Source organism: Schistocerca cancellata, chromosome 3 (assembly GCF_023864275.1).
Source record: "Schistocerca cancellata isolate TAMUIC-IGC-003103 chromosome 3, iqSchCanc2.1, whole genome shotgun sequence".
Taxonomy (NCBI): Eukaryota; Metazoa; Arthropoda; class Insecta; order Orthoptera; family Acrididae; genus Schistocerca; species Schistocerca cancellata.
This window is the reverse complement of record NC_064628.1, coordinates 885571168-885643256: the sequence shown is the minus strand read 5'-3', so window position 1 is coordinate 885643256 and position 72089 is coordinate 885571168. Positions and strand designations below refer to the sequence as shown.

At 39.1% G+C, this 72089-nt stretch overlaps 1 protein-coding gene across 1 annotated transcript; it reads right to left on the bottom strand.

Moving 5' to 3' along the window:
* Positions 1-16840: 16840 nt before the first annotated feature.
* Positions 16841-66152, bottom strand: LOC126175953 (G patch domain-containing protein 1 homolog). Its single transcript, XM_049923039.1, has 8 exons — positions 66015-66152; positions 64354-64568; positions 52737-52888; positions 46332-46719; positions 43289-43847; positions 29905-30178; positions 26839-27085; positions 16841-18340 (listed from the first exon to the last, which is right to left on the bottom strand). Exons 1-8 carry the CDS (start codon positions 66073-66075, stop codon positions 17606-17608), a joined length of 2631 nt encoding a protein of 876 aa, XP_049778996.1. The 5' UTR covers positions 66076-66152; the 3' UTR covers positions 16841-17605.
* Positions 66153-72089: the final 5937 nt, after the last annotated feature.

Here is a 72089-nt window from a genome sequence, read left to right as displayed (position 1 = left end):
CTATAGCCCATGAGCATGTGTTTTATGGACATGCTTTGAAAATGCCACATGTTAAAGAGAATTGTCACAAAAATTGTGAATTCAGTTGGCTCACAACCACTACAGAGAAGAAACTTCAGAGTGCTATTAGAAGAATTGGATAGCCACTGCTTATGCACACTGATGTTCAATGGCTGAATAAATGTATGGTTCTAAACAGATTCAGGGAACTTCTGCCACCAATAAAATCTTTTGTGTCTGAAAGAGAGAAAGATTACTCAAGACTGAACAGTTTGAGCTGGTTGTTGAATTTTGCATTTGTAACTAACGTGACAGTTAAACTAAATGAGTTAATCAAAGAATTTCAAGGAAAAATCAGACTGTCATAATTGTTATGTCTTCTATAAAGTGTTTCAACCAGAAACTTGTGATCTTTGGGTAGCACACATCCCTCAAATACAGTCAGAACTGTCAGTTTATTGGACCAAGAAGATGCAAAGAAGTAAGAAGTAAACAGCCAATGTGACAGCACTGAAGACAGAGTTTGAAAACCGATTTCCAGGTTTCAAGGCAGTGCAACCTGTTCAAACTTTTGCAGTTCAACATTACCAGAAAGTGAGTGAGATTTTACCTGAAGAGAAATACTTCAGTTTGAAAATGACATTTCCTTAGTCAGAATACAGTGAAGAGTACTTTGAAATCAGTGAGTGTTAAAAAGTAAAAGTGGCATCATATGTTTTATAGGTTTCTGGATGAAGTTACCTATGTGAGGCAGCATTTTCAATGATAACCACAGTGAAATCTAAGTGTAGAAGTAGACTGACTGGTCCTGATCTCAGACTGTGTAAGGATGGGCCCGACAAATTACTCGCCAAAATACAATAAATTGCAATGGTGTGCACAGCTCAGTATTCCACTACACGTTTATCAACATATATGTTGCTGGAGAGCCTATATTTTTTTCATGTGTGTAATATCTGGAAAACTGAGTAGTGGGCTACATATTTTGATGGAGAGAACACGACCTTTTAAGAACTCACTTTATCAGAAAAGCCCCAGGACAGGTTTTTTTTTTTTATTTATGAGTTTGCAATGCTAAAAAGGTACAAATGTTGTTTTTATGTTGCCTGCTATGTGTGCGTCCTTGAAATGACCTTGTCCATGTTTCTACACAAACTCACTAGGCGGCAGGACAGTCCTTAGTCACACACTGTTTGGGTTCTTGGCACATTAGTTATGGTGACACAATGGACTGTGATTGTGAGCAGAATGGACAATAAGTTCTGTGTTAAGTTTCGGAAAACCTCTTGTGATACATGGACAGTGTTAAGTAAGCATATGCAGGCGAGGCACTTTCATGAAGTAACGTTTTCGAGTGGCACAAAAGGTTTTATGAAGGCAGAGATTCACTGCAAGATAATCCCAGAGATGGTCACTTTACAGCACATACCGATACAAATGTGGAACGTGTAAGACAGTTTTTGCAAGAAGACCATCATGTAACTGTGCACGTGATATCAAAAACTTAATTTGAATCATAATGTGTGTCATAAGATTTTATGCGAAGATTAGGGAAATGGAAATTTGTCCCTCACATGCTAACAAATGAACAGAATGAGGAAAAACAAAGAATGTCTGCTGAACTACTGGGTAGAGCCAGAAGTGATCCCACATTACTGTGGATGAAAGTTGGTACTACCAGTATGACCATCACACAATGTCTCAAAGTGCTGAATGGTGGAGTCCTGGATTACCAGTTTCAAAAAAAGTAAAATGACAACATTCAATAACAAAGAGAATATTTATCGCATTCTTTGATAGTAAAGGATTGGTTGACCATGAGTATGTTCCTTCGGGTCAAACAGTGAACCAAACTTTTTACATCAAAGTCTTGAAATGTTGGCAACTAGCAATTCGACGTCACAGCCTGGATTTGTGGCATTCTCAGGACTGGTTCTTACAAAGCCCCATTCTGCTTTATCTCATTCTAAGTATCTGACCAGACATTCCGCTATTGCCATTCCACATCCGCCATATTCGCCCAACCCCTCACCTTGGGCATTTTCTTGTTTCTGTGAATGAAAAGGCAACTTTAGGAAAGTTTCTTCAAGTTATTGCAGACATCAAACAGCCTGTGACAAATGAGGTTACAAGGATCACAGTTGAAAATTTCCCTGCTTGCTCCCAAGACTTCCAGAACATTGGCAACTCTGTATAGATATACAGGGACTATGACAGAAGCTAGGATCATTACGCAGTAAGTGAAATTTTCTACTTTTAAAGAAAAACCTGTCTTGCAACTTTTCTGGCAAAGGGAGTATGATGCTCTGACACATTAATATAAAGAAGAAGATATAAAACATGAAATAATTCAATAAAACATATACCGTATCTATTGACATATACCATCATTTAGTACCTTGTTTGGTATGGTCACATGAAGTGTTCAATTGTTATTAAGTTTTAACAATTTTTAAAAGAGTATACATTTGCTGTTACAATGTAACTTCTGTAGTATTTGTTATTTACATGATGTCAGTGTCTCAAAACATACACCTCATTGTCATGGTTACTATAAAGTGATTGGTTTTGCTGTACATTGAAGTTAAGAATTAGTGTTTAACTTTTTAATTTTAAGTAGCACCAGTCTGCCGTATTGTGACCTCTGCAATCTTTAGAGCCAGCTGCTTCATCCATGTTCTGTCAAAGCAGCTTAGTCATATCACTAATTACGCACTAAGCTTTCGGTAACTTCGGGTGGCTTACAGCATGCCAGCATATACATTATTTCACAACCTCCACAATGCTGGATCTGAATCTCAATCATTTCAGTAACCACCTCTGCCATCTGCCTTGATACCTCTGCTATGACAAAAAAACACCCTGCATTCCAACTTTTTAAAATTAATTTTATTTGTCCTCCACCGCCACACCCCGTCAGGTAGCTTGTGGAGTACGGATGTAGATGTAGATGTAGATGTAGATGTAGATGTAGACCTTGTTGGTAGATAGAATATACGAAAGATGTTAGACATCATTTATACAATATTGTTTCTATCATTTTGGCATCACTGATGTCTTAGGGTTACTCTGCTTATTATTGGTACATTATTTGTGTTTATGATATTACGGTGCCTGTGTTATTCTGATGATGATGCACTGTGGCGACCACAGCCGTTATGAAACACATCACATGAATTTGCAATTGCGAATAATGACTACCATCAGCTGTAGAATGGAATGATGACAATGAAAATTTGTGCCGTATCCGTACTCAAACCTGTATTTCCCGCTTATCACGAGCGGTCACCTTACCATTTGGCTATCCGTGCACGGCTCGCGGCCAGACGTATGGTTGACAACATATGGAACTTTGGGTCTGACCGTGAGTCGTGCACAGATAGCCAAATGATAAGGCGACTGCTCACAATAAGTGGGAAATCCAGGTTCGAGTCCCAGTCCGGCACAAATCGTCATTGTCGTCATTCCATTCTACAGCTGATGGTAGTCATTATTTGCAATTGCGAATTCACATGATGTGTTATTTGTATTTCTTCAGTGGTTACAATGTCACTATGGCTTCAGTGGATAACACTGGTACTTTATTATTCATACTTCCACATTATTATTTATACACTCTTTCAGACTGTAGAAGCAGTTATCAATTAGACACCTTTACTACAGCTTTGAACCCTTCTGTGTTGTTTATTGATTGTGTGTTACTTGGTAGTTTCCTGGATATCTTTTTTCCAAGGTGTAGAACTCCATTTTGGCAGAGCTTAATTTTTGTATGAAGCATATGGAGATCCATTTTTTGGCTTGTGTTTTGAGGAAGAGTGTGGGATTTTCATTCACATTCTGCTGTATGAATGCTATGGGTCATATATAAGGCATGCAAGTGGGAGGATTTGCAGTTTTTTGAAGAGTGACATGCAAGATTTTCTGTGTTTGGCACCTTCTATATTTCTTTATTGGATTCTAATAGCTCAACAGTATTTGGAGAAGCTCCCCAGCAAATGACTCCATACTTCAGCATTAAATGGACACTTGTATACAACACACTTTTCAGTCAGTCTTTACTACAGCAGCTTTCAAGGATCCTCGTAACATAGCACGATGTGTTCAATCTTTTGCTGACACTGCCAATATGAGTTTCCCACCTGACATTATCCAGGATCCACAGCCCAAGAAACTTTGTCAGGTCAACTCTTTTTACAGCTTTGTTTGGCAACTAGATATTTATAGTATGTGTAATCTTTTCCTTGAAATTATGGAAGTTGATTGCTACAGTTTTCCCTTCATTTATGATTAATTTATTTTATGTAAACCATCCTGTTATGCTATCCATTGTCTTTGTTATGTTTTCTTGTAGTAGGTTTTCTGATTCTGCAGTAATGAGAAAGCTTGTGTCAAACTGGTAAGCATTTTGACACTGTATGTTTGTAGGTCTTTTACATATAGTTTCTACCACTATCACCATTCTCATTGTGATCACGTCCTTCATCCTCATGCCTCCACGTACTATTACTGCATCTATCACATCATGAACCATATCACCAACAATCATAATTCCTAATTCTCTGCGGACTTGGATTGGAATAAACAACTGATTACTATTCCTATCATGATCATTTTCATCACTACTGTCATGCTCCAACTTCCATAATAAACTTTGAAAATCTTCTATGTCATCTTTCACTCAACCAGCAAGAATAATTTGATGTAAATGGGAAGGAAGTTTCATAAGACAAATGCAAATTAATTCAGCAAATCTGTAAATATGGTGTACAAATTGACTTTTTAGCAACATAGGTTCAAAGAATTGGGCAGGACTGCAAAACCCAGAGTTTCTAAAATCATCAAAAGGAATCCTTTGAACGTGAGGTTTCAAAAGGCCAATGATGTTTACAGCATTTGATACCCCACTTATTGTCCACCATGCAACCACAATATTGGCTGCTAAAGGCAACAGGGCACACGACTGGAGATATCCAATGGTGAGCACAGCATGAGACTACACAGCATAGCTGAACTGCTTAGTTGATGAGCAACTCACAACAGTGGTACAGTGCTAGTGATGTTGGTATAAAGCAGAGAAATGACAGTGATAAACAAAGCTAACATTGTGTACTATCTACAGTAACAGTTGCTGAAGTTGACATTTTGCCAGAAAGGAACCCAAAGAATATTGCAGAGTCAGAAAGAAGTGGCAGACAAAATATTAGCATTTCTTCAAGATGAGTCAGACAGTGGAATGTATGGTCTCATATATAGTCGACTGTGCGGACAAAGTACATAAGGAGTACAATGATGGCGAAATGTGCTTAACAAATGAAAGTGATACTGAAACAGGTGTGGAGCCATGTAGTTCATCAGTCTTGTTGGACAGGGAGCCGTAAATCCCATCTCAGGTTAAACATAGTAAAGGATTATCATTGTCCAAGGACATAATTACATATATGGAAGATCATCCACAGCATAGTGAAAACATAATTACGAACAGATTTTGAGTAAGTCTACAGCAATATGACCATGTAGTGTATAATAAAAACTATGAATACTCAAGGAAGGACAAGGTTCACTTGTTATAAAAGCTGGTGTTTGCGTGTTTCAAGGATGTTCAGCACAAGTTACAGGATGTGCATGATAGTAACCTACTATGTTATGGACATCAAATTGCAATGCAACATAGATTGCAGTGATTTCAAGGGAAGCAATGGGTGGTTTCATAACTTCAAACAGTGCTACAGAATTGGAAGATGTAAAATAACGAAGTTTCAAGCAAAGCATCTACTTGACGATGCACAGCAAACTAAATAATCAGCCCAAAAATTTGTAGATGAGATAAACAAACTTATCTCATCATTCAGCAAGGTATTTGTTTTCAGCTCCAACCAACTGGGATTTGAAGAGGAAATGCACATGAAGGGAACCCGGGAAATTAGAGCTACCAAGAATATTGTATCAACTAACATCAATGCCTAAACACATTTGTATATTTATTATGCCACCTGTTAAACTTCATGGTAAATTGGATGGAAAATTATTTATTGTGCTGTGAGAAGTTGGAGGTTCTCTGCCCCTGCCAATGATTCTTTCTCGTATGCATGATCTTGCAAGGGCAGTAGGAAATACTTACATCGCAGCAAGCAAGAGTGGGAAAATGGGCATAAGACCACTAAAACAATGGTATGAGCACTGCTTTTGGCCAATAGCTGGTAAAAATAACTTGCTTTTGCTTCGTTCCTGCTATGCGTAAAAAAAAAATCACACTCCTTTAGAGCAAACTGTACGTCCTGAAACCCTGTGTGGGGTTTGCTAGTCCCCCATTGGTCGCCTCCCCAGGTAGTGGATAGGGGAATGCTCTCTAGATATAAAGGGTACCGGGGAAATAAAATATCCGGGGTGGACCAAAACTAGCACGGGCAGGAGAGGCTCACTCAGCCGTAGTGAAGGCAACCCTCCTACGGGTAGAGTGCCCCAAAATCAAGACTCCTGGTTCTCCAGGTTGAGGGTTATGCAGAGGGCTACCAAACACACTCATGTAAAAATATGAAACGGTCAGGATACTCAACGCCAGTCTTGGAAACAGGACAAGATTTACTGGAACAAAAACTAGCAAAGCTACAACGAATTCTCTTTTGGATCATGGAATTTTAGAAGCCTGTACCGCCCTGGAACTGCCCAAATACTAGCAACTGAATTAAGAAAATCTAGAGTGCAACTGGTAGCTCTCCAAGAAGTAAGATGGCAGAGAACAGATTCACTGAAAATAGCAAACAGGACAATAACGTATGGAGGCTGTGGTCAGTGCCATGAATTTGGAACCGGTTTCTACATTCATAAATCAATAGATGATTCAATAAGGGAGTTCAAACATGTTAATAACCATAATCATACATAACTATTCAGATGCAGTGGTTAGACAATACATTTCTAAATGCACACACACCCACAGAAGATAAGGATGACAATATGTAGGAAGAATTCTACAGCCAACTGGAACAAATGTACAACTCATTAAGTAGGCACAAAGTGAAAATGGTGTTAGGAGATTTTTAATGCCAAAATAGGAAAGGAAGAAATTTACAAGCCAACCATCAGCAATTTCAGCTTACACGAGGAAAGTTCAGATAATGGGGTTCGACTTATAAACTTTGCGATGACAAATGGTCTCACGATAAGCAGCACAAAATTTCAACATAAATGCATTCATTTAGGAATGTGGATATCACTAGATGAAAAGGTAGTCAATCAAATAGATCATGTAGCTATCCATAAACAATTCCAAAACAGTGTTAAAGGTGTCAGAACCTTTAGGGGAGTGGATTGTGACACAGATCACATGTTAATCATATCAAAAATTAAAGTGAAACTCAAAAGGAAAGTAAATAGAAATAGAAAAGAAATTACAAGATATAACATACGAAACCTGGTGAAAGTAAATGTAAAAGAAAATTTTACAAAAGAAATTGAGAGCAATCTAAAGAAACCGAGACAGACCAATACAGAACCACAGGATGTCGAAAGCAGAAGGAGACACCTGAAGGGCTGTATTCAAGAAGCAGCTTCCAAAATCATAGGTAAAAGAATACGACCTAATAAAATTTGGTTTAAAACAAAGTGTCATGAAACAGTGCTGGAAAGAAGAAATGCGAGGAATGCGTGGATTAAAAAAAGGGACAATATGACGTTAAAGGAAAGATACAATAAACTCCGCCAAGAAATGCAAAGAATCCTACCACAAGAGATAAGGGAATATTATAACAATATGATCAGAGAAGCAGAGGATGATTTTCAACGTCACAGGACAAGGCAGATGAATCAAAATATTAAAAAAAAATCCTTTGGTAAATTCAATAAAAGGGAACAGTTTATAAAGGATCAGTATGGGAAAATATTTACTAACATACGTGACATACAAAAACGATGGAAGACATACTTTTCATAACTTCTCAACTGCAATGACCCACACTCTTACTTTAAATTGGAAGAACCTGATACAATTGATACAGTTACTACCCCATCAGTAAATGAAATACAGCAAGCAATAAAAAATTAAAGAATAAAAAGGCTTGTGGCAAAGACCAGATATACGCTGAGTTATTAAAGAGTGGATGCCCACAACTGGAATTATAAATACAGGTGTTAATAGAAACAATTTGGAAGACACCAACCATTCATGCAGATTGGAAAACTGCTATTGTGTGCCCCATATTTAGGAAGAATGATCCACTTGTTTGTGATAACTACAGAGGAATTGCCTTACTGGATGTCACCTACAAAATCTCATCAAGCTGCTTTTAAACAGGCCAATTCCAATAACAGAAGAACTGTTTGGGGACTACCAATGCGGTTTCCGCAGAAACAGATCCACACCAGATCACTTATTCACCCTAAGACAAGTAACTGAGAAGGCGTGGGAACTCAGTGTAGATGTCCACATATTATTTGTAGATTTTAAAAAGGCCAATGATAGCATACACTGACAGACACTTCTAAATATAATGAAGGAATTTAAAATACCATCTAAATTAATCAAATTAGTTAAAATGTGTATATACGAAACTTTATGTGACATAAAGACACTGGTAGGAGAAACTGAAGATTTTAAGGTGTACACTGGACTGAGACAAGGGGATGCCATTTCAGCTATTTTATTTAACCTTGTCCTAGAGAAGATCGACTGAGAATTTTCTAAAACCAGTCCACAAGGGATCCAGCTACAGGATGTGAACATTACAAGACTTGCCTGTGCAGATGATGTAGCACTAATAAGTAGTTCCAAAACAGAATTAATCAGAATGATGCAAAATTACTACAAAATTACTGAGAAAACAGGATTACATGTTAATGAAGAAAAGACGGAATACCTGCCTATAAATAAGAAAACAAGAAAAGGTGCACCTTTGGCTGTACATGGATTCAATTTCAAGACTGTTGACCACTTCAGGTACCTAGGAAGCCTTTTTAGTAATAACAATAGAACAGATATATAAATAGATTCTCGTTTAGCAACAGCAAACAAGACACTTTTTAGTTTCACCAAAATTCTAAGAAAAAGATCACTTAGCAGTAACTTCAAAATCCGCTTATATCAGTCGACCATTATACCTGTGATGTTATATGGATGTGAAACATTAACATTTAGAAAGAAAGATGAAGAAAAACTGTTAATATTCGAAAGAAAAGTACTAAGGAAAATTTTTGGACCTGTATATGACGAAAATAACATGGAATGGAGAATAAGAAGAAATGAAGAATTAAGAGGGCTGTATAAACACCGTAACACCATCGAAGTGTTCAAGAGGAGAAGGTTAAATTGGGCAGGCCATATGGCAAGAATGACAGAGAATAGACTACCTAGAATGGCATTCAGCAAAACAGTAGATGGAACGAGAGGAAGAGGAAGACCTAGAATCAGATGGCGGGATAACATTCGGAAGGACACAACTAGGATGAACAGCAACAGCAACTGGACAGTGCATTGGACAGACAGAAGTGGAAGAGGCTCATAGACCAGGCGTGTGGTCAATAAGGTCCTTGCCACATGTAAAGTAATAACTCCTGAAAAGTGTGTCACATTGCAGTTCATACCATGTGGAACCACCGAACAAATTCAGCCTCTGGATGTTTGTTTTTTCGATGCCTGAAAAATATATTATCGCACTATCTGCAGCTATGCCTTATAGGATAGCCAGTTTCAGGATAGGCTCCATGTTTTGCATTCGGCTGCATGCCATCACAATCCATCACTTCTCGTCACCCCTTACACCGAGTTGATCCTGTATACATTCTTTAAAGTGACTACCTAGTTGAATATCCTGCACGGTTTTTAAGTCCCAAGGGGTTCGCTTTCAATCTTGGTGGTGCAAACCTTTGTGATCACTGTGGCATGCCATTTTTCATTCAGCGTTCATGGTGCAAGTTAATGCATTCTTTTTAACATTTCTTTAATGTCGATGATGTCCACTTTGTGAAGTGTAATACGTAAATCCCACAGAAGGTTGATCTCTGCACTTCCCAGACACTCATTTTCTGTTGTCCTCCTGATGCACATGGTGAGTCATTAGTAGCTAATATTTTTCCTGTCATAATTGTTAACACTACAGTTTTAAATGAGCCTTTCGAAAGGCTGAACTTGCAACCCTGTGCTCAAGGGGTTCCTTGTCAGACCTATATGCAGATAGGAACAAGCACCTAAACTCGTTGTGAGATTCACAATTTCTAATCAATTTATGCACGGTTACTGCAGATTCACCTTCCACGTAACCACATACAAATCAATGTTGTGACTAGGGGGCCAAGCTGGTAGACGTGAAAAATCAGACGCTCCAAACAAGCACAAGGATGAATTCTGTTTGTTGTATTTCTAAGTACTTGAAACTTCAAGACAGATAAGAAATGATTATAATCAAAAACAGACATCCCTTCACAACATACATTCTCCGACTGAAATTCCTAAAACTATGATGGGGTATCGTCCTCTGAGATACAGGTTATGGGTCATCTTCATGAAGTGAATTTACATCGTCATGAGATGCATGACTCCTACTATAACAGTGATCTTCACCAACACATCACTTAAATTCCCTTCAGTCTTTGATAATCTCTCATTTAATAGCTATATTAACACCCTTCCTTCCCTAACTATCACTCTGCCTCTCTTTAAATCTTCACAATGGTCTTACTTCTTACGCTAACACGTACTCTACCACTAGAGCCTTTGCTCAGGATTAACCACTAATTGCGCGACAGAGGTTCCCAATTCATATACTTTCTTCCCTACACTCTAAACCTTTTCTGAACTAATCTTCAACTCCTCAACATTCTCTTCTAACTCCTTTAATAATGTAGCATATTTTAAACCTGTTCCCAGATCTGAATAATACGTTCCTGACTAGGATTGCCTTTAGTCCATCTAGTAAATCTGTTTTATTCTTCTAACAATAGAAGATCCATAATGTAATAATGACAATATTGTGAAAAGTATAGACTCTAGTCACCATATAAAGGAGACTGAGTTGATTGCAGACAGGCACAACTATACATTTGAGCTTTTGGTCAAAAGGCTGTCTTCTAAAGTAGAACACACACACACATTTGCATCTGATCACTGTCTGTGTCTCCAACAGTGGTCATTCGTGTTTGACTTGTGGTTGTGTGCTTTCTACTTTAGAACAAGGCCTTTAAGCTGAAAGATCAAATGTATAGTTGTGCCTGTCTGCAACTTAATGTCTCCTCCACATGGTGAGTAGCAGTCTATCCTTCCCAAATTCTTCTCACATTCCTTCCCGAAATTTTGAAAATCATTTGGCAGTTCTTTCCTTCGTTCATTAATAACCTTTTGAAATTTAATTTTACCTTGCTCAGTAGTAGCAAGATTACCTTCAACATCTGAAATCCTCTCATTAAACTGTGTGTAATTCTGCCCTTAACTTGTATGCAGGACATTTAAATTTCTTGTAATGTCCTCACTAACAAATACATAATTTGTCCTTGTAAAGTAGCAACAGTAGCCTCTATTTTCCCAATTATTTTTCTTGTACTATGTCTATTCTCTCCCCTGACTTCTCACCAAAATCCTTCATACTATTTTCTATTTTCTCATTAAGTCCTCACATATCAGTCTCAAGTTCTGTTATATTAGATTACTATTTCTCACTAAGTACCTGTACACTAATCCTGCTATCCTCCCTCAGCTGTTCAAACTGTACTCTGTTATTAGTTTCTATTTTTTCAAATCATGCTCTTCAGTTCTTGACTTTTGCTGTCTGTTGCCATCTTCCAATCCCTTTTCTAATCTCTCACCTAAGGATGCCACCAATTCATTTAGAAATCCCTGGTCAACTGAACTGCTATTCCATTGTTAAATCAGAACATGACAAGCTAGAGAAGCAAGGATCTGCTAGCACACAAACATAACCACACGTGTCTGAACTACCTCAAGTACGACCTCTCTCTCATTCATAACAACAGTGCAGGTTTCCTGAATTTCAATCTTAACATTACTGGGTGCAGCACTCGCTACTTGGTTAGTAGCCATACTAACAGAACCACTATTAATTGCATTGTCACTCCCCTGAGTAGCAGCAGTGACAAGAACTCTGAATCAGAATATTCCATAACACTTAATTTCTCTCTTCTTTCCTTACTTTTCAAAAATGTGCTGTCCTGGTCTCTCTCTGACTGACTGTAGGTTTCTCCATTATGCATTGGTTAGTAGCACCACCAAAATCCAACCAACAGTCTCAAAATAGTCTCACACGACACCAAGTTAACCAAAACACCTCACATGTCCAGAACACCTTAAAAATGAATTATCCACAAAACCTATCACTAAACATCAATAAAGCACTTAATTATCAAGACAATAAAGACTGGAACTCAAAATCTCTTTTCAGTAACATCTAGAATCAGCAAACATGGAAATGCAACAGAAAATATGTATCATAGAAAAATATATCACAATGTAATTTAGAAATCTAAAAATCAAATAATGGAAAATTCAGGGTGAAATGTAATAATATTATGAAAAGGTAGTTGCTGAGTCGCAGATAGGCACAACAGAAAGACTGTCACAAAATAAGCTTTTGGCCAATAAAGCTTTTGTCGAAAATAGATGACAGAAACAACCCACACACACATGACCACAGTAACTCCTTTACACCATCTTCATCAAAAGCAATGTGCAACTATTCACAAAAACCCAAGAACCTTCAACAATCCTTCAGTATATTTGAAATCACCTCAGAACTTGATTCACACACAAGATTCTCAAGCCCACTAAATAAAAAGTTGAATGACAAAAATTATTATTTTCTGGCGTACATATCATGTATTAATTATGGGGAAAATGCCACCTCATTTAGCTCTGTAAGATTAATCCTACTTTGCAGGTCACCACCCTCAGTGGTGTTTCAGGGTGGGAGGGTGTAGCTTTCATAAGGCCACTGTTCCAAACACTAACTTTTGATTATCCAAGTAAAATTACACTTCAAATTACTCTCTAATACTATCAGTGTATGCACTGAGCTCATCAACTGCAGATACGATCTCCTCAATACATCAAATTGGAAGTTAAAAAAATACACAACAATTCCTAACTCTTCTTCAGTCATCAAGATACATGAATGTTGTACCCATAAAAAGCATGGAAATATAGATCCCAGATGACACAGAAAATATGAAACAAATAAAATCAATATTTCAGAAGAATTCTGACCTTATCAGAGCAAATTAATGTTTCTCCAAAACACGACATAAAATTATCATCACTGAGAAAAATCCAAAGAAAATTCATCAGTTCACATCCACAAAACTTGTGTGCTAAACGGGGCTTATAGACTACACTTCAGAAGTTAGTGTTCAGCAGATTTGTAGTTATCGAACTGGACGGGAAAATGAAAATAATGCGAAGAGGCACCTCAAATCAGATAAACATACTGCTTCTCAAGAGAAAACATCATTTCCTAAAAGCTTAAATAGAACCAAAACGAAAAAATAAGCAAAGACTGTGTCAGATAAAACTGTTTAAGTTTTTGCAGAAGCAAATATTCCGTTCAAAATGTTATTATTATAGGGAATAAAACCTATCTCTTCTCTTTATTATTATTATTATTATTATTATTATTATTATTATTATTATTATTGCTGTTATTTTATTTCCTATAACTGTTTTTCTAATTAATTTCATTTTCAGTTATGTAGTGTGACAAACTTTAAAATTTATACATTTTGCTAAAAATATTATCCCTGTACACCAAAAACAGATACTTGCTCAAAGCAGATGCTTGCACTCTAAATACTATTTTGAAATTGTATGGATTTTGTAACTAACTTTTTATCTGTGCCTTTGCATATTGTTGTTTTAATTGTAACTCTGTAATTATCTTTGTACTAGTGCCTTCAGATATTATCCTTATCTGCGCTATTGCTTAATTTTATTTACTGTTAACACTAACTATTTTCCTGCAAAATTCTCTACCTTGTGTGCAATAGTAACACTCTAATTATTACTCTTTCCTTGGTTACATTACTTACTCATCTTGGTTTAAACTGCCCAGAACAAAATTGCACTTGGTGTTGTTTTAGTAATTTCTAATTTAATTATTAGCTTTCTGCATTAATCTTGTAGTTATTAAAACTATTTTTCTCTGTTGGCAGCATTGGCCTTATAGATCATCTGCTTCTCTCTTTTCACTTTGAACTGCACAGTACATTCAGGAGGACGACAGTTCAATCCCCACGTTCGGCTCTCCTGATTTAGGTTTTCTTTGATTTCCCTAAATTGCTCCAGGCAAATGCCGGGATGGTTCCTTTGAAAGGGCACAGCTGACATGCAGTCTTTCATAGCCCACTTGACTGAGTTCAGATAAATATTTCAGGTCAGCTTTAATGTCATACTCCTGTTGGAGACACAGCTGAAGCCAAGTACTACTTCCATTTCTATAAACCTCGATGGCTATGTCCTTCTGACACATGACAGGTATATCGGATGAGGTGGCAGTGTGGTAGCACATACACATCCAAACTTACTCCCGAGTGTCATATTCACATCCAAAAATGAGGACAAACATCCTGAATACATGTTCATTGAAATTAAACCTCCGAACAGAAAGTATCTTATCTGTGTGATATAAAATCCACTCAGAACTGGACAGCTCTCTAGCTTTGAATGCACAATCCCATGTCTTGAATCTCTGTACGAATACATAATTGTAGCTGAACAAAAATTTTCTACACAACAGTTCTTCAGTTTCAAAATTCAAACATATACTTTCCTGCTCAAATCTTACACTGCTTCTACTTGGGACAATTCATCATACAGCAGACACTCATATCTCCATAGATATTTTCACAGCCAAGGCTCTAAACAGAGTAATTCACATTGATCAAATCTCTGCACCTGGTGTATCTGCTCATGATGTAATGTTCATGACTTACTCATTGTGATGTCCAAAGAACAAACCACCAGTAGACACTTTTAGAGATCTTAAGCACTGGAAGATGTCTGAGTTTAAAGCTGATGCCTGTGGTATCTCTTGGCAGGGAATGGCAAGAAATAATTTTGACATAAATTTTAAAGTGTCTAATTTCACTGAGAGGCTCAGTAATTTATATGATAAACATGCTCTGATAAAAACTATGAGTCATAAGAAAATCTGCACCATGGTTTACCTATCAATTCAACACCTTATTGAGTATCAGAGATGCAGCACACAGGAAATGTAAATGGCACCCAACCTCTTGGAATCATCGCACCTACAAGCAACTGAGTTAGTCAGTCAGTGTGAAATACAAAACTCAGGTACAACCTCTCATTAACTGAAGACTTTCATGGACCATCTGTCTTGTGGAAAAATCGATGAGGTCTAGGAATAGGCATACCTCAATCTGCAGGTGAACCTCTTAGTTCCCACTGAGGATCTAAATGAGTATTTCACCATGCCTACATCTCTACTTGACCAATGCACAAGGATGCAAACCATCAACCTCTGAAGTATCAGTGGTTGGTACAGACAAAAAATTCTTCCTGGCGCCAGTAAGCCTTAACGCAGTTAGGAAGTCAACACTGCAAATTCGTTCAGCAGCTGCAGGACATGACAGTATTACAATACAAATGATCAGTGTCCTTGTTGATCCATTACTGCCCATTAAAAACCAATATTTTTAACCAGTCTGACCTCTAGCATCTTCCCAAGAACCTTGAAAAAGAGACTCATGAAATCTCTACTCAAAAGGAATCTGCCAGAGAACCTTCTGATTACAGGGCCAATGGCATTCCACCAGTATACACAGTCCATGACCAGCTTATGAATTACTTAACATCAAATGGCTCAAAGCACTATGGGACTTAACTTCTGAGGTCATCAGTCGCCTAGAACTTAGAACTACTTAAACCTAACCAACCTAAGGACATCACATACATCCATGCCTGAGGCAGGATTCGAACCTGCGACCGTAGCGGTCGCACGGTTCCAGACTGTAGTGCCTAGAACTGCTCGGCCACCCCGGCCGGCCACTTAACATCAAACAACTTTCCGTATGAATACCAATCTGGTTTCTGAAAAAATCACAGCATGATGACTGATCTTATAAAATTGACTGATGAACTAAAATAAGCTATGGACAAACGAGAGGTGACTATTATGTCCTTTTTGGATTTCTGCAATGCTTTTGGCACTATAGACTTTGATATTCTATGTGGTGGTTTTAATGCTTCATGTGTTTCACAGTTTCCTCCCACTCAAGTACAATGCACAGAATGTTCATACAATGATGTGAAACTGTCACAGGAGTTCTTCTTTGGGATGCTGTTCAACTCATTTGCCAAGGGCTTGAACGTTAGCTACGTAGTCAAAGCATTAACCCTTCTCATTAATTTCTGCATTTTGTCCTCCTGTGGTAGGTTTGTATTGATAACACAAAGTCTTGTTAAACATGATGATTTTTCGACACTTTGCATTTCAGTCAATTTGTGTTTGTATTTCTCAAGCGATGTATAGTTGCCATACAATTAATAGTAATGAATTTATTTGATGCTATGTCTGCTTTATTTTTGTGAGGTTACGTTTCCACTTCTTGTTTTTTTCACTGATGAATAAATAATCAGTTCATCAAAACTTAAATATCACTGTTGTCTACCATTATAAATGGTCATGTTTGTCCTCATCCCCCACTATCTAAGCACATTTTGGGCACAATATTCAGCAGGTTGAGAAGTCTCAATAATCAACAAATAGAGCAGTTCATATGAAAGGGGACAGCCACATATGTTAATCTACTTTACATCCCGACTGCACCCTTTTTTTTTTTTTTTAAAAAAAAAACCTTCCATTTCACTATCAGGCACATGTGGGGAAAGATGGGAACTAAATGTATACAAATGTAATCTGAAGACATGATAAGAAAAAAGAGGATTCAGTTTCATATCAGTTGACCAGGTTGTTACAACACCTTTTATAACATGAGATCAACAGTATAAAAGAGTTAAAGCAATAAAATCTCAATGTGAGTTAAAATCATTTATGGCAGCACCTAATGGACTAAATTTTGAAACAGAAATGTATATTTATTATTGACCTTGACACATTTGTTTGCATATTACTTCTGGCCACTAATATACATCACAACTATCCACAGGACTATCATAAGGATTGCTGTTCATGATATAATTGACACATTAAAAAAATGAAAATTTTATGTGCCGCATAACTGTACTCTTACTCAAACATGTGGTCAAACAGAGCCAAAATATTATTTTAATCGGCTTTTTTTTTTAAATATTTTTCCAGATAGAAATTTTACTAATTTCAGGTGAGAGACCAGTAATAAATTTCTTGAAACATACAAATTCTGCCTGCAATATCTACACTATTACAATTTACAAATATAGTCTAGTATCATGACAGCACGTACACAACTAATGACATTTGAAACAAGTAATCAACACTTGTCCCCCTACACACACACACACACACACACACACACACACACACACACCACCAGTACCATGAAAGATGAAAATATTGAGCAACAGGAAATCATCATACGGTAATGATAGGCCGATATCAACACGACATTTACTTTACATATATGTACACATTTACTATTATACATTAAATTAATGTTTACTTTTCTTATGCTTTTTTGATTTATGTTTCTTATGTTTTGATGCTTTTTTATGTTCCTTCTTATGTTTCTCTCTGCGTGAAGTTTTATTTTTCTTCTCAACCCAAATGAAAGATGACAATTCATCTGTCAGATTAGACTCTGATATTAGTTTTGTATTTTTAGTTACATGGGGAATAGGTGTACTTGGTAGAGAGGGTCCATACACTGCACTTTCCGTGGCTGCACTGTTATCATCTACTGGTGCCTGTGCAGGTTTGCTACCTCCTGTGGTTGTTTTTGCTCCTGATATTGCATCAGCACTAACAGTGTCTTCAGAGGATCGTACTGGGTCAGAATCTGTTCTGTTTAGTCCAAGATTAAAATCACAAGATTTTCCCTGCATTCCTTCCTTAATTTGAGTATTAATTGCATCAAGGTCTAGATTGGAAAAAATTCCTCGAGGTGGTGATGTATTCCTCAAAATATTGAGTGCGCTTGCTGGTGTCTGCTTCAACGGTTCTGTTGCTGCAAAAGACGACCTTCCAAATGATGAAGTACCAGGTACTTCTTCAGCTGCTCTTGTGATGCCTGGCTCCAATTTAATGTGTTGAGTAATTGCAGACTGACTGGGTGACTTATCTGTATTAGTACGTTCATCTTCAGATGCTGATTCATCTTCACTACTGCTAAGGAACACAGCTTTGTACAGGTCCATTTTTGAGGGTGGATCAGCGAAGTCCATCACCTAAACAGCAAAGAAGAGAGTAAAGTATCTAAAAATTTGAGTGAGGCAATATCTGTTGTTAACAATACTTTAAGCGCCACTTTCAAGTAAGTCTATGCTCAAGACAATTTTGGGATGACTAATCAGAATTAATAAATTAGCTTCAACTTATCTAGTAACTTAATCAGAACTACTTCTCAATTTTGTCAGATGTCAAACAACTGATGAAAATGCAACTACAAGCATTAAATGATTTGTTTCAAAAATTTTCATGTTCCTCTGACTCTCGATACTCTCCCTTCCCCCATCCCTCGTCTCATAATAAATATATGGTTTTATGATTATGAACAACGGACAATACGTGTGCAGAACTGCATACTCTTTACACAGAGGGCTAACCATACATTTACTTTCTCTGTTTATGTAATTAGCTGATAATGTCTTTTATAGTGCACTATCTAAGCACAACAATGAATGAATGTTGAAGAAAATGTAAAAGATACAGTATATAAATAAACTAAAAAAGCACATTCAGCCAACAAATTGAATATGCACATTAAGTGTCAAAAATAATTTTCAGTTTTCCCCATCTATTCCCAAACATGAACAGTACATACTGAGAATTGTTCTCATATATTATGTAACACACAGACATTGACAGCTGTCTTTATGGTCTAACAAGATACTTGCATTAAACAAATTAAATGTGTATGGGTACTTTATTTTACAAGAAAAACTTAAACTGTAAGAAACAGATTTGAATAAATCAGTAAGGACAATAGGACAAACAATGAACTACTTCAAAGTGTTACAATTCACTGCATCATCATTAGAAAAGCAAATGGAATGACAATACATTAATAGAAAAATAAATGGTGAGAATTATTACAGAAATGGTTGTTCCACAGCAAAAAATCACTGGGTCATAAGACACTGCTGAAGAAGGTAAAGTTGTCATCAATCTGAAGACTGATTTGAACAATACAGTTGTTTTTTTTCTAGGTGAAGGTGGTATGTCCTTACCTTCCTCCAACATCTGAACGGACTGATTCTACCAGTTATAGACGGACCTAGTTTAAGACAGTATCTGACTACAGTGCAACCCTGCATCTTTCACACTAAGAAACATTGTCAAACGTAAAAAAGTGATAATTTACAGATAGAAATCACATGATTGACTGCAGAGTGAACCAAAGATGTTTGGATATATAGCCTTGCACTTCACCACTGAGCCACCAAACCACGCTACAGAAAGGTAAATGTTACTACAGAAGAGAGATAAGAGCAAGTGAGCAGGACATCATACAAACATGAGACAGAAAGTAGAAGGAATAAAGAAACTAAGTGAAATAAAGACAAAAAAGTGTCACATTCTTAATTGTTCTCAATTTGCAGCTATAAAACAGAAACAGTCGGAATGTATTTAGAAGCCAATATGCTTTGAAGTGTCCAGCCAGGCTGATGACTCCACTTATTCACCGGACATCTGAAACATACTGTCTGTCAATCAGGGCAGGAAAATTTTAGATGTTATATGTGGTGTCCTACACTAGTGACACCACGTTAGCCATCCTACATCCAGAGGTTGGCAGCAGCACATGTGACAGCCCTGACAATTCGCAGCTGGTTCGTAGACACACCCTCTGCTGCACATGTGGGTACCGCCAACACTGATCTTGCTTAAGAAGATGCCACACTGACGTCAGCCAGATGATCATGGAGTTCACTTGGAGCCTTTGCAGCATCACTAAATTGCCTCCCTGTTACTGCAATTGTATATGACAAATGTGCCTGTGTTACAGACTAGTGTGGAATATTGTTTGGACTTGCAGAATAAAGTTAAGTAAACAATGTTACATACATATTACATGTGCTTATAATTATTTCTCTCTCTGTCTCAGCACCCACCTATTTCTCAGTATCCACAACCCAACCAAGCCATGAAGTGGCGACAAGACTGTACCCACAAGTATTTCAACCTTTGGTCTGTACTTGCCTATGGTTTTTTTTCTCTCTTTTCTGTGTCTCTAATTAATTTTTTTCAGTGACCATGCACACTTTTCATTGTAATTTTTCTCTCTTCATTGTGGCCAGGCCTCCATGAGAATTGTGTGAATGTTCAGTTTCAGTCACAGTATAAGCAGAATATGACGGAAATCTTTTGAAACTTGGGAAATTGTTTCAAGTGTTCACAGATGCTGGGCTAAAGTGTAGTGAAGGCAACTGAATCTTCTTCCAGAATGAGACTGAATGGTTAGGCAAGTAATCAACAGGCAGGGTACCCACCGAATGTCAGTGAACTCCAAGCTGTGTAGGTAAATTGACTTATTACATTCAGCTCATTCCAAACACTGCATAGATTGAAGCGCCACTGCATCATCTTTGATGAAAGAATGTTCTGTTTGAGTGGACCAAAGCATGACAAGTTACATTTGAGGAACTGAAAGATGTTTTTGTGATTGACTGTTGTCTGGATTTTTTGCACTGAAGGTTTAGCAGAATGCTGGTTTTGGATAATGGACCCCAGTCCACATCAACAGAATCCACCACTTCAACTACTAGCATCACAACTTTGATGTCAATTTTTTGCATTAAATGTTTACCAGAAGTTCTCTTCAAAAGAATTTCAGCAGTTTTATGACATCAATGGCACTGAGCATTTGACGACAGCACCATTCCACCCTCAACCTAATGTTGAAGTGGGATGTTTCATCCAAACATTCAAGCAACGGATAAAAAGTTGCGTGCTTCCCATACTAGGGGTGCTTCCCATATGTGGGAGCAAGTGTTAGTGCTCTTCCTCTCATCATACTGTTCCTAGCCACGCAACAACGAGTCAACAGCGGAACTTTAGCAGGGGTGTCGGGATAGTACACCCTCTGCAGTGGTCAGTCCATCCTCCACAGTGCTCTAAGTTTAATGTTAATGATGTCATCTTTTTCAGAGTTTTCGGAAGACACAGGCATTGGGAGCAAGGCATTATCAAGAAAGTCTTGGGCCATTCTTTATATTTATTACAGCGTCCTGCTGGACTGCAGAAGCACCATCAGAATCAGCTTCACTTGTGTGGGCTGCTTGATACTGCTGTTGGTTTTCATTTGCAGTTTCAGAGCCCAGGACGACCATGTAGCCTCAGCCACCTTCACCTCCCTCGTGTCCTGCACTGCTGTCGCCAGACAGGGAGCTAATGGCTATCGATGCTGTGATGTCACCGTCACCACAATGCCAGAAGCCCCATTTACAAGAGATGGGCCCCTTTACTCTGCAACCTTCCAGTGGCTCAAAGTGTACCCTCAAGTCACTGTTGCACCTTCATCAATAGAAGAAAATGTTCCATCCCTAGGTGTAGTTGTGCACCCTATGGCTGGTTTCGCAGCTGAAGTTTCCAGCCATTCGCAAGACGGATGTCGGGGTGCGGATAGGAGCTTGTCATCGGCTCGAGTTTTGGCTTCTGTCTTCTCAGTGGCACTTGCTGTCGTTTCCAGCAGTACCAATACAGTTTTTGCGGGGGAGCGGGGCAGAGGTGTCATAAACTATCAACACCACACCAGACATTCTACATCATGAGTTTAGCAGTAACACATGTGACTGTCCTGCCAATCTACAGCCGGCTCATACACCCACTCTCGGCTAAATGCACAAGTAGCGCCACAAGTGAGCTGACTTAAAAGGAGGCTGTACCGATGCTGGCCAGTCTAACTGTGGAGCTCGCCTAGAGCCTTTGCAGCATTACTAACTTATGTGATTGTTTATGATGAATATATCTGTGTAATGGACTAGTGTGGAATACAATTTGGACTTTCAGAAGAACATTAAGTAAACGAAGTTACACATTATGTCTGGTTATAATTAGTTTGCTCTCTGTCTCTGCACACAACAATTCCTCGGCAACCAACCGTGGACCAACCCAACATATGTTTGTACTTTTCCTTCTCTTGCCCAATTTTCTATTCTTTAATCTCTCCTCCGCTAGTTTTATTTCTTTTTAGTTCCTTTTATGACCCCTAATAATACTCTTTTTATTTCACTGTCAGTAATCACTGAAGATTGTTTTGGAGACTACTTATACCGATTCTATTTCTTACTGTTTTCACCATATCTTTTGTGTTTGGCATCCAGCTCTTTCACACTCCCTACATTCAACACCTATAGCAACCTACTCTTACCAACTACTATAATGCCCTTTCCTTTGTGGTTTTTCGTTAACCATGACATCAAATAATGCTGCACAGAGCTAAAGACACTGGTCTCACATCTGAGGAGACTAGGATTCAAATCCCTACCCAACCATCCAAATTCAGGCTTTCCATGGTTTCCTGAAATTGCTTAAGTCAAATGATGGGACAGTTTCTTTGGGGAAAAAAGCATAGCAAGTTTCCTTCCCTAATTGAAGATTGTTTTGTACCTCTAAAGAAACCATCATCAAATCACATTTTCTTCCCCAACTTGCTCTATCACTCTTGTTCTTCCCTCTTCAATATATTTTTTTCATTTTCACTTATCCTTCTGGTACTAGCCTTATACCTTTGCTATCTTGTTATTCTGCCATTATCTCCTGTTAATGTGATCATTTCCTGTCGTATTACATGAGATAACTTTCTTGAAAACCCCTATTAATCTGTTCCCCCATCTATTTATAATGTATTACAATCAACCCCGCCAACATTGTACCTATTTCTCACTCTTAATGAACAATCTCAACTAGCTGTTTTTGCTTCACTGTCTTTCTACATCTTTCATGACCAGTTTATTTTAATTCTGAAATACTTAAGATTCCATCTACACTTTTAGATACACTCCTGGAAATGGAAAAAAGAACACATTGACACCGGTGTGTCAGACCCACCATACTTGCTCCGGACACTGCGAGAGGGCTGTACAAGCAATGATCACACGCACGGCACAGCGGACACACCAGGAACCGCGGTGTTGGCCGTCGAATGGCGCTAGCTGCGCAGCATTTGTGCACCGCCGCCGTCAGTGTCAGCCAGTTTGCCGTGGCATACAGAGCTCCATCGCAGTCTTTAACACTGGTAGCATCCCGCGACAGCGTGGACGTGAACCGTATGTGCAGTTGACGGACTTTGAGCGAGGGCGTATAGTGGGCATGCGGGAGGCCGGGTGGACGTACCGCCGAATTGCTCAACACGTGGGGCGTGAGGTCTCCACAGTACATCGATGTTGTCGCCAGTGGTCGGCGGAAGGTGCACGTGCCCGTCGACCTGGGACCGGACCGCAGCGACGCACGGATGCACACCAAGACCGTAGGATCCTACGCAGTGCCGTAGGGGACCGCACCGCCACTTCCCAGCAAATTAGGGACACTGTTGCTCCTGGGGTATCGGCGAGGACCATTCGCAACCGTCTCCATGAAGCTGGGCTACGGTCCCGCACACCGTTAGGCCGTCTTCCGCTCACGCCCCAACATCGTGCAGCCCGCCTCCAGTGGTGTCGCGACAGGCGTGAATGGAGGGACGAATGGAGACGTGTCGTCTTCAGCGATGAGAGTCGCTTCTGCCTTGGTGCCAATGATGGTCGTATGCGTGTTTGGCGCCGTGCAGGTGAGCGCCACAATCAGGATTGCATACGACCGAGGCACACAGGGCCAACACCCGGCATCATGGTGTGGGGAGCGATCTCCTACACTGGCCGTACACCACTGGTGATCGTCGAGGGGACACTGAATAGTGCACAGTACATCCAAACCGTCATCGAACCCATCGTTCTACCATTCCTAGACCGGCAAGGGAACTTGCTGTTCCAACAGGACAATGCACTTCCGCATGTATCCCGTGCCACCCAACGTGCTCTAGAAGGTGTAAGTCAACTACCCTGGCCAGCAAGATCTCCGGATCTGTCCCCCATTGAGCATGTTTGGGACTGGATGAAGCGTCGTCTCACGCGGTCTGCACGTCCAGCACGAACGCTGGTCCAACTGCGGCGCCAGGTGGAAATGGCATGGCAAGCCGTTCCACAGGACTACATCCAGCATCTCTACGATCGTCTCCTGGGAGAACAGCAGCCTGCTTTGCTGCGAAAGGTGGATATACACTGTACTAGTGCCGACATTGTGCATGCTCTGTTGCCTGTGTCTATGTGCCTGTGGTTCTGTCAGCGTGATCATGTGATGTATCTGACCCCAGGAATGTGTCAATAAAGTTTCCCCTTCCTGGGACAATGAATTCACGGTGTTCTTATTTCAATTTCCAGGAGTGTATTTCTGTTGAGCCAGCCATGAATTTTGGCAACAATCTTTTTATCACTTGATACTTGCACATTTAAAGCTTCACTATATTTTCTACACACAAGATCTTTCAAAACTGCTGCTCACTTCAGTTGCAGTCACAGTTGGTCCTTAGTGTCCAGAGATGACAGTGGCCGTGTGCAATTTGTCCTTTTCATACTGTTGTTAATTTAAAAACTGACAGATTGGTCATTAAATAACAAAGCTGCAAAACCAGTTTCCTGCCATTTTTGTCTCTTTTATATTTCTTGTTTAGTTTGCCCTTCCCATACGTCTTGACTTGCAACTGACCCACCATCGCAGCCTCACCATTTTCAAACTTCATTTGTTACTTGGATTTCATTATTGGTTTTCCCATTTCATCTCGTGCTGTTATATCTTCCTGGATCTGTGTTTCTGAGTGACTTTTCGCATTCAATCAGTGTTACATTTCACTTTCTATACTCGTGCCATCACATCTGCCACATGAAGAGATTTATGGTTCCAAAAGTCTTTTGTGACTGTCTGTGTGTGAGTGTGTGTGTGTGTGTGTGTGTGTGTGTGTGTGTGTGTGTGTGTGTACCACTTAACTGTTTCCTACTCATAACTAAAAATTTATGGTGCACCCCTGGATAAGCAGCTAAGAGTAAGGGTAATAAATTGTTCAAAGGGAGTATAATTTGTTTGTGGACATCTTACAGATGCGAAGAGCAGCTTTTATACCTTTTTGAGATTTGGGTCAGTGAGCAGCACAAGGTGTGTACTTGAAAGACAAAATAAGCAAGATGTAGATTTAATTACTGGACCACGAAAGGCACACAATGGGAACATTCAAGTGAAGGAAAAGAAACTGTCTATCATACTGCTTGAGAATGGAATGCATGATGGATATTGAAGGGAGCATCAGAAAATAAAAGGAGATTTCACATGTGAAAACTGATTGTGGTGCCAATGTTGGAGTTTACTGGCAACAATTACACAGTACACACATACAGCCACAGGTGGCATAACACAGTTTATATATTAACATATGTAAAAAACAAAGATGCTTTAACTTACCAAACGAGAAAGCACTGGTATGTTGATAGACACAATAAAATAAAAAACACACAAATATTCAAGCTTTTGCAACCCATGGTTGCTTCATCAGGAAAGAGGGAAGGAGAGGGAAAGACGGAAGGATGTGGGTTTTAAGGGAGAGGGTAAGGAGTCATTCCAGTCCCGGGAACAGAAAGACTTATCTTAGGGGGGAAAAAAGGACACACACACACACACACACACACACACAGGCAGACATATGTAAATACAAAGAGGTTGGGCAGAGATGTTGGTCGAGGCGGAAGTACAGAGGCAAAGATGATGTTGAATTACAGGTGAGGTATGAGGGGCGGCAACTTGAAATTAGCAGAGGTTGAGGCCTGGTGGGTAACGGGAAGAGAGAATATATTGAAGGGCAAGTTCCCATCTCTGGAGTTCTGATAGGTTGGTGTCAGTGGGAAGTATCCAGATAACCTGGACGGTGTAACACTGTGCTAAGATGTGCTGGCGGTGCACCAATCCATGTTTAGCCACAGGGTGATCCTCATTACCAACAAACACTGTCTGCCTGTGTCCGCTCATCCGAATGGACAGTTTGTTGCTGGTCATTCCCACATAGAAGGCTGAACAGTGTAGGCATGTCAGTTGGTAAATCACGTCGGTGCTTTCACATGTGGCTCTGCCTTTGATCGTATACACCTTCTGGGTTACAGGACTGGAGTAGGTGGTGGTGGGAGGGTGCATGGGACAGGTTTTACACCGAGGGTAGTTACAAGGATAGGAGCCAAAGGGTAAGGAAGGAGGTTTGGGGATTTCATAGGGATGAACCAAGAGGTTATGAAGGTTAGGTGGACGGCGGAAAGACACTCTTGGTGGAGTGGGGAGGATTTCATGAAGGATGGATCTCATTTCAGGGCAGGATTTGAGGAAGTCATATCCCTGCTGGAGAGCCACATTCAGAGTCTGATCCAGTCCTGGAAAGTATCCTGTCACAAGTGAGGCACTTTTGGGGTTCTTTTGTGAGAGGTTCTGGGTTTGAGGGAATGAGGAAGTGGCTCTGGCTATTTGCTTCTGTACAAGGTCGGGAGGGTAGTTGCGGGATGCAAAAGCTGTTTTCAGGTAATTGGTGTAATCGTTCAGGGATTCAGGACTATCTTTGTTTTTTATATACATTTTTCCCACGTGGAATGTTTCCCTCTTTTATATATTAACATATTCACTTCCAACAGTCAGATAGCAATTATTGTTCGTAGCTTACCCGATCATCATTTGTCTGTTCTGTCAGATCCTTGTCTCCAACTGTTGATGATGTCATAGATTGTGTTTGAGGAACAGTTTCTTTTCTCTGAACAGGGGACACTGCCGAAGTTTTGGCGGTTTCAGCTTCATCAGTTACTTGAGCCTCAGTCAGTTTGATATTATGATTTGCAGCATCTAGGAAATCAAATACTGAGAATTTGCTCACTCCTTTTTTTCTCACTAGAGATGCAGATGGTTGGCTAATACTGTAAAAGAGAAACAAAATAAAAAATACTGGAAAAGCTGTCATATCTATTCAGTTACAAGTATATCACAGCCTGCATACACATGAACTTGGTAACAAATATGAGCACTTCATGAGTTGGATGTGTGTCTCCACGACACTTTTGCCCTTACTATATGAACCAATGATGAAACAGGCTGCTCTTCATCTTGAGATCTTCTCTCTTTTTTCTCTATCAACCTTACTTGGTAAGAGTCCCAGTATGAGTAGTAGTATGCAAATATATAGTGATCAAGAGTTTGTAAGCTACCTCCTTGATAGGGGCACGACACTTCTTACAGATTCTTCCAATGAATCTCAATATGATATCTGCCTTTCCTATAATTAGTATTGAGCTTTTGTTCCAGTTTTACAGTTCCACGTGGATACACTCAGATATTTAGTGGATGTGGCTGTTTCCAGTGACTGTGCAACAATCATGTACATAAACAATGATATATCTTTCCCTATTTATACACAATGTGTTAGATACTGCCAATGCCTCCCCCAAGTGTTGATACTTTGCAAATTTTTGTGCATTTCACAACAACTTTATATGATTATAACTTCTTTTCAAACAACAGAATCATCAGCAAACAGCTCAAGTGGTTTCCAATTTTATCCACTACATTTTTTATATATATGGTGAACAATAATGGTTCTATAACACTTACCTGGAGTGGTTCCATATCAGTTCTCTCCAAGGCACCATATATTATGTGGCGGAAGGTCCGTAATGTACAACTATCAGTTTATTCCATTCACAGATAATGTGATGGAACAGTAACTGACAACATTTTCCTAATTTTATGATCAATATCATTATAGCAGACATTTGTGAGAAGAAATAATATTTCTTTTAGTTCATTACACAAATATATTCTCTGAATCTTATAAATACACATTTCTTTCCTGAACCTCTTCTCACTGTAGATTGGTGAGCTTTTAAGGGAATTCTCATGCGAACAAAACAAGTCTGTTGATAACATAGCGCTCCCCTCAGAATTTTTTCTAGACTTTCTTTCAATCCAAGAAATACAGAGGTCACATCCAAGACAAAATTTACATACTTCATACTGCAGAAAGTTGGTAATACCGAAGTTCTAGTTCCATTTAAACTTTTAGTAACAATGGCAACTGAAGTAGTAGGATTAATATATTATTGTGCCTTGCTGTCATCCTAGATCTAATATGACACCAATGCAACGTCAAATGTTACAATCATATTATTCGTTGTAATGCAATGGAGTTTTTGATACACCACTGCTGTGGAACTCTTGCTTCAGTGAGGGCTAAAACTGATTCTGAAAACAGTATACACAGTAATAACGCAGTCAAGAGAAAGAGATATGCCACGATAAGGGACTCTGACTCACCAAAATGTTGCCATCCTTAAGCTAACTAGTAACATCATACAATGCACACAGTTCAATTATTTGAGTTTCCGTTCATTTGAAATCGTGGGTGAATTTTGTTGACGGATGACTTTTCATTTAGGTGGCTCAGTGAAGAAATAAAATGTTGATTGGTAGTCCTATCCAAAAGCACACTCAATGAATGTGGATTCCCTCCAAACATCATGTTATTGGCTTCAGTGATGTAATATTTTTTTGGGATCATAGTTTTATACTTTTTTAAGAGGGTGGGAAGGCAGTCAAATTGACATCTGTGCACTGCACAATGATATCACAGAACTTTCTTGCTGAAGAACTACATCTTTATGAAACTGATATTCAAAAATAAGCCTAATGGTTTCAGTAAAATGGGGAGGGGGCAATAACTCCATGTCACCCAATAAACTGAACCACAGCAAATGATCTCCACAGGCAGGGGACTTTCTGTGGCCTGCAGATTCTCCTTATGCCACAAGGGAAGCTCCAAGTTGCACTCCACTCAGATTTAGTGGTAAGATGTCCCAGTGGATAGCTCATCAAAAACTGAACACAGACCAAGCATGAAAGCAGGAAGAAGGTGTAATCAACTGTGAAAAAAGAAGCGAAATAGAAACCATGAATGGTCCAAGCCCAAGATTTGCAACATCAAGCGAGTTTAAATACTTAAGGTGTTGTGGTTCTGCAGTCATGGTGTTGCACGGAGGAGGAGGAGATCCATGTTCAAACCTCCCTCATGCTCCATATAACCCCCCCCCCCCCCCCCAAAATTATGAACTGTCTGTCCAGTCACTGACATGTCTGTTCACTGTATTCAAATTTGTGTCTGTGTCGTGTGTAACAGCAAGTTGTAAGGAAGGGACCTCCAGATATAACTGAATCTCCTATGTCTTCTACACAGGTATGACATGATATAACACTCTTGTTTTACTTTGGAAGTTTTGACTCTAGAATTTCTTTGCTGTAATATAGTTCACACCCATTTATTTGTTGTTTTGATTTCTGTGAGAGGTCTATGTAGCATACTTGGGATGGTAATATATCCTTACCACAACTCACATTCTATAACCAACGTATAGTATGACAATTTCCAAGCCTACAGAAGGAGAACAGATATATCAATGACCACACATGCGTGTGCGTGTATGTGCATGTTCATTTTTTTCCTACAAGCTCGAACAAGGAAATTCATTCCGAAAGCTAGCAAAGTTCTGTACCTTTTGTTTGTGTACCTACTGACAACGCAGCGCTTCTGTCTTTCGGTGAATCATCTCCTTTATTCCTCAATAATTCATAATTCTCATCAGAACTTCCCATACTTTATTAATTTATCTACTTATCTTTTCAGAAACATAAGTAGAAAGCAAACTAACACAGCTAAATAACACAATCAGTGTAACACACTACTTACCCTGCCTGTGGCTCAGGAACATTGAAGCGCTTGCAGAGCAAACTTGTTGGTTTCCAGACACAGCGCTCCCTGGTGAGCTTGCCAAACATCTTTGCCTTCGCTGCAGATACACATGCTGGGATTTCTTCTTGCAAAACATCAGCACCAGGAGCAGAGGCTGGGACAAATCGGTCATTCATGGCTGCCTCCAGTTTGGCCACACGCTCAAATTCTGCCACTTCTTGCTCCCGCTGCCACTCTGTCATATCCAGTGGCTGGCATTTTGCAAAATCAGCTGAAAATAAATCAATTCTATATCTATAGAAATGATCAAGAATGGTAAATCGGTGGAATTCAACAAAGATGTTCAAAGCTATGTTCAATTGTTTTTCCTGTTTAGTTTTGGACTAACTTGCCAATCAAATAACATCACTATGTACCATTACTCTGTACAGGGTGTACACAGGGTGGATTAGACGATGGAAGGGTTCATCATCTTCATATTGAAGATGCAATACCATTATTCTATTGGAATGAACTAAAAAAATTACAAGAAACCTAAATGGGGAATAACAGAAAATATGGTTCTTCCAGGTTTAAATCCAATGTCTTACCTGTAGTTTCATTTAAATGATTAATTATTCACCACACTTTCAAAGTCAAGTCTTCACACTTACATACAGGCAAGTGCCCACTAGCAACTAACTTCTGCAAGCACTTGTAGGTGTTTACATTACAGCAAAAGTTTACTCCTGAAAGTCCCTTCACCACATGTTAATTTCAGGAACTTGTTGCAAGTACTTGAAGAAGTTAAGTTAGTATTAAGAAAACAGTCTTAATCATGTTGACTGTTTTCTTAATACTAAGTTAATTTATATTAATCGCTGTCACTCCACAACCATGTTGTCCAAACTTCTACTTGAAGAAGTGTTTCCATTACAGCTGCATCACGAGGTGGGGGCAAGTGGAAGTTTACCGTGTCATGGTTAAAGACAGAGTAGCCACCACCATTACTGCATTATTATTATTGTTGTTGTTGTTATTATTATCGAAGAAAAATAGTTACTAAAAACCAGATTAGAAAAAAACAAAATGTTTGGCTGAAGAAATGGATATAGAGGCATACATATTTAAGTTATCAAGAATCACTACTGAATGAAATAAAATGGGGGGGGGGGGGGGGCTTCACTCAGACTGAAAAGTTTCTGAGAATGTTGTACGTTAGTTTTGAATCTCTCTCATGTATTGTTCAATAAAAGATTCAAAAACAGGATACAAAAATGTGACAAGCTGTACCACCAAGAGATGGCCTTTTAATTACTCTTTGATTTTTGCAAACAGTATTTATTACTAATATAATATATTTATGTTTAGTCTAACCTTAAACAATCTGGTAAAATTTAAAAACATCTCGGTTGTCATTCTACTTCCTCACCTGGTGAAACTTGGTTGCAGTGGCTGATTATGTTTGTTTCGGGATTCTAACGCACTGACATTTTCATACCGGTAGTCAACACGAAAAATTTCTGTGAGTTTGAGAAAAACTTCCAGCAGATGGTAAGTTCTTGCAGCAAGATGCATGAAACTATTTCCACTAACTTGCAGAAGGTACTTCTGTGAGTTGATAAATCTCGCGGACGTTGACTTGCTGGGAGTTTTTCCACATCAAACAATTTGCAGAAGTAGGTTCTGCAAGCAATGTGCAGAAGTTTATTTGCTAGTGGACATGCACTTTAAGTAGTAAAAAATGATGGCGAAAGAAAAATTGACCATAAAGAATCAACCAAAAAGAAACAACCTTTTCATATATTAGTGCAAATTATTAACAAATATCACCCTAAAAATAAATACGGGAAATAAGAAATGTGATTGGTCTTACACTAGTAATTACAATGAAATTATAATGAAATGAATACCCCTAGTTGCGTACAGGCGTTGATATTAGTCAACGGGGACAGTTAAAAATGTGTGCCCCGACCGGGACTCGAACCCGGGATCTCCTGCTTACATGGCAGACATTCTATCCATCTGAGTCACCGAGGACACAGAGGATAGTGCGACTGCAGGGACTTATCTCTGGCAAGCCTCCTGTGAGACCCACATTCCCAACTTTTTGTCCCGCACTATATTCATAGTGCCCTTGCTCATTATACTCATTACTCGCAGCTTTTTGCACTGTTTGTACATCTGCACAGAAGAAGATAGTCAAAAGGCCGGTGAGCCTTAACTATATATGAAGATGGTAACTGTTCTTTCGGACATGTCCTGTATGCAGCTAGGGGGTATTCATTTCGCTGTAATTTCATTCTAACGAGCTGCTTGATCTAAGGCTCACCAGTCGTTTGACGATCTTCTTCTGTGCGGATGCACAAATAGTGCCTACATTCTTATGGAAATTGGCAAAAAGCCAAGAGTAATGAGTATAATGGGCAGGGGCACTAATAATATAGTGCAGGACAATAAGTTGGGAATGTGGGTCTCTCGGGAGGCATGCCAGAGATAAGTCCCTGCAGCCATACTATCCTCTGTGGCTCAGATGGATAGAGCATCTGCCATGTAAGCAGGAGATCCCGGGTTCGAGTCCCAGTCGGGGTACACATTTTCAACTGTCCCCGTTGACTTATATCAATGCCTGTATGCAGCTACGGGTATTCATTTCATTGTAATTTCATTCTAACGAGCTGAACGAGCTGCATGGTCACCGATGTTATTTGTTCTTTCAGACATGTCTGAAAGAACAGATACCATCTTATATACACTAGTATTTGTGATGCTAACATTTAAATACTGAAAAAGTGACACACAAACGTTGAAACTTTGTTCTGAGATAATGAGAATATGATATCCACATAGACAAGATATGTTTTTGAGTATATTCATGTGCTTGAAAACATGTATTTCTTACAATTTTTGTAAGCTATGAGTGTTGTGGATAACTTATTTTGTAGTAAACCAGCATTTGTGACTTCCACTGTAAATAATGAACATATTATGCCACATTGGTTTTCTCTTTAACACAGATGTATATTGTCTGCATTATTGTAAATTAATGCTATTGCCAAATTTGTTAGTGAACTTAATCATAATCTTTCAGAGAAACAGTAAATTTTATGCAAATCTTTTCTTTTGTTATGATGTCCCATTTTGGCTGTTAATCATTTCAGATCTATGAATTAAAGGAGAATAAGCACACTTCGTTTAGAGTTATTTGTTTACTGCCCTGTAAAATATTGCAGCAGCACAATGCACCTCCACTCTGTATGTTATCCTCAGTCACGGGACAATTTAACTGCTGTTCGTAAGGAGCTAGAAATTACTCTCATTACTGTCAGCCAATTGAAAGTTGCCGCAAATGGTGTGTTGGAAGGGCAACCAAGAGTCATGTACCAGAGATACAAGTTACCTCAAGTATTATCCTCTTCACTGGTTAATGTCTTTCCTACAGGAAGTACAGGATCTATCACTACTTGTCATTTGACTGTGAAAGGTGTTAGTGGTAGGTTTAGGCATCCTGTACGGAGGAGGCAGGAACCGAACCAGGGATATCTCAGAATGGTACACCCATCCCCCTAACCAACAATTCTGAGGCACTGTCTTCCACCAAGCCAGTGAGATTTACTTCAACTATAGGGAAACATGCTGCATACCGTGTCAAGGGCAGTGGTCTATTTATCGTAAGCACTTCAAACATGCAGCGAATAATGTTGCACCTCAGGGAAATGGCATCAAGGGATGGGAAGGAACACGTACACTCAGTCCTTTTTTAACATGTTAAAGAGGCTAGGCAGACACAGAGGGATCAGGATGCAACTAGCTGCAGATATGGCGGCTATTGGGACAAATGATGCTTGTTGTCTGGGCTCTGAGCTCGTATTTGGATCATTCCAGTAACTGGAAAAGAAGGTTGAGAATACCAGCCTCGCTCATGGTGTTTCAACGAAGTTCACAATTTGTAGCATTGTCAACAGAATAGGCCATTGGACTGTTATTGTGAGTCACTCCATGGCTAGCATACCCATTATAATAAATTGTTTTCTAAACTTAATAAAGTTTGTTGTGTCAGTCATCGTTCTCTTGTAGAATAAGAATACACCGGCTGTGAGTAGGACCATCTCTTCATGTGTTTTTCATTGTGCAGCTGCTTTTGTATTTTTTTTGTGGCACGGAGTCTCTGACTCAAACACTGATGCAACAACAGAAGGCCCTCATAATGATCATACAACCTATGCAACAGGCTTTTCCACCATTGTTTTCCACAAATTCACCTCTGGCTCCACTTCCTTCTCAGTTCCCACCATTTGATGAAATGGTGTACGAACAGCACCTATGGCAGCATTTTCATTCTTTCCACATCACGGATGCTACAGTATGTTGTGCACTGTTTTTGTCTGGGATTTCTCTCACCTTGTATTAGGTGCTGCACCAAAGGCCCTGCTGCAGGAATGTCCCTCACTGTTGCGTAACACCTTATGTTCATTGTTGTCTTTTTATTATCACCATCGCACACATGTTGTGGCTGCTAGCGTTGTATTTTACCAACGCAAGAAGCAGCACCATTAGTCTTATCACGTCTGCACTGCAACACCATGGGTCTGTGTTGCAGTCTGAAGAAGTTCAAATTTTTCCAACCATCAAATGAGAATTTTCACTCTGCAGTTGAGTGTGCGCTGATATAAAACTTCCTGGCAGATTAAAACTATGTGCTGGAATGAGACTCGAACTTGGGACCTCTGCCTTTCATAGGTAACTGCTCTACCATCTGAGCTACCCAAGCACGACTCACGACCCGCCCTCACAGCTTCAATTCTGTCAGTACCTGGTCTCCTACCTTCCAAACTTCACAGAAGCTCTTCTGCAAACCTTGCAGAACTAGCACTCCTGGAAGAAAGGATATTGCGGAGACATGGCTTAGCCACAGCCTGGGGGATGTTTCCAGAATGAGATTTTCACTCTGCAGCGGAGTGTGCGCTGATATGAAACTTCCTGGCAGATTAAAACTGTGTGCCCGACCGAGACTCGAACTCGGGACCTTTGCCTTTCGCGGGCAAGTGCTCTACCAACTGAGCTACCGAAGCACGACTCACGCCCGGTGCTCACAGCTTTACTTCTGCCAGTACCTCGTCTCCTACCTTCCAAACTTTACAGAAGCTCTCCTGCGAACCTTGCAGAACTAGCACTCCTGAAAGAAAGGATATTGCGGAGACATGGCTTAGCCACAGCCTGGGGGATGTTTCCAGAATGAGATTTTCACTCTGCAGCGAAGTGTGCGCTGATATGAAACTTCCTGGCAGATTAAAACTGTGTGCCCGACCGACACTCGAACTCGGGACCTTTGCCTTTCGCGGGCAAGTGCTCTACCAACTGAGCTACCGAAGCACGACTCACGCCCGGTGCTCACAGCTTTACTTCTGCCAGTACCTCGTCTCCTACCTTCCAAACTTTACAGAAGCTCTCCTGCGAACCTTGCAGAACTAGCACTCCTGAAAGAAAGGATATTGCGGAGACATGGCTTAGCCACAGCCTGTGGGATGTTTCCAGAATGAGATTTTCACTCTGCAGTTGAGTGTGCGCTGATATGAAACTTCCTGACAGATTAAAAATGGAAACATCCCCCGGGCTGTGGCAAAGCCATGTCTCTGCAATATCCTTTCTTCCAGGAGAGCCAGTTCTGCAAGGTTTGCAGAAGAGCTTCTGTTAAGTTTGGAAGGTAGGAGACGAGGTACAGGCATAATTGAAGCTGTGAGGACGGGTCGTGAGTCATGCTTGGATAGCTCAGATCGTAGAGCACTTGCCCATGAAAGGCAAAGGTCCTGAGTTAGAGTCTCGGTCCAGCACAAAGTTTTAATCTGCCAGGAAGTTTCATCTCTTGGGTATCTGGGCCACATCATCTCAAGGCAGTATGCCCGACCCACGGAGAGTTTTCTCAGGGCCATTACAGACCTGCCTGCATCCCTTGTCATTGCATCAACTGCAGGCTTTTTATTTTTTTTAGGTAAAATTGCCTATTACCATTGGTTCACTATTGGGGTATCCACTATCACGCACCTACTGCATTTCCTTCTACATAAAGGTGCTCCCTTTGTTTGGCTACCCGAATGCAACCAGGCCTTAACCACACTGAAGGTATGCCTCTGGCCACAACTTTTTCTAGCTACCTTTGATCCCAACAAAAAACTTCACGTTTTTTTGTATGGCACAAAATTCAAACTAATTTCAGACCACCATTTTGTTATTTAGTGCATCTGCCCAAGTCACCGATAAGGCGGCTCACAAGTTGCTGGGTGGGCCTTGTTGCTCTCCAAACACAGCTACGACATACATTTTCACCCCAAATCGTGCCTAAAGATGTCTTATGCCTCTTGCCCATTGGCTCAGACCCTAAGTTCATTCAAGAGGAGCTTGTGTCTCTTCATCTGGATACCTCCTCCCGCCAAGCAGTAGACAGTTTTCCGACCACTAGTGTCCGAATCATCAGGGCAACAGTGGCCAACCCCATCCTCAGGCAAGTAGTCTGCCTTGTACAACAGAGTTGGACTTCATGAACTCCACACTGCTCATCTGATCTGCATCGCAACTGCTTTGTCTTCCACCATCATCTCCCACTCTTAGATGGGATCCTGCTCATGACCACTCTCCGAGTGGTCATTTCCAGGATTTTGCAGTGGGAGGTTTTACAGATGTTAAATGAGAGGCACTAACATGTTCCTTGCACCAAAGCCTTGTGTTGTGTACATAGTTCCGCGTAGTCAGCGCGTACACAACTTTCCCACTAGAGCGCGCCCCGCTAAGCACAACAGCGCAGGCGCAGCGCTCATCCGTCTCCGCACTATGAGATGGTGCTGCCATAGAGACGGACCAAATTCTGCTTCCACCGATCCGCTTATTAATATGTAATGCAGCCAATGAGATTGCTGCTAATGTAGAATCTTTTCTCCTTGCGGATCACACTCGTGCAGTAATACATGAACGCGCGAGGTATTATAACGAGTGTACAGACTTCCGAATAGTCAGTCTGCATTTGTCTGCACCAGTCTGTACCAGTCTGCATTAGTCTGTACCAGTCTGTATGAGTTCTACATTTGTCTGTACCAGTCTATAGTCAAGTTTCAGTCTGCGCCTAATAAGATTACCATATTCCTGTACATAGCCATGAAGATAAATGTATAGACACTTTAGTCAAGTATAAGAGATATATGTGAGAATAAGATTAACGTACCAATACCAAAGGAACTTCAGATTGTCAATTGTAAATAGCATCCAGAACCAAGTTAAGTAATTTTTATGCTTGTTATTATTTTAATAAATGTGTGTGAGAATTAATCAAGTTCTGTTTAAAGCTGGTCACCGTCAATCTGCTACTCTAAGCGTGCAAGTGGCATTTCTATTGTCTGACCTAATGGCAGAAGATAAACATGCCACGACAAGACCACGAGACACTCGCCTATTTCATTAGAGCGACAAGTCAAATAATCTGATGATGTGTGTACTGAAGGTCTTACAGTACGCTCACCACACCTTGGCTCACAGTCATGTTTACTGGTTCAGCACTGACCGAGAGCTGAAACACTTAGCTGCTGCATATCTCCACTGTGCTAGTCAACAGGCAGCTCTCAGGTCATTGTTCTCTCTGTGGCCTGTAGTGAATAGATATGGCTGATTGTCACTGGCATGTTTTCCATGGTCTGGTGCCCCCCGGCCACTACCGAGGTCCTATTCAAGCTCTTTCCAAGATTTTTTCTGTGGAAGGTCTTCCAGCCATGTTCATTTCTGACAATGGACACCAGTTCCTGTCTCAGGTGATTCATGATTTCTGTGTGTGGTCAAGCATTTACGATGTTCGCACCTCTCCCTTTCACCCACGAGCTAACAAAGAAGCCGCGCATGTGGTTCACATCTTCAAGACCCAGATGAAAAAATGGCTGCAAGACTTCACTGCCAAAGAGGCGTTTAATTTTTTCTGTTGGCCTACTGGGTGACTCCTATTTGTTCCCATAGCCCTACACAGCTTATCCATGGACACCAGCCAAGGACGCTGCTCCATCTCCTCCAACCTATATCTCGCCCACCGTCGCTCTCCAGCGTATCAGGTTTTAGAGTGAGGATGGTAGTCTTGGCATGTGGTTTTTGTTGGTGCCCCTGCTAGCTACCAGCAATCATCATATGCTGGAACGGCCACTGCATACACCCTATGGACAGAGAAGAGTGAGGTCAAGTGCCATCAAAATCAGCTCTGCATCCAGGTGAGCAGCGCCCACTTCCCCCCTCGTGTCTCAGCCACAATACCACCTTTTTAGTACCCTGGTCACTGGGTGCCGCATACCCACAAGGGTTCCAGCCTCCTCTTTCATCTGCAGCAGTACCTCCACCCAAAGGACCTATGTCTCCTGCAACGGCTCCAGTGGTGCGCCAACCAAAGTGCATACTCCTCGTTGGTTGAATGTCACAGGAGCAGCCTCCACCTGTGGCAGTGTCACCTCCACCTTCCACACCACAGGTGGACATTGCCATGCATCCCGACTCGTAGTCCTGTCACCTTGTGTTCTGACAGAGGAGTGTTGGAGTTCTCTCACACCGGCCACTTTTGCCTGTATCCCCAGATCTCCGCTAACTGGGGATTGATCGCGTCTCTCACATCCAGGGCCTCCATGGATGTGGATATCATCTCAACATTGTGGCAGCCTGTGGTATCAGCAACGCTCGGCCCCCCAAGGGGTTGGTTGATTCGTGGGAGGGGACAAAACATTGAGGTCATCAGTCCCATTGGATCAGGGAAGGATGGGGAAGGTAGTCAGCTGTGCCGTTTCAAGAGAACCATCCCACCATTTGCCTGAAGTGATTTAGGAAAAACTCAGAAAACTTAAATCAGTATGGCCAGATGTGGGTTTGAACCGTCACCCTCCCGAATGAGAGTCAGTGTGCGAACCATTGCGGCACTCAGTCCGCCAAGGGGCGAGGGGTGTACTGACCCACATACATCCACACTGTAGATCCTGGTGCGCAACCACAGAGCGCACCATACAAGTCAGCAGATGCAGCTAAAAGTTCAACAACTATCAGAGGCTGCCACTTGTGGATGAGGGTGCAGCCTCTTGTCAGTGCACTCTATCGTTTGGCCAACAGCTTCTTGAGATGGGCCCGGCCAGCCCTAACACAGTTACATGTTCACCTCTGCATATGTGTTACCAGACTGTTATTGTGAGCCATTCTGTGGCTAATGTACCCATTATAATAAGTTGTTTTCTAGACTTTATCAAGTTTGTTAGGTCAAGCTATCATGTGATGTTATCTTGTGGGATTAGAACAGTTAATAGATAGAGAGATGCTGAATGAAAACACGTTTAGATGCCAGGAGAGCATTGCATGAAGCCTCCAATGAGAGCCACAGCTGGATATTATCATGAGATCTGTTACAGAATCCGAAAAATTCTGCTCATATATAAATGCTGTTAGTGGCATCAAGTTAGTGTCTAGATACTCATGGATGAGGCAGGAACTGAAATTGAAAGTAACAAAGCAAAAGCAGACATGGTGAATTCTGTTTTCAAAATTTCGAAAACCCAAGAGTAATTCCCCAACTTTAAATTCTTGTATCATTGCAAAGATGAGTAGTGGCACTGATAAACAGCTGAAGTCACTAAATTTGAACAAAGTTCCAGGACCTAATGGAATCCCTATTAGGTTTTATATCGAGTTAGCCCCTGTTTTTAACACAATACCTCAAACAAAAAACAGTGCCCAGTGGTTGGAAGAAAGCACAGGTCATGTCCCTCTACAAGTAGTGAAGCAGAACTGCTTCACATAACTACCGTGTACTATCATGGATATCAGGTTGTTGTAAAATCTTAGAACATATTCTGAGTGCAAATGTAAAAGATATCTCATAAAGAATGACCACCTGCATGCGCCAGAATGGATTCTGGAAACATCAATCATTTGAAATCCAACTCATATTTTTCTCACAAGAGATACTGAAAGCCATGGACCAAGGAAGGAAAACAAATACAGTGTTTCTTGACTTCCAAGAAGCATTTGACGCAGTACCACAAATATGTTTCTTATCAAAAGTACAATCATATGGTACAACAATTGAGGTTTGTGATTAGATTGATGATTTCTTTGTGGGAAGTGCACAGCACATTATCTTGGATGGAAAGTCAATGACAGATGTAGAAGTGACTTAGGTGTGCCCCATGAAGTGTGTTGGGACCCTTGCTGTTCACATTGTATATCAATGGCCTTGTAGACACCATTAGTAGTAACCTTGAGACTTTTTGCAGATAATGCAGTTACCTATAATGAAGTACTGCCTGAAGTAAGCTGCCCAAATATTCAGTCAGATCTTGATAAGATTTCAAAGTAATGCAAAGATTGGCAACTCACTCTGTGTTCAGAAGAGTAAAATTGTGCACTTCCTAAAATTAAAAAATGCCAACTCAACTCATACAAATACCTGGCCGTATTAATTTGTATGGATACAAAATGAAACGATCACACAGTCTCATAGTTAAAACAGGTGGCACACTGTAGTTCAGTGGTAGCATATTAGGGAAATGCAATTAGTTTCCAATGGAGATTGCTAACGAAACACTCCTGGGACTGATCTTAGAATATGGCACAAGTGTGTGAGACCCATACCAAACAGGACTAAAAATGGATATTGGACATATACAGAGAAGAACAGCACAAATGGTCACAGGTTTGTCTGACCCATAGGAGAGTGTAATGAAGATGTTGAAATAACTGAACTGACAGACATTTAAAGACAGATGCAGAATACCTCATGAAAGCCTATTTAGAAAATTTCAAGAATCAACTCTCAGTGATGAATCTAGAAATATACTACCGTGCCCTACACATCGCTCCTGCAGGCATTGCGAAGACAATATTACACCAATTACAGCGTACATAGAGGTATTTAAGCAATTATTCTCTCCACTCTCCATATGTTAATGGAATGGGAAAAAGTCATAACAACAGGTAAAATGGGATATACCCTCTGCCATGTACTTCACAGTGGTTCGCAGAATATAGATGCAGATGTAGGCCACTCAAAAATGTTTACAATTATAGTATTTCATTGCAGACAAATGAAGATTGGAAATGGAACGTTTTCTACTTGCTATTTTTTCATAAAATGCATTTTCAGTGCTACTTTGGTCTTGTTAGTCTGTTGCATGTCCCTAGACTTGATCTAGGAGTCAATTCATTGAGAAAGTCTTTCAAACATATTCATATAGAGGATGGACAAAATGCAGAAACACCAAAATCACAACACATCACCACACCTAATGATATGTACGAAAACCATTGGCATTCAAAACAGCTGCCAATCATCTCAGAATGGATAAATAAAGTTACTGTAGGCTTTCCTGCAAAATAGTGCCCAATTAAGGTAACAATGATGGAGGTGGATAGTGATCATGCACCCTTCTCTCCAAACTAGCCCACAGAGAATCAACAATATTGAGATTTGGTGAATGCAGTGGTCAGGGAACATGTGACAATCTGTCCTCCCGCTCACAAAACCTGCTGTGTGAACAGTAGCTCTGTCATACTGAAACTCAGCGTCACCATTGTGAAACAAACAGTGTATCATGAGATGGATCAGCCAAAACGGTCACTTAATGCTTGGCAGCAACATGGCAAGTATCAGTGGAGCCCATAGAATACCACGATATGGCTGCCCAAATCATCACTGAACCCCCACCATGTTTCACTCTTTGGACGTACACTTGTCCAGAAGTTGGAAAAAGGCACAATAATACGCACAAGACCAAATTACTTTCTTCCATTACTACACAGTTTATGTGTTTTATGGCTTCGGCACCACATTTTTCTATTACGGGCATCATATAACTAATTTATGGTTTTGGAATTCCAGCTTGCCCTGCAATTTCCAGTCTAAGGAGCTCCCTTAATGTTGTTTTGACAGGATTCCTGGGTGACATTCAGTTCTGCAGTGACTTCCGCAGCTGTTGTCCTCTCATTTTTCATCACAATGTTTGTCAATGACAGTCTGTCACAATCACTCAACATACACTTCGTCCCCACTGTGACTTAGTGGATGATGTTTTTCTGATTTCCCTGTACATGGTACAAGTCTTTGTCATGGTGTTTCCTGAAAGACCAAGAAATTTGGCTACCTTGGTTATGGAAACATCCACTATACGTACACCAACAATTTGCCCATGTTAAAAGTCATTTAGGTCTGACATGATGCACTTACAATTACACAGAACACTGTTCTGATCATGGCTGACACTTGCAATGTATTTAGGACATTGCACAGGTGCCATTATACTCAAATACAACAGCATAACCTGCAGGCTTGGCTAGCATTTGCATTTATGTTCAAGCATGCATTTCTCATTATGTTTCCATATCTCTTGTGGATAGCGAATGGTCTTTGTGCCAAGCTGTGCTTACCTCAGGAGTTCGAAAATTTAAAAGATATGACCAGTGCTTTCTGTTCATTGCAGTTCTACCAGTGAAAAAATTGATGCAGTATTTCTGTACCTTTCTGTACCTGTATTTACCACAGATAAAATGTACTGCCTCAGTATTAATGGAATTTTGAACAAAAACATTCTTACTGATGTTTTCGAGACTGTGGCAGTGTTCGAAACACAAGTTTCTTCTTGCAAAGGAAGAACATAGCAATCAGGCACTATTAATAAAGCTATCTACTCACCCAAATAGTGTTGTTAATGGTTTCAAACCAACAGGTTCATCTTCAGATGGCTGTTCACATATATATTACATCTGTTGCTGTTCACATTAGTTGTTGGTAAAAAAGCAGCCAACAACTAATGTAAATCACACCAAATGAATATAGACGTGAACAGGTACCTGAAGATGAACCTGCTGGTCGAAATCAGTAACAGCATCATTAACATTGGGTGGTTCTATTTTCTTCTATGCGAGGATCAACTTGTAAACACTTTCTTACTGGCACTTACAACCAGTCAGTTAGAACTTACTTTATTTTCTAATCTGTCTCATTATTTTTTGCAGTGTGTGGTAAGCAGCATTATTCTGTGGCATCAGAATACCATCTCAGTCTTTTTTACATGCATTGGTTTTGTGCAAACAGACAATAACTATTCTTTGTGTCAAAGGATAATTCAATTAAGAGAACTAATAAATTATGAAACAAAGTTACTGGCCTTGTAACTACCTTCAGAAGACAAAATGAGTTTCTCTGCCAACAGACACATATCAAAGTAAAACCAGTACACTTTTTACCTTTCAGAACTAAGAGCCCCTTCCTTATGCAAGGTTAAAAGGAAGGGCAGGTTACTCATATCGCAGGATGAGCCCTAACTACAGGTGGGTCCTTCTCAACTCTCACCTAGAAATCTACATATTCAAGTATGGAGGCTACACAAATAGCGTGAGTACAAACCTTTCCTTCCAGCATTAACCAGGGCAGTATACTGTTCATATCGGCTCTGTTTATCTGGACGTCCTGCAAATGGACAGAACTTTGTTGCAACTGAGTTTTCCGAGAGTTTCTCAGTAATTTTTGCAGCTTCTTTGGCCAACATTTTATTCTCATCCATTTCACTTTCTTCTGAAGCTGTCAAATGCATACAAGTATTGTCATTTAAAATTTGTGCCCTGTCATTAGATGACAATGCGTGCCTTTGCAGACCCATTTTTCTAAAATTGTTCTCTTGACTTTCGTCAGGTGCAGATTCGAAACGTGTCTTGCGAACTGTATGGAATGGCTGAAAGTTTGGTGGTAACTCTGGAGGAGGGAAAAATTTCCTCGAAGAAACTGAGTGTGTGGCACAGACAAATCCATCCAGAGTGTCTTCCTTATTATTATCCCTTCTAACTGAGTCTTTCTTCTTTTGGAGCTTCTGTGAGTCATTGTCTCCCAAACTAAAGTCATACTGAGACATATCCTCCAGTGCATATATGTCTTCATCCTCCTCTTCTAATGCTCCAACACCAAATGCCTGTAAAAATATCAAGCAAATTAGTGAAATATCTAACCTTTAATTAGATAAGCACAGAAACATCAACTTGTTCAGAGAGCCATTTGAAAACTGGTAAAGCATTGGTTTAATACTCTTAGTTCTCAGCAGCATCTGCCAGTGAGGGTACACTTATGCAAGTACATTTCTAACTGCTTCACCCTATCAGGAAACGTCTTGCTAAAGCAGTGAAGGCTACAATGGCAGGTTCAATGGTGACAGTTTGTATTTACTAAATGAATTTTTAAGTCTAAAGGCAGGGAAAGAATGGCCAAAAGTTTGGGAAATTAAAAATACAGAATCAATATGAATATGTGGGTTTGTACAGCCCTTCTCTCTGTTAACTTTTTTTTTTAAATCTGCCTAGCTTGCTCTTGTCATCAGTTTAATAATTCCACGTACCCAAATACTGTTTAATTCTTGGAAAAGTTTGTCAGTCTTGAATAATAGAAGAAGACAGTCCTCACAATTTAAACTGACCAAGCAGTATTCATTTGCTGTAACATATTTTCACCAGTCATTGTGCAGTGCCTTAACTGCAGTTTCACTCTAGCAATACAGACCTGGATGAAACCAGAATTACAAATCATAAATGAGATTACTTTAGTAATACTATTTCAGTCACTGTGAATTGGCTGTTTGAGATAAATACCACAATTATATCATGTTCTACAACATATTATGAACACTGTGCAAAGACTTTTGTGCATACAAACAAAAACACTAACTTTTTACTAGGAAATGTATCCATTTATTTCTGGTATAGTTGTCAATGTGATACTGAAAACAATCTTAATGATACTTCAGTGCAAACAGGCACAAGAATGGAGTAAAAATTTATTTTAATTATTTGCTGTAGCCTCATGAACAAGAATCAAAATAATACACAAGTATTTTATTCTGACATATACTAAGAAAAAAAGATAACAACCTAAAATCTGCCAACTTTTCCCATTTCAAAAACTGGGAACTGAATTATTAAGAAATAGTGCTGCTTCTTGACACTTTAGTTACCCATTTTAACTGGGAGAATCTGGAAGACTTTGGGTGCTCAATATTTTTTTCTTAGGTCACTGCCAGCCTTGAGTGATCAAACAACACTACGTGCAGTACCACAGTAGTATGCATAGTGAATGTTGTGCTTTACTTTGCTGTGACCTGTTTGGTATTAAAATTAGTTACAAAGCTGTTTCTGTTGCATTTAGCCGTTTGTGTAACTTATTTTCAAAGTTTTACTTTCACTTTCATTGATGGTCAGTAGGAGTCACAAATCACATGTGGCTAACTGCAAAAAGGAAAGTGATATCTACTCCATCTGCAATGCTCATCTTCCCACAGCACTGGGTGATATAACACAGTTGTAGAAATAGTGAACATTAGTTGGTCCAAATCATTGTCCAGGCATGTAATGCTGAATTTCAGTCCATGTTTGATATCTGATGACCTCTTCATTGGTAGGATGTTAAATCCTAATTGTCTTTCCCTCACATGACAGAGAACGTGTGTGTTGGAGCCTATTTCCTTCACTCCTAATACATCTTCGCCATTGTGGTGACAAGTGACTAGTGTATGCTGGGACATCAGCACAACATGTTGATTGTTTTAATTTTGTGTTTTTTATTTGTGACATGCTCATGTTCCCTGCCACGTTTCATTTGATGCAACATTACTAAGTGACTTTCAGTATTATACCAAGTGCATACTACTAATAATGTTACAGGTTCCAATGATGAGAGCATAGATCTGCCAAAACTGGTCATGCTAATACAAAGAATTGCTAACTCTAGTTCTGGGTTGTGCGGAAGTTGAATGCCCACTGGAGTCAATGGATCTCAATGGCTAATAGAGGGCAGTGTCACTGCAGCACTGCACTCGCCTTGTGAGTGTGTCACCGTCTCGCTACATGGATACACCAGCCAATAGTGTTCTTCATGGCCGGCATAAATACCACTATGCCTCGACTGTTCAGTCAATCATGTTCTTTGTCTGACAGCGTTCGTTACTATCTCCACCGTACTACACACTACTTGCCGATGGCTTTGCTTGATATTGGCTTTCCTCTCTGGTATCAATTTAGATTGTGGCTTGTACTTGACCTTTGACAGCGATGTCGCAAAAGTCTGTCACAACTCCACTGCAGCCTAGATTGCTATTGCCTAGCTCTTGTTATGTCGGGTCCACCGTTCGTCTGGCCTGTTGCTCGACTTCAGAATAGGTTTAAGTCCTGATTGCAGGTGGTCTACCCACTGTGCGGCGTCTTTGTTCCTTGCCTGTTCTCTGATGTGTGCACTGATATCCAGCAACTCATAGATGTAGCACTAGCTAGTGCAACGTTGGCTAATGCGACTCTTCAAGAATAATATAACTTTCAGACCACCCACAAAGTGATGCAATATCTAACGTATATCTTTTCACAATTGTTCAAGACAAAGCGTACAAATAGTGCATTAAAAATATTCGCCTTACCTGTCCAGATATTGACACCTTCTTATTTTTTTCATTCATTATAAGTGAAGATGGCTGGAAAAGGTTGATATGGCTAGACAAAACTGATCTTCTATCTAAACCAGAGTATCCAATGCCAAAGCAGTTGTCTTTGGGTTTGCACAAAAAAGGTTCATAGTCATCTGGGGCAAATGTAATGTTCTCGTCTTCTTCATCTGAAGATTCACTACTATTTCCACTTGAATTATAACCGTCAGTCGATTCTGGAGGAGCACAACCGTAAACCTTCTTTGTCATTTTCAAGTGTTCTTTTCTACTTTGCTTCTTTTCCTTCTTAGTAAGACGAGGACCAACACCTTGGCCTGGCTTCCATCCCATACGTTTCAGAAGTTTAATGCCAATTGTGTCCCTGCATGAAGAAATAACATTTGTGTAAAACAAATTCCTAAAAGTACTAAATTTTTACTAACGATTCCCTTATAAAGATGTAAGTACTCTAACAATTACCATAGAACACACAAAAATAAAAAATAAATAAAAATAAAGATGGAAGAATGCAGGAAAAAGAGGAAAAAATTAATATAAAGTGAGGGATAGTGTTCCATACTACTTTCACCTTTTATCACAAGATGGTGGTTTCATTTCTTTAGATGTTCTGATTTCCACAAGCATATTAAATGAAATCAATAATAAATCAAAGGAAATTACTAAAGATATAGTTATCCCGCATGCTGCACAGCTGATGTGACACAAGATGTGTTTTGAAAATTATGTTCCTACACATAAGAATATAAAATGTGTGAGTGAGGTGAGGTTCAGGTTAAGACAATGGTGCTTCACATTACTTAGAAATATTATTAATATGCTAAACAACACTTTGCATTGGTCAGCTCTGAACAGATAGATGTTTTGCTTTTGCAACTTTTTGACAGCACTTACAAGTTAATTCTATGCACCTAAATTGAATGCAAGGATTTACACACTGTCTGTTTCAGGAAGGGCAGCAGCATAAGAACTAGTGGTACCTCTAGGACGTATACTGTGACAATTTGGAAGTGTGCACACTTCCAAATGCTGTCTTCCAGATAAAATTTAAGTTCCTGTGTAAGAAACAGGTAGTATTATGCGAGGTGAGTAATCAGTGGGATATCCATTCCACTGAATAATACAGTTTTATTTTGTGAATATTTTTTGAAGTTTCCATGTTCTGCAGACTGCTACAAATATGGAACATCAATTAACATAAAATCTCTGGTAAAAAACTAATAAAGCATAATAGTAATCATGCCACACAATTTCTTTCCCAAGCACCTCATAGCCAAATAAGTGCTTGTATGACTTTTACTTTGCACATTCTTACTCTCATAAGACAAGAGAAATTGCCTAGTTCTGTATTCTACCATAAAATTATCCAGGATCATTATCCATTATACCAGGGCTACCCAATGTGTGGTCCGCGGACCCCTTAGGGGTCCACCGGCTCTTTCTAGGGGGTCCGCGGTCACCCTTCACCAAATTGTGTAAAATAATGAGTAAAATTATTGAATAAAAATGTGAAAATCAAATTCATCACTTTTTTCCATGTGAAAAACACATGTACTTTTACTTCAGGTTGCATTCCCAAGCAGCCTTTGCGGTTCCTAAGTGAAAATGCATACACAGTTTAGTGCCAGAGAATGCGGCTTCTCTGATCGACTGTTTTGCAACAATATGGGGGTCGTTTGTGAGCCGGCTCATGGCGGTAGATGCGCTGAAACCTTTTACGCATGCGCGGAGCGAGCTTTGTCGACCAATCACAGTGCTCACTGGTACGTATGCGGCCCCAGGCATCATTAAATGTTAAACTTACTTTGTCAGTGCACTACCTATCCTATAAGTCGATTTTTGACCTTCAAGTTGTTTTCATACATTTCTAAACCAAAGGCTATTGATACTTTGGGGAGAGGGGGGTCATTGGGAACATGGAATTTGCATTAAGAAGCTTTCAGTTCCCATGGATTTCACTCTAAAATTTAAAGTTACTGTGCTCTTGACTGACTAGGGGTCCGCCATGGATTTTCGACTAAAGAAGGGGTCCACCAGCTGAAAAGGTTGGGAAGTCCTGCATTATACGATACAACAGGATGGGAAACATTTTCACTATTTCCAGTACAAGAGTCGGTTTCCTCAAAAGTTTTTATTTTGATACTTCAATAATCTGCATATAATTAATTATTAATTTACAACCAAACATCAGGGAAAGTGAGAATCCTGAACTCATTGAGTATTCTTTTTTCTCTATATATTATTGTACATTTTATCCACTCAATCTCTTCTATAGAAATATGCTTTCAAACTACCATTCTCCCTCAAAGCGTGTGTCCACACATACACATAAAGTCATTGACTCTCTCTCTCTCTTTCTATCCCCCGCCCCTGCTTCATTGTTGCTAGACTGGGCACTCAAACTTGATGAGTAATAGATATCCAAAACCTGAACAGCTGTTACCACTAACTTTGCTATTGTTTCTTCTGTATAATAATTGGTGATCTGTCACACTATAATTTACCTTAAATACAAGATCTTTCGTACGTAGTTTAATTTTCCCTTATGTCACTCAAAAACGCTGCTGTAAACACTGCTAAGCCCAGTACGTGTGTCTCAGTTTCCTGTATGTTTTTGTTATAAATCATTACCTTTGACACAGAATGATTTTGTACTGGTCAACTGCTTCAATCAATGCTTTTGCCATTCATTTGTCATAACTGAAGGTGAATGCATTCATCTTTATTGCATAGTAGTTTGGCTGTGTATTATTTTCTCACCTTGGAGTGATTCCTGAATAATAATGTTAGTTTGTGGATGGCACACCCTTTTCTGTCACCACGGTTGCACCTTCGTCTAGATGGAATGGCAGATGAGAAGGAAGTTACATAGGGGGATGTGTGTGTGGCGGGGGTGGGGGGGGTGGGGGGAGCGATGAAAGACACTATGCACCATTATCCACTGTCTTTATTTCCAATCAGTCACATGGCCACTTCCAGAATTGTTACTGGATCTGTGCCATGTCTTCAGTAGCCTCACAGATGGGTTTCACATTTTACCCATTTGATGCACACTGCTGCAGTTAAAGTTGTCATTTATGTAAATTATTATAGTGTCTTATTGCAGTAAAAAACCTTAAATCAGCAGTATTTGCTTTGTAAAATAGTCTCTAAGTTATATTGACACAACATTTTTTTGTAGGTTCCGAAAAATCATCATTTTCCAACTCAAAACTGATCACATGTTATGGATTACTGTGAACAGTTCCAAGAAACAAACACATATATAAATGCACATATATGTGAAAGAGAAGTTAGTAACAGGAAATTTTCTTCTAGAAACAGCAGTGTTCCTTAACTGCTCTTCTTCATTTTTCTTGTTGCCAGTGTCAAATTAAGAAAGAGAGAGAGAGAGAGAGAGAGAGAGAGAGAGAGAGAGAGAGAGAGAGAGAGATTCAGAAAATCATTCAAAACACATAGCTAATATTCCTGAATGAAGTAAAGAAACTGCTTAAAACATAAAATTCAAGTGCCATATTACAAAGAGTATCGACCTCTTTAAGAACAACTATTACAATTAGTTAACTTATGCAGTGATAACATCTCCGGACAGTAATTTAAATGAGACCAAATACTGGCTGCAATCGTAACTTTGTGAATTTCTGCCTCTGAACAAGCTTTCTCATAAGTGAAACTTCCATAAAAGCCTGGCCAGGTTAACTAGTTATACAGAGAACTGCTGCAATCATCAAAAGGTTGCCCATCATAAAGTCAGAGGATTTAAACAGATTGCTGACAGCTGCCATGTGACTTATAGCACTTTTATTGCCTCAGTGAAAGGACTGGTCTGGCATGGTGTGTGATCATACTGCCTTGTACTTCCTGACTGACTGACACATGTAAATAAAATGGGCAAGACGTGAGATCTCCAATTCATTTGCTGCATCACATTAACAAAATGGGTAGAATAAGATTCAGAAGTCCGATTTTGATTCGAGAATATATTCCAGTACATGTCATATCACATCTGGTGCTCTCCCCCTCCCTTTTTTTCCTCCCTCTCTCATACGTCAGTTGCTGGTTCTTCAGGTCTTGGGAAATAGATCTACATCTTGTGAGCATGGAAATGAATTGTTTTCGTTACTAATTACAATACACATGTGTAAAAATTCTGTAGTGCTGTAAATCAAACCAGAAGAGGAAAAACCCATGCAAAAATCGACAACTGGCAAACACAAACAGAAAGGGAGGAATACACTACAGAAAGCTACTCATAATGAAAGAAATGGTTAATATAGTGACCTAGAGCAAAACAGGCTAGAGAAAGTCAATCATATCTCCTTAGCGTCCGCAGTCACTTATGTGTGAGAAGGAAGTATCTTATAAAACTTATGATGTATATGTGTTACAGTTTATGAGACAGGAAACAGATAATTTAGTTATTTATTTATCCAATGAACGTCTTACAATGATATAGGAATTGTCGTGGTAATACAATGAAAATCAGTAGCTCGAAATACACACACATCAAATATATAATGATGCTTTATGAGGATAGGATAACCAGTCTCATAAATTTCTGTTAGAATGGAATGCACAATAAGTTGCAAATGATAAGTACCAAGTTTCTTGTTAAGTTACTCTCTTACACATTTCTTTTTCAAATTACAGACAGCAACTACAGTTCTTAGATTTGTCAACAGTTCCAATAGTGATTACCGTTTGTGAACGTGTTTACAATACCTCAGCATTTGATTTCTGTGATTACTCACAGGGAACGAATGTCCCATTGTATGCAAAAGATTTTATGTTTATTATTTCACTTCAAAACACAATTCTCATCTGCAATGAACACAATAATTTCCGCTTCTGAACATTGTCAAATAAAATAGCAAAATAATGGTCTGCAAATGGTTCAAAAGAACATTTGCACTTAAAAATTAAATACCCATCCACTATATTACTACTACTGTTATTTTATTTGAGTCAACTGAAAATTGCAGTACCATCCATCTCCTTTGACTCTTGTTGTGTGGTATCATAGTGGATCGAGTTTGCAGGTAGCATGTTGCAGTGTTTGGTAGTGCTCTCTTGTATTGGATGTTTATATTTTGAAGTTGTTTGGTAGGTACATTAGTGAGTCATTTGACATTTGTGATTTGATATTATTGGAAGAGTTTGTGCCAGTTTGCTAGTGAGTTACCTTGAATTTGCTTACTGTGGTTGATGGATTCATGTTTGTGTTCGGAATTATTAGTTCCATGTGTTTCTTATAGTCTGAGATATAATACTATTTATCTTTTTTGGCAAAAAATTTACAAGTAGGTAATTTCTTGCTGCACTGGATGAAGATATGTTGCATACTATTAAGTTCCTATAGTTATTTGGAATGATTGCAAAGGCTTCGGTCAGAGAGAATTTTTTGTTTTGATTTTACCATGATTGTTTATGTTCACAATTGTTTGTGTATATTTAAATTGGTGACAATGTAAGTTTTCATGAATTTTGGGGTTTTTCTTGCCAATCTTTGGTGATTGTGTTGGATTATGGTTGCTAGGTAACATGGATATTGCTTTATCGTCATTGGTTAGGTTACAATTTTTATATTAGTTAGGTGCGTGAGTTTTGGTTTGTTGTACTGTGACTTCATTTTAGATAGATATGGTAAGTGAATGTTTGGATAACAGGTTTGACAGTTTGAGTGTGTTGGTCTTTGGTACTGCAGACATCCTTTTAGCTGCCATATAGGTCAACTGGAATTTGTAGTATCAGGTTTTGGAGGTTCTTGTATGTTTGTTATGCTGAGGGCTTCAGATGAGCAATATAGGTCAAATGAAATTTGCAATCACAGTCCTTGACTTGTGTGAAGGTTGCTTGGTATTGAGTGCTACAATGAACCATACAGTTCAAGTGAAATTTGCAGTACTGGGTTTTCACACTGTATGTGGGTTATTACTATTGTTGTCTCTGTTTCAGCTATATAGGTCAAGTGAAATTTATGATTCCCATTGTTTAGTTTTTGCATTTTTTGGTTGTCCTATATGTTGAGAAACCAATGTGCTTCATTTTTGGGTTAAGATTTGATTTGGAATGATGTCATTATTCTTATTGTCGTATACTTAGTCTACCCCTGCCCAAAATCACCTACTTCCCATGGTTGCCCCATCAGTTTCATTTCTCATGTTACTTATGTTTGTTCATGGATGTAATGAGTGAAGTCATGCTTGCCATGATGTATACACTGATCATGTCATGAGTCAAAGCTGACAAAAACAATATTACAATAGTCCTACAAAATACATAAATATTACTCTGCAGGGTGCACAGTACAACAACTGTGCAAACTGTTAGTTCTCAGTTTTTATCCAACAAAATACTACATAACGATATATGAACATTTACCTTGCTGGTTGTAGCAGCTGCTTTAAAACTGGCTCTCCTGGAATGGGTCCAGTTGCTGGGCGCACCCTCTCTCTTTTTCTTGCATTGAGGTGATCAGCATAGTCACTTGTTGAACGGAGAACCTTTGGAGCTATGCCAAATTCACCTACATCCTGTAAAACATCATCTATATTTAAGATGAGTGATATACAACCAGATATTTGTCAACTATCAAAGGTTGCTGAAACAATCTAATTCATTACTTGCATATTTGTGGCATACCATGTCAACATTCACCATAGAACAGGAAAGTTGGTGAATCTGAACTGAAAATGGGGACATATGATGTATGTATGTTCAACTTAACACACACGTAAAAACACGTAGACATTAGACTAAGTTCTGAATTTGTGGCGTGATTCAAAATTCTATTATAAATTCCAAACGGTTGCTAAGGCCAATGAATGGATAATACAGGTAATACAATACCATGACTCAAAAAAATGTATTTCCAGATCTGTAAAACTGTCAGTACAGAGGAGTACCCACTTACTGTCCACAATGAAGCCCACTGCCATGAGCAGTATCTTCAGCCTCACTGTTGTTACCCCTTAGGCTTTGGGGGGAAACCTATCTGCTTTCTACATCTACATTTATATTCCGCAAGCAACCCAACGGTGTGTGGCGGAGGGCACTTTACGTGCCACTGTCATTACCTCCCTTTCCTGTTCCAGTTGCGAATGTTTGCAGGAAGAACGACTGCCGGAAAGCCTCCGTGCGCGTTCGAATCTCTCTAATTTTACATTCGTGATATCCTTGGGAGGTATAAGTAGGGGGGAAGCAATATATTCGATACCTCATCCAGAAACGGACCCTCTTGAAACCTGGACAGCAAGCTACACTGCGATGCAGAGTGCCTCTCTTGCAGAGTCTGCCACTTGAGTTTGCTAAACATCTCCGTAACGCTATCATGCTTACCAAATAACCCTGTGACGAAATGTGCCGCTCTTCTTTGGATCTTCTCTATCTCCTCCGTCAACCCGATCTGGTACAGATCCCACACTGATGAGCAATACTCAAGTATAGGTCGAACGAGTGTTTTGTAAGCCACCTCCTTTGCTGATGGACTACATTTTCTAAGGACTCTCCCAATGAATCTCAACCTGGTACCCGCCTTACCAACAATTAGTTTTATATGATCATTCCACTTCAAATTGTTCCGCACGCATACTCCCAGATATTTTACAGAAGTAACTGCTACCAGTGTTTGTTCCGCTATCATATAATCATACAAAAAAGGATCCTTCTTTCTATGTATTCGCAATACATTACATTTGTCTATGTTAAGGGTCAGTTGCCACTCCCTGCACCAAGTGCCTATCCGTTGCAGATCTTCATGCATTCCGCTGCAATTTTCTAATGCTGCAACTTTTCTGTATACTACAGCATCATCCGCGAAAAGCCGCATGGAACTTCCGACACTATCTACTAGGTCAATTATATATATTATGAAAAGCAATGGTCCCATAACACTCCCCTGGGGCACGCCAGAGGTTACTTTAACGTCTGTAGACGTCTCTCCATTGATAACAACATGCTGTGTTCTGTTTGCTAAAAGCTCTTCAATCCAGCCACACAGCTGGTCTGACATTCCGTAGGCTCTCACTTTGTTTATCAGGCGACAGTGCGGAACTGTATCGAACGCCTTCTGGAAATCAAGGAAAATAGCATCTACCTCGGAGCATGTATCTAATATTTTCTGGGTCTCATGAACAAATAAAGCAAGTTGGGTCTCACATCATCGCTGTTTCCAGAATCCATGTTGATTCCTACAGAGTAGATTCTGCGTTTCCAGAAACGACATGATAGGCGAGCAAAAAACATGTTCTAAAATTCTACAACAGATTGACGTCAGAAATACAGGTCTGTAGTTTTGCGCATCTGCTCGACGACCCTTCTTGAAGACTGGGACTACCTGTGCTCTTTTCCAATCATTTGGAACCTTCCGTTCCTCTAGAGACTTGCGGTACATGGCTGTTAGAAGGGGGGCAAGTTCTTTCGTGTACTCTGTGTAGAATCGAATTGGTATCCCATCAGGTCCAGTGAACTTTCCTCTGTTGAGTGATTGCAGTTGCTTTTCTATTCCTTGGACACTTATTTCGATGTCAGCCATTTTTTCGTTTGTGCGAGGATTTAGAGAAGGAACTGCAGTGCGGTCTTCCTCTGAGAAACAGCTTTGGAAAAAGGTGTTTAGTATTTCAGCTTTACGCATGTCATCCTCTGAATGCCATCATCATCCCGAAGTGTCTGGATATGCTGTTTTGAGCCACTTACTGATTTAATGTAAGACCAGAACTTCCTAGGATTTTCTGTCAAGTCGGTACATAGAATTTTACTTTCAAATTCACTGAACGCTTCACGCATAGCCCTCCTTACGCTAACTTTGACATCGTTTAGCTTTTGTTTGTCAGAGATTTTGACTGTGTTTAAACTTGCAGTGAAGCTCTTTTTGCTTTTGCAGTAGTTTCCTAACTTTGTTGTTGAACCACTGCGGGTTTTTCCCATCCCTCACAGTTTTACTCGGCACATACCTGTCTAAAACGCACTTTACGATTGCCTTGAATTTTTTCCACAAACACTCAACATTGTCAGTGTCAGAACAGAAATTTTCGTTTTGATCTGTTAGGTAGTCTGAAATCTGCCTTCAATTACTCTTGCTAAACATATAAACCTTCCTACCTTTTTTATATTCCTATTTACTTCCATATTCAGGGATGCTGCAATGGCCTTATGATCACTGATTCCCTGTTCTGCACTTGCAGAGTCGAAAAGTTCGGGTCTGTTCGTTATCAGTAGTTCCAAGATGTTATCTTCACGAGTACTTTGACGTGGGCCATTGTGTCTTAGCCCATGCTGAATAGCACCTCACTAATACAACTAGTAGAAGGGAAAAGCAATCCTTTATCAAACATCATACTGATAAGATACTTACAAAGAATGCAGCTTCTTTTAATTCGCACCCTGAAGTGAGAGTGAGGTACCAAAATTCCTAGCCCACACCCTTAGCTTTCTGCTATCCATTCAATCTCTGTGATATAATACAAGTACAGCAGTCATCTAAGCAAAGATGGTTTGAACACCATAGTGACTTCCTGGGCAGAGTCGTATTTGAGGTTGTATGTTCTTATCTTTCTTCAACATGAGACTTGTTCCATCAAACATTGGCAGAATGTGTGATTTGAACTACGGTACAATTTGGCATTTCTTGTGAAGATATATCATTACTATGGACGAAAGTCATTTTTATGTTAGTGAAATAAACTAAAAAACTGTGTTTTACCACAGTCAGTATCCATAATCACTTGTCAGTATCACATGTATGCATGAAGGGATCCTTTGTAAAATATGGATTAAGCACACTGCCAGGATCATTCATTTCTGTCACATCACTGGTGCAACACACCTACATAGTACAAGAAAAGATAATATGTGAGATGGCACAACTGACTTGTAAGTTTTATGCAGCAATCTGTACTGGTATATGAACAGTACCCATTAGGCAAAGTGGACAATTACAAACTATTTGCAGAGATAACATCAAATGTGTTACTGAAGAATCTGCTGTGGGACAGAGGGGCCCTAAAGTTACTTCATTAATCAGATCATTTGGATGCCCTTCCAACCAAAAATTATTCCAAATTCCACAGATGTATTACAATACTTCAACTAGTGTATTATTCTCATCATGTACATGGTCTTAATTCATGTAAGTTTCTTACCTCTTTATTTCCTGGATCTTTCTGCAGTCTTTTTACCTTCTCTTCTCTATCTGTGTTTTGTGTTATAAAGCTCTCTCTGCCCTTCTACCAAAATGTTCAAATGTGTGTGAATTTCTAAGGGACCAAGCTGTTGAGGTCATTGGTCCTTAGACTTACACATCTCTTAAACTAACTTATGCTAAGAAGAACATGCACACCCATGCCCGAGAGAGGACTCGAACCTCCGCCGGGAGGGGCCGCGCAGTTTGTGACATGGTGCCTCAAATCGCGTGAGGCCGCTCTGTGCGGCCCTTGTACCCCTAACTTTGTGTACAGTGATGTCCACAAGGAAGTGTTAGGATGCAAGATAATGAGAAAAAAAACTACAATTATCATCACTAAGTTCTGCAAATGAATAATTTATTTTGTATAAACAGTTTCAGAGAAATTTTAAAGTTCTCGATAAAATGCACACCTGCCTGCAGACAAAATGTTATAACGACCTATATGTATACCTCACATCATAGCATTGTACAATGGGTAAGCTCAATTTGAAAAATTGTAAAATGAAAACAAATTGAAATTACATTAAAAATTGCAGCGTAATGTTTCTCTCACTAATCTTCTATTATCTGTAGGCATACTTCAGATCAATTTAACTGTTACAGACATGTAATTTAAACTGAAACTAGTTTCAGCTCTCTGAGACTGCAGACATGAGTGCAAGTTGTGTGTGTGTGTGTGTGTGTGTGTGTGTGTATGTGTGTGTGTCTACTGGTGACAAAGGCCTTAATGGCCGAAAGCTATGAGTGTGTGAATCTTTTTACTGTGCCTATTGCGACTCAGCGTCTCTGCTATATGGTGAGTAGCCACTTTCCTTCTCTGGTATCAGTTCTAAAATAAGAAGACCCACAGATTCTCAGTTTATATAATCTGTCAAGGCCTATAAGAAAATATATAGATAGGTCAATGGAAAGGCAAAGCTGCTTAGAAATGATTACATAATAAGAATGTCAGGTAACAAATCAAAATCTGTGTGGGATACTGTAAAAAGTGAAACAGAGAAGATACATGAACAGCAGGAAATTACTCTTACAAATGCTTATGATCAATAGTGGCAAAAATGGCCTGCCAAATTACATAAATGATTGGTTTATAAATGCTTCCCAAAAACTTAGCTTAAATTTCAGTAATAAGGTTAAACTTAGGTTTTACACAGAAGTATACAGCATGAGGTTAGATCCATCTAATGAGCATGAAGTTGTAAAGGTGATTAAAAGTCTCAAATGCAAAATGTCAGCTGGTGTAGATGATGCAACAGTGTCACTTATAATCCATACTGCTTCACAAATTGTGAAGTCCTTGTCTCATGTTAATTTATCATACACTGAGGGTGTCTTCCCCAAAAGATTCAAAATATCAAAAGTGGTACCTTTATTCAAGTGTGGAAAAATGATGATGATGATGATATTTGGTTTGTGGGATGCTCAACTACATGACTATCAGCACCCGTACAAATTCCCAATCTTTCCAATGTCCAGTCTTGCCACTTTTCCCAAATGATGAAATGATGACACCAACACAAATAGCCAGCCCCCAGGCAAAGAAACTCCCTCACCAAGCCAGGAATTGAACCCAGGATCCCGTGATCCAGAGGCAACAACGCTAGCCACTAGACCATGAGCTGCAGACTAAGTGTGGAAAAAGGCATAAAGCTGAGAATTACCATCCTATTACACTCCTCTTGGCACTTTCCAAAGTAACTGAGAGATTAATGAAACAATGAATTGCCAAATACGTATACAAGCACGGCCTGCTGGATAGTAAGCAGCATGACTTTCAAACTGGAAGAAGAACAGGACAGGAATAAATGATTACACTGATGAAATAGTTAGTAATTTGGATAACAATGAGAGTGTTAGAGTTAATTTAGACCTTTATAAAGCTTTTGATGAAGTTACTCATGAAATACTTTTAGGTAAGTTGGATGCTGTGGAGATAAAAGCTAGTGGATTCAATCATATTTCATAAAGATATTACAGGATGTGGAGCTCAAGTCAGCTCATGTTAATCATAAAATCACGTTAGTATCTGATGCAAGGAAAATCAAAATAGGTTTACTCCTGGGTAGTGTGTTAGGCCCCCTTCAGTACCTAAACTACAAATGATATACAAACCTCAGACGCTGCCCCAAAGATCATGTTGTTTGCAGATGACGCTAGTGTAATAGTGAGTGACGTTAAGGAATCTCTATCCACAACAACTGATAAAAGTCCTTACATTAATGGTTCATTGCCAATAGGCTGCCCTAAACGTGAAGAAAACTAACTTTATATACAGGGTGATTCAAAAAGAATACCACAACTTTTAAAATGTGTATTTAATGAAAGAAACATAATATAACCTTCTGTTATACATCATTACAAAGAGTATTTAAAAAGGTTTTTTTTCACTCAAAAACAAGTTCAGAGATGTTCAATATGGCCCCCTCCAGACACTCGAGCAATATCAACCCGATACTTCAACTCGTTCCACACTCTCTGTAGCATATCAGGCGTAACAGTTTGGATAGCTGCTGTTATTTCTCGTTTCAAATCATCAATGGTGGCTGGGAGAGGTGGCCGAAACACCATATCCTTAACATACCCCCATAAGAAAAAATCGCAGGGGGTAAGATCAGGGCTTCTTGGAGGCCAGTGATGAAGTGCTCTGTCACGGGCTGCCTGGTGGCCGATCCATCGCCTCGGGTAGTTGACATTCAGGTAGTTACGGACAGATAAGTGCCAATGTGGTGGCGCTCCATCCTGCTGAAATATGAATTGTTGTGCTTCTTGTTCGAGCTGAGGGAACAGCCAATTCTCTAACATCTCCAGATACTGTAGTCCAGTTACAGTAGCACCTTCAAAGAAAAAGGGACGAAAAACTTTATTCGCTGAAATGGCACAGAAAACGTACAAATGTACAACTAAATGAAACTTTATAGCTCCCTTAATTCGCCGACAGATAGTGCTTAGCTCTGCCTTTTGTCGTTGCAGAGTTTTAAATTCCTAAAGTTGTGGTATTCTTTTTGAATCACCCTGTACAATTTGGGAAGAAGAGTCAAAACAAATATCTCCATCTGGTACTGGGCAGAGATGAGTTAGAAGGGGTATGTTGCACAAAACTTTAAGAAATGCATGTTGAGCATGACTTAAACTGGAAAGACCGTGTATCAAATGCCTCTGAGAAAGTCAGTTCTGCATGTTTTGCTCTGAGCATTATTTCTAAAGTTTGCTCCCAGGTGTTGAGAGAATGGCTTATTTTGGTTACTTCCAGTCCCTTGTAGCTTATGGAACAGTTTTCTGGGGTAAAATTATTAATCATATAAGTGAAATTTTTACATTACCTTAAAGAGCTATTCGAAACTTGCCACACAACTTGGCTAGAGCTCACTGCAAGCCCCCTATTTACAAAGTTGTGTTTCTTACTGTTCTCTTCGCATAAATATATTAGGGCAACAATATATTAGTGGCAACACTGCTGTAACATGAAGACGTACATCCCAGGGCATGCATACTCTCTGTATCTGATAGCAGAAGGTCAGCTGAAATAGTGCAGGGAGTGGCAATGGTTGTGTTTCAGTCAGCTGCAGTGAGTACCGTGTGACAGGGTGAGAGGCCAGTTCAAGTGCCCTAATAGAATGTTTCAACAACATGCATGGATCAAGACAAGTGGCATGTCATTGGAGTGCAGAACATTTTCTGAGATTATGTGAGGCTTGATGAGATGCAGCATTGCCACACTGTACAGTGGCTAGATGGGTGAAAGTGTTTTGGGATGGCAGGGATTTCATTCAAGATCGGCCCTGTTTGGGACATCCACCCATGGTCAACATGACAGTTAAGCTCCTTGCCTCTTCCTATACATGAATTGCCAACGAAATGCATACAATCATCCTTCATGACAATGCACAATGCCATATGGTAAATCCTGTGCAGGAGCTCCTGTGTATGTGAAGCTGGGAGATACTGGAACATCCACTGTATTCACCTCATATGAGTCAGTGCAGTTATGACCTACACACAATTTTATAATGCACTCCCAATATACATACAGAGATTGGAGAAGAAAATGGTGTTTAGATCAGAGTCAAAATCATTTCTTGTGAGAAGTCTTTCTGCAATGTAAATGAATATGTTACCTCATAGAATTACTAGGCCTTCAGTCATTGCTGGTTTCTTTTGATTCTATTAACTGATGTACCATCAGTGCTGTACTGAGCAAGGTAGTGTAGTGATTAACACATTGGACTCACATTCGGAAGGATGACAATTCAAACCCATGTCTGGCTATTCTGATTTGGGTTTTCCATGATATCCCTAAACCACTTCAGGAAAATGCCAGGATGACTCCTTTGAAAGGGCAAAGCTGACTTCCTTCCCTAAGCCGATGGGACCAATGACCTCACTGTTTGGGTCACTCCCTCCAATAAACCAACCAATCAGTGCCGTGTTTGTCAAGGTGAAGAATGTTTCTGCTGCTGGTCTTCTGTTTCCTCTGCTTCAGATGTGGTGCAACACACTTCTGCTGAGGAAGGATCTGGTGCTAACTTAATTGTAATGGTTGTAGTGTAGGCAGGTTTTTGTGTGCTCATGCTTCATACCTTTTGGTAATAGTATAAAACATTTACTTTTTTAGGGGTGTTATTAAAAGTTTCATGTGTTACCTACATCACTGACTGACTTATCGTGCATTTTGCACATTTATGCAGTGTTTTTTAATTTGTCCATGTGTTTTTACTTTCAAAATTTCTTTTCATTTATTTACTTATAATGCATATTGCACTCACAATGTAGATAATGTGTTTTGTTATTTCCCTTCCAATCATGTACCAAGCAAGGTGGGCTACTCCAGTCTTAAGGGGGTAGGACGTCAAACGGGCCAACTTGGAGCAGGAGAGGCACCACAGGACATTTTAATTTCCACTGTCTATACTTTTACAAATAAATTCATAAAACTTTGACAGCATGACCAGGAAGGATTCAGGATTCATATTCATATCAGTGGAAGCTCAAAAACATAACAAAACACATTTTTTTACATGTGAAATTTCATCATTTTTTCATTCACTACTGGCTGCATTTGTTGCTATAGGTACACTTTTCTTCCTAAGTAAGAGAGATTCTTCGATGACTTTTGCACAGCATACAAACCATAGTTACAGGTGTGTGAAACTCTAGAAGTTATTTAATTTATGAAAAATGAATGAACTGTTGCATTTTAAACTTCATGTTTAGAAAAAACTCAAGTTTTATAGTTAATTATCCCAATTTTTTTCCACAGTTTTTTTAATAGATTTGGAAAATTCTAGAGTTTCATACACCTGTAACTACTGTTTGTATGCTATGAAAAATTCATCGAAGAATCTCTCTTACTTAGGAAGAAAAGTGTACCCATAGCAACAAATGCAGCCAGTAATAAGTGAAAAAAATGATGAAATTTCACTTGTAAAAAAAGGTATTTTGCTACGTTTTTGAACTTCCACTGCGATGCGTGAGAGTCCTCAATCCTTCCTGGTCACGGTGACAATGTTTTATGAATTTATTTGTAAAAGTATAGACAGTAGAAATTAAAATGTCCTGAGGTGACTCTCCTGCTCCAAGTCGGCCCGTTTGACGTCCTACCCCCCTTAATGTACTGGAATCACACATAGGAGGACCGGAGTTTATTCCCTGTTTCCCTGTCCAGTCATCTTGATTTGTCGTAAAGGTGAATGCTGGGATGGTTCCTTTCATTAGGCCATGGCCGATTTCCCAATGTATCCTCACGTTTTTCCATCCTATCTTGTAAAACTTTCATATGTTTATATTACTTCTGCTTCTTTCTGACATGTCCAATACGACTGTAACAAATGGTCTACGGATGATTACATAATAAATATGCAAATACTTATGCTGTATTATCATTACTCTTTTTATTCTTTTTTTATTATAGAATTTCATAGGTCAGGATTATACTATTCTGATTTTTCCCTCTCAATAAGGTTAACTGAATAAAAAGTAAAAGAGTTAAATATGTTATGTATTAGTTTAAAGACTGTAAAACTCCAAAAGAACATATCTGAAACCAGTCATGAATAAATATATGCTAATTTGAAAAAATTGTGACTGGCCCTCATTCTCTCACATCGCTATCATGATACCTGAAGTGTGAGAATCAATATTTACCTCATTAATTACAGGCAGCTCAATGTTAGTAGCTTTTTACAAATTTGTATCTTTACTGTTGGTATATTATTACTTCGAAGTCATTGCCTATCCCCTGCTTCCTTTCTGATGTAGGACATGGAGTAATCTTTTCTTCAGCTCAGTGCCCCTTCCTCTTTCTTTGGAATTTTTAGAAACTACAAAAACTAAGGATTTAACCAAGGGTTTAAATTTGTATGAATGGCAGCTTGCACCAGTAACTGTCCTTTCGATCCTCACTATGTAGCTGCACATCTTCAGTTACAATATTTGTAATGGCTGTAGGGAGTCAAAGAGCTGATGAGTCTTTCTAAGCAGTACATAATGTAAATTATTGTGTCAACTAGTTCTCCTAACCCTTTTACTTCATCTTTTAGAGGAATGGTTTCTTACAGTAGTGCCCCCATCAACAATTCTTTTAATTCATATTTTTAATAACACACGTTAACAGTTCAAACAAGTGAACCACTGGTGCTTATCTTCTTTAAAAAAAATTGAATGAATTATCAGCTACAACTAACTAATTCTGTACTCAAAATGAAGTAACTCTGAAATTCTGTGACCACAATCAACCACACTTGTAGACCAAAGTCTGACAAAATTGGGGGAGGGACAGAATATATATTTTCTTATGGAACGCAATAATTTGCATTGATAAGGAAGACTGTTCATAAAATACCTTCCAGCAGTATTCTAAGAATACAGGGTTGTTCTAAATGATGGACTCATTTTCAAAAATTTGTATGTATTTAAGTACAAATCCAAACTGAACAAGCTTTATACCAACGAAAAGAGAAAGCTTCAAAGTTTTCGGTGGGCAGTGATGGTTCAAGAAGCGGCTGGTAGAGTTCAAGCGGCAATAGGGCCATTATTCCGCTTCACTGTCAGTTGTGAGTGAGATGGAGACTGTTGGGCACAAGGTTTTCTGCGTTCTCGAATTTGTGAAAAGTGAGTCACAAATTGCAGAGCAGCAGGCATTTCATACCAAATATAGTGCTCTACGATCAACTCGCAAAAGCATTAGCCATTGGTTTAAGCAATTTAAAGAGACTGGGAGTGGTTGCAAAGGAAAAAGCACAGCCGATCACATGTGTTAGAGGATGACGTTCAACGGATTCAAGCAAGTTTTGTGTGCAGTCAAAGTAAGTCTACCAATAGAGCCAGTCGAGAACTTGGAATACCCTGACAAACTGTATGGACAGTTCTGAGATGGCATTTGCTGCACAAGCCCTACCAATTATAACTTGCACAGGCTCAAATTTTTAAACGCTAATTAATTACAAATTATTAAATTTATATCAAACACTATGAAAAAAAAACTTTGGAACTTCCTCTTTTCATTGATATAAAGCTTGTTCATTTTGGATTTGTACTCGAATAAATACAAAGTTTTGAAAATGGGTCCATCATTTAAAATTTTATAATCATTTATTTTTACATTGATGGGTGAATTGCTTTAGAAATCAGTTCTACTGCTCTCATTTTTCTGTTTTCAAGGGAGTTCAAAATTTCATCTCTGGTAAAGGGAGCGCCAGTAGTCTTCATTACATTTTTCTGTGTCTTAGTTTACAATATTTGGAATTTATTTATGTATTTACTCCAACAACAAATCTCACCTCACTGATAAACATGGTAAAATTTAAAGTCTATATTTACCTCATCATCCATAAAGTCTTCTGGTTTCTGAATCTTTCTCTCTGCCTTGTCTGATCGAGAGGACTTGAAGGTTGATGGTGTCCATCCTTCCAATGAGCCAACAGTATTAAAGAAACCAGCAGAAAAACCTCCAGTAAAAGCTCCATGAAACCTCTGTTTGCTATTCCTAGCAACAATTTCTTCCAGCCTGAATGGCTTTTTCTTGGGAACAGCATCTAAAATTAGAGTAAAGCACAAGGTTACAATAGTATTCGTGGTATGAGGAAGGACCTTTGACAACTGATATGACAATCAATATTCACATTGGACAGCTGGGAAAAATAGCCTGCTAGACAGTCAATAACACTAGAGCTTTTATTACGTACAAATTTTAAAAAAAATTGGTTTGACTGTTTATGAATCAGTCTAAAACAATGAATGTAGTATTTCAGACCAAGCATAGTGAAAATTATAATATAAATGGAAAGACTATTAAAGAAGTAACCAGCACAAATTTTCTAGGAACTATAATAGACAAACATTTGGCATGGGGGGAGCACATCGATGCACTGTGTAAAAAGATAAACAAACAGATCTTCATCATGCATAAAACAGCTAAGACTGTGGATGATAAAGTCCTCAGATCAATGTATTATGGACTTGTCTTCCCACATTTGTCTTATTCAGTTCATATATGGGGAAATGCACAAGCTGGCTACCTAAAAAGAATATTCACAATTCAGAAAAGGGCAGTGAGATGCATTGCAAAAATACCACCAAGACAGACCTGTAGGCAAGCTTTTGTATACTATAATATTATGACAGTATATTCACTGTACATATACCAAAGCATAATGGTGGTAAGGTCAAGTGATAAACACCTTCTAAATAAAGATGTACACAAACACAGTACAAGAGGAAATGAAAATTACTACATGATAAACAGATATCTAAAACTGTCTATGACTGCCCCAGAAGAAGCAGGGAAAAGGTTTTTTAATAAACTCCCCAAAATCATTAAAAAAGAAACAGACCTAAAATGTTTTAAAAATCATTTGAAACTATATCTCACAGAGAAATGTATATACAGTTTGAGTGAATACTAAGATGGTGTTTAATACGTTATATCATTACTGAAATGTATCCTTTAAAATTATCATGTATGTTGTTTGGATTTGTGTGTACATACAATGTGAAACATGTAATACCTTTGTATGATTATGGACTATTTCTGTTTAATCATTTGTTTCATTTACATATAATGAAATCAAGTTTGATGTTAATAGCCTATTGTATGACACACCCAATACTCTCAGCTGGATTTTCAGCTGGAGTCCAAGGGCAAAGAATAAATAAACAAATAAATAAATAAATAAATATATACACAAACAGTATTTTCTGCAACAAACAGAATTTATGTTTCTATATACGAAATGACATACGTCCAACAGGAGACTTAGATATCTACTTGTAAATAAATCATCTATAACGAGTAGTCATATCTGAATCTTAGTCTTCATAATGCGTTGTTTGTTTCACTATGTACTCCTTCTCATATTTTTGATTTAACAGAGGAAAGTTGGCGTGACAGCATATAAAACATTTGGTTTCTTTTAAACCACATCGTAACAGTGATCATAATACAAGCACTACCAAAAGCATAACTACAGTTTGCAACGAACCTTCATCTAAAGGGTCTAGAGGAGTTCCATATTCAACGTAGTCCTCATCTGAATCAGACATTATTCAAAAATCCAGAAACTTACATTACTTCACTAGTAATCTGTTTGTCAACAAATCAAGCACACACAACATACTTAATCACCATCTCTGGATACGCTGTCGCAGAAACTCCGTATGTAACTTCGCAGAACCTAAAAGCAGTTCTTGTTTTGTAGCAAGATTGTGAGCTCGTGAGATGACACTGTCACTGCTTTTCACTTATTCTAATTTTAATGTTTCTTATAAGTTAAGTATGCTGACAGTTTCCTTATTGCTTTTTTCCTTAGTACGCTAACACGCTTGATGCTCTTCGCTAGAATCTTGAGTTTTAAAATGTCTTATTTACATCTTCTTTTCCTTGTTAAGATCATGAAATTTCAGAAATACGTTAAAAATATACTGTTTACATTGAGAGAATTGTACAAAATGATGTAAGTTGACACGCAGAAAAATGTAAGGGAGAAATGGGTACAGCGAGATGGGAACTAAAATGAGGATGACAATGCGTGACAAATCAAGGTATATCGGCGATAAACGTTCTCATGGCATTACCGATGCAGTTTGACGACAATCAAACGTTATAAAGTGACCAATACAGTGATAATTGCTTCAGCAGTCTTAAACCAGTGTGCAACACTTAGGGAAAAATAGTTCTGGACTGTGCGTCACAGAATAATCTGTGAACCTCCCGATTCAGTACCCATTGTTTCATCGTTATGTCCTCTATCTGGTTTAATCAAAGTCGTGGACAGTGTAGATAATCAGATGTGACATTTTTGTACAAAGGATATAAGGGCAACAATGAAAAAGATTCATAAGGTGGCATTAGAAGATCGTCATTGAAAACTGATGCTGTAAAGCACAACATATGGTCTCCAATTTATCTTCGACTTTAGTTCAAAATGACAATCCTGTATAAACTCAAATACAAACAAATGTTGCTGGATCCTTTCATAAATGCGTTCCCTTGCAGCTATGACAGTAGTATGCAAATGCAAAGGTGTCATCGCCATGCCACTTAATAGACGTTAACCAGTAGTATAGTTTTTGTTAATATACGACAAATTCGCGATTATGTCCAGAAATAAGCCGAAAATGTACAGCAATTTTGAATCCTAATGACAATATTGGTTCTTTGTTTTCATTGTTATTCCTACAAGCAACTGTGGAATGATTCTGTGCTTCTTATTTACAAATTATCCTGATAAACGATTAACTATCGAATGATTTATTGCAGTTTTCCACGGAAAACATCGTTTACAAAGACCCAGGAACGCCCGGGAATATTATGGAACAGTTTTAGTGTTATATTTAGATACGCCTTACTACTTGCACTTTAGACACTTTGTCACTATTACCCTATATAATTTTGCATTTCAGAGCTTCATGTTCTCATTTCCTGAGAAAAGTATGAAACTATACTCCTCATAAAACAACTTGCTTAAGAATTTAAATCTGTTTCCGCTACATGAGAATTTGTCACAGCACGTATTAGGAAACAAGTGACAGATAACTCAGACTAAGTATTCATAATGTTATTCTGACATTCTTACATAATAACAGCCGACTATATAAACTTCTGCACCAGAGATATGGGAAACCAGGCTGTAAACATAGTTTTAAACATAAGAAGTATAACAGTATCCATAGAAACGAAATAAAACTTTTTATAACCTCTATATTTTTAAAAGGGAATTAAATCTTAGTATTTTTCTATTTATTTTGGACATATACTGTAATTTTTGCAAGTGTTATTATCTTCTTATCTCCCAATTCCATGCATTTTAGTGTCCAAGAAAAATGTCTGAAGTAGATGATCTTTTGAAAGAACTCAATTACGAATTTAATAAGCGAGAATTTACCATCAAATGCTACATCAACAATTTAACGTCTCCTGTAGGTAAGCATACCAAACCGAATATCTTTCATTGTAGTGCTGTTAGTGACGACATCGATATAGAAGAGTGCCACCATTCAACTCCACATGACATACTGTAATAGAACTGCAGTTGTACGCCATGTGGCTGGCCTGTGATATAAACATAATTTTGGCAAAAACTAGTCTATAGTTCCGAACCTAAAGCCTGATTATCTACACAAGAGTGAGTAGTCCATATGACATATCCCTCTGTAAGTGCCTCATATATGGGCGTAGTTTTGCTTTGATTTGTAATTTGATGTTTCAATTAGTATTAAGTGACTTTTTTATGTCATTTGTTGTTATTTGGAACATAGATCATTTCGATACCATATTACGTTTCATTTTGAGGTTTATATTGGCCCTGTGTAAAAATACTCATATTTTTATCAGTCATTTGTTCTCTTCTTGTAGCTATAGTTGATATATACTACAAGACCACATATGAGAACTTTATCGTCTTGTATCTTTCTATTTATGGTTAATTGTAGAACATTTTATTTTATTATTCCATATTATAAGGCACCAAACAAAGGTGACAGTGAAGAAACTGCGATACTATATCCGTGTTATCACATGCACATACGCAACAAAACTGATGCCACTTAGCTGTCATTCGAGTGGCGGCACCGAAATTATGTGTGGAAACATCTAAATACCTGTTCTGCCACTCGAGTGATGCGTGTTTTAGCCATGACAGATAGATAAAAGTCGCTTTAACTTCGGGACACCACTTTCCTTCCGCAACCCACGATTTGTGTCAGAAGCAAGACAAACACTTACCATTAGGGACAACACAGCTGAAACGAGAATAACCAATAGCAATACAGGGTAGCAAGATGTGTGCAACATTGGAACTGTTTCAAATACTGCAGTTCAGGACATAAGTTCATGATTTGTAGAAAATAAATTAATACTTAATCACAGTAAGACTCCATTTTTACATTTTCTAACACATAATTTAAGAAAACCCAACGTTTTAATTTCACTGAACAGGCATATGATTAGTGAAACTGAATGGTTCAAATTTAATGGTGGTCAGATAGGTAGTAAACTGTCATGGAAAGCCAAATTCAGGATCTTGTTAAAAGATTTAATGCTGCCATTTTTACTGCTGGAATGTTATTTGAAGTAAGTGATTGTTCGGCATGAAAAGTAGCCTACTTTGCTTATTTTCATTTGCTTTTGACGTATGGTATTGTATTTTGAGGTAACTCTTCCCATTCTCAAAGGATATTTTTGGATCAGCGACGGGCAATTTGTATATATATATATATATATATAGTTAGTACTAGGCAGAAATCAAATCTGCATTTGGATTGCACTACTTCTTCTCTTCTGCAGAAAGCTGAGCAGTATACTACTGCATCCATTTTCAATAAACTACCACAAGAATTCAAAAATCTTAGAAGTAATCCACACACTATCAAATTGAAGCTGAAGAGTATCCTCATGGGTCACTCCTTCTATTCTGTCGAAGAGTTCCTTGAAAAATTAAGCTGATTCTTGTGTTATATTGGTGATTGGGTTTACAGTAACTTATGGCTTGTCTTCTTTGGATTCATAAACATTTTATTTTATCTGTTATTACTTTTATGTTGTAATTTCATGCACTGACATGTTCCATGATCTTGGAAATTTGCTCCTCAATTTGATCATACGGAACTAGACGTGTAAAATAAAAAAGTAATATAAAGGGCTAATAAGAGTGCTTTGTTTCGGATGAGCTCATATGCAGCCTGGCAGAAACATTTTTATCTTTGTGTTCTATGAGCACTATGGCATATGGAACAAATGCAAAATGTTTATATGTAAAACATTGTGGGGACAATTTGTCATCAAATTAATCAGGGCATAATGTAATTTTTCACTGCAGTTATTCACTCCCAAAGGCGAGTGAAATAAAACTTGCACCAGATTTTCAATCTGTGAGTGCTCATGTTGATGGCTTCTGCATCTGAATATTCATAGTCTTATTGTAAAGGAGCACCAAATACTTGAACATATAACACGTCAGCCTCAGTTGCAAATAGAAACCGATCTTTACCCAGGTTTCAGCTAAAACAATTTGACCTTTTTCACAAGCCAGTGACACTAAACTATTGCATGCTAAAGTTTCGCCATGTCAAGTATAAAACTGTAGCACTGTAGTAACCAGTCATAAATCTACATTACTTGGGCTGAAAAGAAACAGCATGCCCCACTGTGTGGACGAGGTCAGTAGGCCACGAGAGCTGTGCCGGAACGAAACGTGGTTATCAGCTGTATACCGAGCTTCGCTGATGGTCGTGTGCACGCATGCGTGGAAATATAGATACATAACAGTGGCTACCTTTACATAAGGAATTGGACTAATATAGCCATTAAAACTTTAAATGGCGTAATATGCAAAAGAACGTACTTCTGAGGAGAACAATACCCCCATAAAAAATTCAGAGCCCATAAGAAAGATTAGCTATTACTCGGAGACATTATTTCTCAATTTTGAATGCATTACTCAAACTTTATCTGGTTCATTAATAAATGTATGTGTGGCTATTTACAGGAATGATCTGTAATATCATGGAGAGCACATCAGTATGACTAGGCATCAATAAAGGCAACAGTGCGTAAAAACTTAAAAGTACATGAATTTGAATTAACATAGCATTAACGAAAATTGCTTAGGGAGTTAGAAACTGGGTAAGCCTAGCAGAACATAGAGGAAGTAACTTAACATGATGTAACACGTTACTCATGGTACTAAAAAAAGCTAAGTGTTAGGTTTCCAAGGACCTTTTTATAAATTCGGCGTATAACGCCATAAATGCAATGGAACAATGTACATGCACGTATATTTTGTCAAATTACATATTCTTAGTAAAACATAATGGTTGGGAGAAAGATGGGCAGCAGTGCCTAAATATTTTGTACTTAAATATTAGGTTAGTGTCCAAGTCTAACACTGATTAACGAAAGAACAAAAACTTGCTGGTAGATTAAAACTGTGTGCCAGACCGAGACTCGAACTCAGGACGTTTACCTTTCGCGGGAAAGTGCTCTACCAACTGAGCTACCCAAGCACGACTCATGATCCGTCCTCACAGCCTTACTTCTGCCTGTACCTCGTCTCCTACCTTCCAAACTTTACAGAAGCTCACCTGAAAACCCTGCAGAACTAGCACTCCTGAAAGAAAGGATATTGCGGAGACATGGCTTAGCCACAGCCTAGGGGATGTTTCCAGAATGAGATTTTCACTCTGCAGCGGAGTGTGCGCTGATTTGAAACTTCCTGGCAGATTAAAACTGTGTGCCGGACCGAGACTCGAACTCGGGACCTTTGCCTTTCGTGGACAAGTGCTCTACCAAGTGAGCTATCCAGTACGTTGTCCTCGATAGTGAGTGTTCATTGGAGGTGAGGGTATTATCTGGAGTGCCCCAGGGAAGTGTGGTAGGTCCGCTGTTGTTTTCTATCTAGATAAATGATCTTTTGGATAGGGTGGATAGCAATGTGCGGCTGTTTGCTGATGATGCTGTGGTGTACAGGAAGGTGTCGTCGTTGAGTGACTGTATGAGGATACAAGATGACTTGGACAGGATTTGTGATTGGTGTAAAGAAAGGCAGCTATCTCTAAATATAGATAAATGCAAATTAATGCAGATGAATAGGAAAAAGAGTCCTGTAATGTTTGAATATTCCATTAGTCGTGTAGTGCTTGACACAGTCACGTCGATTAAATATTTGGGAGTAACATTCCAGACCGATATGAAGCGGGACAAGCATGTAATGGCAGTTGTGGGGAAGGCGGATAGTCGTCTTCTGTTCATTGGTAGAATTTTGGGAAGATGTGGTTCATCTGTAAAGGAGACCGCTTATAAAACACTAATACGACCTATTCTTGAGTACTGCTCGAGCGTTTTGGATCCCTATCAGGTCGGATTGAGCGAGGACATAGAAGCAATTCAGAGGCAGGTAGCTAGATTTGTTAGTGATAGGTTTGATCATCACACGAGTGTTACGGAAATGCTTCAGGAACTCGGGTGGGAGTCTCTAGAGGAAAGGAGGCGTTCTTTACGTGAATCGCTACTGAGGAAATTTAGAGAACCAGCATTTGAGGCTGACTGCAGTACAATTTTA

Coding starts and splice junctions, on each gene's coding strand:
- LOC126175953 (XM_049923039.1), bottom strand. CDS start 66,075: ATGTCTGATTCAGATGAGGACTACGTTGAATATGGAACTCCTCTAGAC. Junction 27,086..29,904: donor GTTCCTGAGCCACAGGCAGG/GTAAGTAGTGTG, acceptor TCTCTTTTACAG/TATTAGCCAACCATCTGCAT. Junction 18,341..26,838: donor AACAGACAAATGATGATCGG/GTAAGCTACGAA, acceptor TTTGCTGTTTAG/GTGATGGACTTCGCTGATCC.